We start from the raw sequence: 72089 nt of genomic DNA, 5'->3' as shown, positions 1-72089 counted from the left end.
TCACTTCATCCCCGGTCACTTCATCCCCGGTCATTTCATCCCCGGTCACTTCATCCCCGGTCACTTCATCCCCGGTCATTTCATCCCCTGGTCATTTCATCCCCTGGTCACTTCATCCCCCGGTCACTTCATCCCCCGGTCATTTCATCCCCTGGTCACTTCATCCCCCGGTCACTTCATCCCCTGATATTTTTATCATCTGATAATTTTATCTAACAAATTGTAATTTTAAAAAGCATTAAATGAGCAATATTTAATGTATTCCTTTTTTATTTAAATGACAGAGAGAGAGAAAGAGATAGAGAGAGAGAGAGAGAGAATCACACCCTAAATATACATGCAAGATTATTTCCATTAAGCACTCAAACAATTAATTTTAAGGCTATAAGAACCTCATCATGACGAGTATGTTCACATAACTAGAGGCCCCCCCCCCCCCCCCCACCAGTTTCAATATCTAAAGTGAATATCAATAAACAAAATACATACTTACATATACATGTAGAAATGAAATATCGATAGAAATAAAGTCCTATAACACAATTTGTAACTTTAATGTTTATAAGGAAGTCCGCCTTTATTAGAAAAAAATAAAACCTTATTACAAGGCTAAAAATGACTCGCCCATTTTCAAGAAAGAGCGATTGAAAAATCAAATAAAGTGAAACATGGTCGTACTTTCACCACAGCTTGGCCTTTGATAATAAGTTATCAGTGGCACGGTCATAATTATTGTAATCGCACTTCTATCTCTCAAAAGATTTCCACTACTTGTACCACACATTGGCCTTTGATGATAAGTTATCAGCGGCACGGTCATAATTATTCTAATCGCACTTCTATCTCTCAAAAGATTTCCACTACTTGTACCACACATTGGCCTTTGATGATAAGTTATCAGCGGCACGGTCATAATTATTCTAATCGCACTTCTATCTCTCAAAAGATTTCCACTACTTGTACCACACATTGGCCTTTGATGATAAGTTATCAGCGGCACGGTCATAATTATTCTAATCGCACTTCTATCTCTCAAAAGATTTCCACTACTTGTACCACACATTGGCCTTTGATGATAAGTTATCAGCGGCACGGTCATAATTATTCTAATCGCACTTCTATCTCTCAAAAGATTTCCACTACTTGTACTACACCTTGGCCTTTGATCATTACGCTATAGATAAGTACACATCCAGATTTACCATATAATATTAGATTTCTCATTAAGAATACAAAGTGGAAGAGGAAACACTATAAACGCATTAGTAATATGTCATAAAATGTAAAAAAGAAAGCATTCTACATAATCATATTTATATATAAAATATTTAATTGGGGATGAAATGACCGGGGGATGAAGTGACCGGGGGATGAAGTGACCAGGGGATGAAATGACCAGGGGATGAAATGACCGGGGATGAAGTGACCGGGGATGAAGTGACCGGGGATGAAATGACCGGGGATGAAGTGACCGGGGATGAAGTGACCGGTAATCATATATATATATGCATGATAAGGCTGCTAGGGATTAGCCTTCCTTTTTCTCAGTCATCATGATAGATTCACTAAGTGCCTAGTAAAGTTTTTATATTTTGATATGCCACATAATTATAACAATGACAATATATTTGATTCTGAACATATAATAGATATTGAAAAGTATGCTTATCTAGTTCAAGAAAACATCGCAATAGAGAGATAAAGAGTGTAGAAATAGATCTCGATCTCTAGTATAAACAAAACATGTACTCAAGTATGCATGCTAAGTTTATCTTCAAGCAGTAAAGGCAAACACCTTGTTGTCTTTTTTTACTGCAATAAGGGTCAATTTAAAAAAACAACCTATAAGCTAAGTAAGCTAATTTTTTTAACAGTTGTCCAAGAGAACTTTAATACCTTGTCCACTTGGAAGGTGTATTTCAAAGACAATCTCAAATGTTTGTTTTATAAGTTTAATATATTTCTTCAGAAATGAAGATTGTTATATCCTACACCAAAACTGGGGAATATCAGGGGATGCAGGTATGAAGGGTTTGAACTCAAGGCCATCATGGTAAGCATCTGAAACGCATATCACATGGCCATACATTCCTCTAAAATGTCTATGTTATATTTTGGCAGTTGATGGTAATTTTGGCATGTGGGGACCATGGAAATGTTCCAGAGAATGTAAAAGCCTAGAGCAGGTGCGCTACAGGTAAACCATATCCTGCCTTTGTCATTTCTTTGTTACTCAAACATTACAGCTATTTCATACTTTGCTCTACACTGTGTCTCAAGTAATTTGTTTTTTTTGTTCTCAAAGATACTGCGATGATCCTCAGCCTGCCAATGGAGGAAAACAGTGTGTGGGAGAACGAGTCAACAAAAAAGAAGCTCTATGCAATGCTGAGATCAAGTGTCCTGAAGGTGACATACAATGAAATATCCACACCATATTTTTAGCTGCTAAAAGAAAAAAAAAACTTGACAGGTCAAAGAGAATTGCAATGATCTAAGAGAGCTGAAATGTAAAAATAAAACTGAAATTTAAAAACAGATCTGAAATGTAAAAAAAACAACAAAAAAACTGAAATATTAAAAGAGAACTGAAATGTAAAAAGAGAACTGAAATGTAAAAAGAGAACTGAAATGCTGAAAGAGATTTGAAAGGCCAAAGGGACTTAAATTGGTAAAAAAATAATAGTTCTAGATTACTTGGGGGAATTCCAAAAGCTTTTAATTAAAAAATGAATGTATCTACTTGCTGACCATTAGACTAAAAATATTTTTTTTCCAAATTTAACATGGAAAAACTTTTCAGGCACAACAAAAAAGCTGTTATATAATTATAATTAACAACAGATTTTAGCTCATTTGAAAGCAAAGCTCTTGAGATTTCAGCCATTCTGTATAAATGAGCCAAAGAACATATTTGTAATTTTTTTTTTTAAGATTTACTAACTAATACAACCAAGTGAAACTAGAAGTAGATTATTTGAAACTCAACTAATAGGACTCATTGATGATTCAAAAGGTTTATATAAGGCATTTGACAAAGTTCACCTCCAAAGCTTGCTTAAAAAATTAAAATATTTTGGCATGGCTGGTACTTTACATCATTAGATTCAGGAATTTTTATCAAATGGCTCTAAATCAACACATATAACAGTTAACTCAGGGGTACCTCAAGAAACAGTCGTAGGTCCACTACCATTTCTAATTTACATAAATTATTTACCAAACTGCATTAGTCCAGGAACAAAAGTCAGATTAATTGCAGATGATTAGACAAAATATATATTACAATAAAAAAATAAGATACAGAATTTTTTCAAAGATAATTAGATGGAGTGCAACATTGTTCCGATCATAGCAAATGCCCAAGAATTAATCTCATATATATGAAATGATCCATAGTCCCTTCTTTACTAAGGGAAACCATTAGATTAGACATTTGGAAGATATCAAGTTTATAGCATACCTTATATAGTGTAATTTATTAAATGATATTTTGATGTTTATTGCTTTGTGGGCTGCATTCATCTCATGAAAATGAGATGATCCATAGTTGCTTCTTCACAAATGAAAGTCATTAGATTAGACATTTGGAACATATCAACTTATATATTGTAACTTTTGAATAATATTTATAATAATATGTTTCTGTGCATAGACTGTCATGACTATGAATGGGGAATGAACTGTTTGAATGGCTGTCCTGAATGTCTCACAGCGTGTAGTAAGTTTAATGGAAGCTGCCTCAGCTGCAAAGCTGGCTTCAAGGATGCTCAACATGGCTGCAATTTAAGTAAGTGTAAGCTTTTTCTTTCAATACTTTTTTTGTATGCATTTAAACAGATGACCTTAACATCATCTGCCCAATAGACCACAAGTTCTGATAAGGGAAACTTTTTACAGAATTATAGAATTTTTAAAAAGATAATTGATTTTACATTGATATATTTAGTTCATTTATTTTAGTCTTTCCTTCAGAACTCTAGATTTCTTTCTCAATTAAAGAATATATGTTAATATATTAGGTTTATGGATTTTAGACCTTCTAAAGTGCATGGCCACATCTTAAGAAAGATTTGCTTGTACAATGATTTCAGGATAAGTAAAGTAGACAATGACTTCAGGGTAACTAAAGTACACAATGACTTCAGGGTAACTAAATTAGACTGTAGATATATACATCCTAGACGCTGGCATTTACTATAATAATTTTATTTTCCCCTGCAGTGTGCGATTTATTTGAATATGGCATTGATTGTAAGGGGGACTGCAGAATAACCTGCCTGGGCCAAGACTGTCAGGACAGAGTCTCAGGAGAATGCAAGCGTGAGTCAACATAGACTTTTAGATGAGTTTGGTTCCGGCCGACTCTTCTGACGACCTATAATGTATTATTGAACTTAATGAAATTATCCAAGACATCTTTACTTGAAAATACGTGAATCTGTTTAAATCAGCATTTCTCAAACTGTGTGAGGGGGGGGGGGAGGGACGCAATGTCTTCTCAAGAACTTTGTGATGTTCTACATTTTTAATGTAGCAATCCGTATTTGAATATTAGCCAAGTGAAATGAAGCTATTACCTACCAGTGTTTCAAAAGTATAATATATTAAGCAATAAACATCTTTCATCTGCTTATAACAAGGACGCTCTAGAGGCATCCGCAATTACATATGCTGAAAACTTTTTTCAAGACATTTTAAAACTTCTCCGCTAGCTTGATTCTTCCTGACTTTCTGGTTTTGAAATGGTCGAAATTCTTCAGTTTTTCATCGGCGTACATCCTAATATTTACGAATTTTGTGTTTACTTATTTTGTTTCTCGACAAATTTAAAAATTGTAACAAGAGAGAATTTTTGAGTTTGATCAATTTCAATGAATTATATTTTCTTGTGTCCTCAGCTAATTACTTCAAGTATATACCATTGGTTCTGTCTTTGTTGCTGTTACCTATATGTACTTATTGGTGTTTAGGGTAAGTCTTTGTTGCTCTTACCTGTTTGTCAAATGTTCCTTCATAGCTGAAGATAATTTACTTCCTTGTCCAAATTTCCCGAAGAACGATGTAGGATGGAAGCGGGCAGGGTTTGAATCCGGGACCATCGATAGCGCTGAACGACAGTCCAGCACGCAAACCACACAACCAAACAGCCATTGCATTTTATTACTCACCAGGGTAGTTTTTGTCGCTGTTACCTTAATGTATGTACTGATGTTTAGAGTGAGTCATTCTTTTTTTACTGTTATTCACCGGTAAACCTCATTTAGAAATCTAGAAAAGCACATTCTTGAAAACTAGGTTTAGTGTTTGGGTTTGAAGGGTTTGTGGTTTGCTCACTATAATGTTTGTGATTACAAAAATAAGAGTTATTTCCCTTTGTACACTTTCCTAAGGGTTTGATTAATAGTTATTCCAGCAAACATTTTTTTCTGTTGTTTTTTTCAGTACATGTTAAATAAGATTTTGAATTATAGTTAGAGTCTGCATGACGTGTAAGCTTCTGGAGGAATAAGTGATTAATAATATCACAGTGGTACACCAGTATTTCAATGACTCTACACTCAAACAATTTTCAGTTTGACCAGGAGTGCATTCCTTAACATAAGATAAATGCACCACTGATATCATGATATCAGTTTGATTCAGCATGTCTTTGAAGGAAGACTCGAACATTATGCTGATCTTTAATGATTTTCTCTTTACTAAATGAATTTTAATTTCCCATCATGAGTCCAAAGAAAGTCATTGGTGAACAGAAGAAAAAAACAGTGAGAATGACTTGCTAAATATGAAAACATTGTTTGTGTTTCAATCAACAATTCTCTGAAAGGCACATGTTAATTTTAAAACATCTACACTGCATCTGGTGGATTTAAAAAAATTAAATCATATTACAATATTTCTTCAAGACATGGTGGATGACTGGTAAAGTGCTTGCCTTCCATACCTAGGGACCCAGGCTCGAATCCTGGTGAAAACATGCCCATAACGGCCCAGTATCAGTTTTAATTAGGGTTATCCCCCTTTGCCCTAATTGCAGCCCTAAATAGCCCAAATCGCGCCCTAATGGGCGCGCATACCGTTTGCACATTGGCGTCATTAGGTTCCCATAAGGGACCAATACGGGCAACCCTAATCGTGCCAATATCGGCCCAGTATGGGTAAACCCACTTCCGGATTCATTGGGGATTTCCAGAATCGCGCCCTAATCAAGCCCATACTAGCCCCAATGGTTTAGTAACTGAGATTTTCATTGGGGTTTAATTAGGGATAACCCTTATTGTGCCAATATCGGTCCGATGCTGGCCTGAATGGTTTAGTAACTGAAATATTTATTAGGGTTCAATTAGGGATAACCCTTATTGTGCCATTATCGGTCCAATGCTGGCCCTAATGGTTTAGTAATTGAAATATTAATTAGGGTTCAATTAGGGATAACCCTTATTGTGCCAATATCGGTCCGATGCTGGCCTGAATGGTTTAGTAATTGAAATATTAATTAGGGTTCAATTAGGGATAACCCTTATTGTGCCAATATCGGTCCGATGCTGGCCTGAATGGTTTAGTAACTGAAATATTTATTAGGGTTCAATTAGGGATAACCCTTATTGTGCCATTATCGGTCCAATGCTGGCCCTAATGGTTTAGTAATTGAAATATTTATTAGGGCTCAATTAGGTATTATCATGCAAATACTGTCTCCGATGGTTCAGTCATTAAATTTTATTATGGCTTAATTAGGAAATTAGGAATAATCTTTAATGTTTTTCAATACTGTAGTTTAAAACAAATTCATTAGTGATTTTTTGTTTATAATGCCCTTTTAGTTCAAATGCAGCTCAATGGTTTAGTATGAGATTTTTAACCTTTTACATAGGTCTACTTTCACACTGATGATTTAGATCTAGCAATAGAATTATTTGACATAATTGTTTGGAAATTATAATAATTGAATCAGTGCATGATTTCTATATACATCTAGCTATAATGTCAACATATTTATAAAGTAATGGACAAGTTAAATTACATTTTTGGGTTTGAACACTATCAAACAATACAATTTTTGGTAACGTACTATAAAAGACTTGCATGCTCTGATCATTTATTCTTAAATCAAACTTACACAATTAACTTTTTTATTTTTTATTCATGGAATAATTAACCAACACAAAAGACAAATATAACAGCACAAACAAGATATCAAGACAGCATTTTCATTCAATTCTTAGCATTCTTTACAAGCTGACTTCAAGACTGGTGGCAATAATTCATATTTTGACTTCCATGCAGCAGCTGGAACAAACAAACAAACAAATAAATATTATAGTCATGTAATAAAACTACCTTCAAGCTGTATTAATAATAAAAAGAATCTAACAATTAAACATCAGAAGACCTTACATTTATCTATGTGGACATACTATTTAACGGTTATATTTCCAGCCCTTGATGATAAACGGTGCTCAAAAATTAGGTTGCTTCTAAAGCCTATTAAGCAACACAAAAATTAATGGTATTTCAAAATTTGGAGTTCAATCTTCTCCTTAAATTAAATGTTATGAATTGGTGTCAGCAAATGTGGCACTGGTATTTGACTATGCTAAAAGTGCAATGGCAGACTAGATCGAGCTAGGCTTCAATTCATTCAATATTATATTTTGTCCAATTTATTTATATTAACTTTATCACAGGCTCTTACTAATACAACTATATTCTGTTGTAATTAGAGTTCTATGGTAATTTTAAAAATAAGTTGGTTGAAAAGTTATTCTAGAATTAAAATAAACAATTATCACAGTGAAACTTAAAAAAAACATAACAAAAAAAAAACCCCAAAACCAGCATATTTCAAAATTAGGATAGCATTTCTTTATTTACATTTAATCAATTCCATCCCATTAACAATTTACTTTCAGATTGCTGATCAGTAATCTAAAAGCAAAATTTAATTCTTACCTTCTTGAGCAGGCTTGCTTATGAAAAGATGATGAACAGCATCTGTACTGCATGCATAGGTTATTATTAACCTAAAAGATTAATGTCAACTTCCCCTAAAGAAAATGTGGCGATCTGTTAAAAAAAAATATTAAAAAAAAATAAATAAAAACATAAAAAATGTTTAAAGAATGCAAAAAAAAATAATATTACAATAGAGGCAAAACACAAAATGTTTAAGGTAAGGTATACAAGAAGGATTGTTGCTATATAATGACATTAGGTCAAAAACAATTCTATGTAGGCCCTATTTTCATTGTATAAATGTTCATTATAATTTTTTATGCAAATTAATAATGAACTTAAATCTCAGTGAAATTACAAAAAGCTGAAGATATTGCTCTCGAACATTGTTTCACAAGATTAACATTTATTTTACATTTTTTTAATTTAATCGATTTGATCTCATTAAAATTTTCATTTGGGATGGGGGGGGGGGGGTGTCACTGATCAGTAATCTTAAAGAAAAATTTATTCTTCGTACCTTTTTGAGCAGGCTTCCTCATGAAAAGATATTGAACAGCATCTGTAGTGCATACATAGACAATTCTTATTGTCAGCTGCCCTTAAAGAAAACTGGCATTCTAAAAAAAAACAAACAAACAAAATAAAATTACAATAAAGACAAATCCTGAAATGTTTATGGTATGGTGTATAAGAAAAACTGTTGCTATAGCCTAATGATGAGACTCTGTATTTTTTCTTTAACAGTATCCACACAATGAAATTTTAAAAAGCCTAAGCCTTAGCTAAGCCTATAGAATGAATCCTAGATCAAATTGTAGAAAAATGTATAATATAATAATAAGTATTAAGACCTCTAGATATTCTAGCTAGATCTAAATATAATCTAGATCTATGTCTAGTTTATAGATCTAGAATTTCTAGATCTGTATAGATCTATTTAATTCTATTACATAGAGCCTAGAGTCTTTAAAATTTACAAAAAATAAAATCTAACATATATTGAGTATTGGTGAATAAAGATCTAACGCTACCTGGACCTGGTTATGTGGTATGCACGATGGACTGTTTGGTCGCCTCGTTGGTCTCTGCATGGTCGTCTGGTTCATACCCTGCAACTGCCATCACTTCCCTAAGCTCCTTTGAGGTTTAGACTACCAAGTAGATATCTTCAACTCTGAAGGAACATTAAAAAAAAAAAAAAAAAAAACAGTGTCAATATAGGGCTATAGTCTATAGCAGCTATAGGGTTAGCCGTTAGTGGCGTTAGTCTATTATATATAGGCCCCTAATATAGATATACTATATATATACATATTTTTCTAGACATATCTCAATATCTGATTTTAAAACCAATATAAACGTTTGATTTTATTTATTTGTGTAAATTTAAACATTCTAAACTTTAGACTAGATTTTCAAGATCTGGAGTGTAGGCCTAATATTGTACATTAGTCTCTACAAAGTAAATATCTATATTATAAGATTATAAGTCTATAGGTCTATGACTATAACTAGTTACTAGATCTAGAATTATTTAATCTAAATGACCTATCGCCTGGCCTATGGTATGAAAAAATTAAAGATTAGTCTGTATTAAAAATATATTAAATATTATTCTATATCTACTAAATTTTCTAATAACAACTAGATTTTAGAATCTAGACTATTCTAGACTATCTTTTATTAGATCTAGATCTAAGTTTACTAAGTCTTAGTATATCTTATAAGTCTAGGTCAATTTTTTCTAACCTCAAAATATTTGAATTAGAATAGAACTAAAATCTATATATGAGTATGAGTACTATGAGTATAATAATTATTATATTAATATACCAAAGTGTCCAAAGTCCTAAGTCTAAGTATTAGTTTACAGTTAGGTGACTAGATAGGCATATAGACTAGAGTCACTAGATCTAATATTCTGCCCTAAAAGTTAAAAGGTAGTAGATTTAGATTTAAGATCTAGTAAGTCCTAAACTAAATCTAATTCTATGCTGCAGATGCATTTCATGGTAGATTCTAGAATCTATTCTAAATAGTAAATCTAGTCATAACGCATGCATGTTAATCACCTAAGTTAAGTCGTCTAGATCTAGATTTAATAGGTCTCAAGTCTAGATATAATATATATATTAATAATATTATATAATAATAATAATAATAATAATCTTTATTATCCGTAAGGAAATTTGTCTTACAATTTGTGCATTACACCAAACAAAAAACATTATAACTATAAGAAACCAAAGTGTACATTCACACCAGACTCACTCATAATTTACATGTGACAATAAAACTAGTGTAGAGTCTAGAGAGATCTATCTCTAGATCTAGATTCTTAGCATTCTAGATTATCTAGATATAAATCTATCTATAAATCTATTCTAAGTCTAGACCTAATCTACTATCTAGATTAGATCTGTTAGTAGTGTTAGAGTACTTAGAGATTCGTCATCTGATGATGATCTGTACTTGTGATAGGCTTAAGACTTTAACTTATAAGTTACGACCATTCCAATTGAATTTCCATGGCTGCTGCCATTGCTGCCATGAGTTGAAGAACATATCATGACATATGCATTGATATCAAGAAGTACAGCTCATATAATTATTTATAATAGATCTATTATATTAATGAAAGTCTAGATTGACTAGACCTAGACTAGAGTGACTATAGCTCTATAACTTGTAGTATAACTAATAACTTAACAGATTTAGATCTAGATCTAGCTAGCTCTAATTTGATCCACGTGTGTACGTTCTAGAGTGAAGACTGAATAATCCAGTTTGTGCCGAATATCGCGAGCTTAAAAGAAATAAATGCTTCTTTTTCATTGGTTGAAAAAAATGTTAAAATGTATAAAACTTTTTTTAAAAATCTAAATCTTAAAAAAAAACAAAAAAAAAAAAAACAAATATGTTCTCCTTTAACTTTAGATTCTATGTGTGATTAAATATTACTAGATATAGATATATTTTTTTTAGTGTGCACATTAAAAAATCAGACACACACACACATACACTTTTTGATTACGAAAAGTCTGCATTGGGCCCATACGGGTAAAACTTCACTATTCCAGTTAGGGATTTCCCCAATAGAACCCTAATTAATTTTTTTTTAAAATCTTAATATTACTTACAAAAAGGATTCAAAACAACATTTAGCTTTAAGACGATTAATACTACATTTTAAAACATCATAACATTGTTTTTTATGTTATAATAAAGATTTCATCATGTTGGTTCTGGCGTGATTGGGGAAATCCCACACCGGCACGAAAGCGGAAAGACGTTAACGGCCCAATAACTAAAATCCCACACCGATCCGTTAACGTTTTTATAGGGGCGATTGTAAGTAGGTCAATCTACCCAATGAAACCTTATTACCCCACACCGCGCCAGAATGGTTTCGATGGGGCTTTGTTTATAGGGTGGGATTTCAATGTCGGTTCTTTAGGGCAACCAGCTGAGACTAGATGGGGAAAAGCAAAGGCAGTTGGTCATTGTGCTGGCCACATGACACTCTTTTAAACCATGGACAACAGAAACAGATTTATCTTTACATCATCTGCTCGGGCCCATAGATGGCAAGGTCCGAAAGTGGAACTTAACTTTACTTTTTCTACATTATTTCTTATTGGAAAAGTCTGCATTGGGCCCATACGGGTAAAACTTCACTATTCCAGTTAGGGATTTCCCCAATAGAACCCTAATTAATTTTTTTTTAAAATCTTAATATTACTTACAAAAAGGATTCAAAACAACATTTAGCTTTAAGACGATTAATACTACATTTTAAAACATCATAACATTGTTTTTTATGTTATAATAAAGATTTCATCATGTTGGTTCTGGCGTGATTGGGGAAATCCCACACCGGCACGAAAGCGGAAAGACGTTAACGGCCCAATAACTAAAATCCCACACCGATCCGTTAACGTTTTTATAGGGGCGATTGTAAGTAGGTCAATCTACCCAATGAAACCTTATTACCCCACACCGCGCCAGAATGGTTTCGATGGGGCTTTGTTTATAGGGTGGGATTTCAATGTCGGTTCTTTAGGGCAACCAGCTGAGACTAGATGGGGAAAAGCAAAGGCAGTTGGTCATTGTGCTGGCCACATGACACTCTTTTAAACCATGGACAACAGAAACAGATTTATCTTTACATCATCTGCTCGGGCCCATAGATGGCAAGGTCCGAAAGTGGAACTTAACTTTACTTTTTCTACATTATTTCTTATTGGAAAAAAATAGTTACAGTATTGAAATAAATGGATTCCCAACCTAAAATGTGGAATGAAAGCTGTTAAAGAATATAGTTACCACTTTTGATGATTTATTTTCTTGTATGCATTTAAAAAATCTTCCATAAATGATACCCCAAAATAAATAAAGCATATTTTTTTTCAGACCCAGAAATATTGACATGAACTTAGGTGAAGAGAATTATGAAATCAATCGGTCCAGCTTTCAAGACAGCTTGGAATGGAAGGGAAGTGAAATAGATGAGCCGAGTGGTCAGGAGCCAAGTGGCCAGGATGAGCCAGACACTCAAGCAAACCCTTTGCAGTAAATCTCTCTCCCCTAGAGCTCAGTGGAAAGTCGATGTAATTGTTATTCTCAATCGGCACATTGTTATTCTCAATTGGCACATTGTTATTCTCAATTGGCACATTGTTATTCTCAATCGGCACCATTGTTATTCTCAATCGGCAGATTGTTATTCTCAATCAGCACAAATAAACTTGTGCTCAATCTGTATTTTAAAATGAAGACAAATATAGGGCTATGTCTGAGGGAGATTGTCTGATTAGGAACAGAAATATACCAGTTGATAGTGTATTCATAAGAATGTTCCCTTTAGAATAATTTCAAAGCCTTTTCCGTGTTGTTTTTTTTTTTGCTTCATATGTGATATTAGTGTTAAAGTAAACTTAAATTTGTAGATACCAGATTCATTATTGAATCAAATCTGGTTTGTTAATTATGACTGGATGTGTGTGATGAGTGTACATAAAGGCCTACAAAATATTTTGTGACTTGGCTTTTTTTTTTCCTTGCTTAAATTGGTGGTGTAGAATGCTTTATCTGTATACTGGATTATTTCCCACATTTTTATAGATATTGTGGTTGTGGAGATACTGTGGTTGTGAAGTTGATTACGCAGCTGCGTATCAAGGATTGGCCTCTTTAGTCACACAAAAAGTTGCAAAGGGAAAAGATCGTCTCTCGAGACGTAAAAATGCCTCAGAGAAGTTGATTAGAATAAACTATGTAACAGAGTGCTAATTGTGGATGGATGTGGTATAAACTACCCGAGTACTAACTGGGGTTGTGGAGTTGATTAGCTTAAACTATGCAACAGAATACTAACTTAGCTATGTAACAGATGGTGGTTAAGCTTAAATTTTACAACACGGAGGTTAAGAAATTTTCAATTACAAATTAGCTTCAGCTGAGTTGTGAGCATCTAAAGGCAACTTGTAATCTTCTCAGATATTTCATTCCCCTGTATGTCCATAAAACTAGATTGGATCACAGCTCACTGGGAATGCTAAGTAACAAGAAGACTCCAAAAAAAAAAAGTTGATGCGATTCTCTCTCCCTCTAAACTTGAAAAGAGTCTATACCAAATACCCTGTCTGCCTTGCCAACTTTGATTTTGTTTATAAAGATTCAAACACATGGCACAGTATTAGGTTAAGGTTTGAAGACTCAATGTTGGCAATACAAAATATTATAATTGGACAGAATAAGTATTTTCTTAATGAAAGGCTTTATATCACAGAGAATCATAAGTTGTTGTGCCATTTCATTTAGCAAGTAACAACAAATCTAATGGAATTGAAAGATGGATGCTAATGGTCAATGCCAATATTACGTTAAATTGTCATAAAAAGGATTATAATTGAAAGCTGATGCAGTTCTATGGCTATGTCTTAATAAGGATAAATGTGTATATTTAAAAAAAGAATACAGTATATGTCATGTGTTTATACTGTTGTCTTACCTTTAGCATTTGCATGAATGAGAATGTCTGTGCTTCATTGTAAACATGTGTTTAAATATATGTTTATAAGTGTGCACATGTTTTTTTTTTGTTTTATTTTTACTTGTATAAATGCTAATACTTACCAGATTTAATAATTTTATCATTTTTTAATTTATCTATAATCAATGCAAATAAGTATGTAATCATCTTTTTTGTTTGTTACTATTAGTGTCTGTGGCTGAGTAATGTAACCCCCGTTGGCCACCTAAATGAGAGGAACTTGGATTCAAATCTTTTTTTGATCTAACTCAATGGAAGATGTGTGGGGGCGCGGTGGTCGAATGGTTAAGAGCTTGGCTTCCGAACCTGAAGTCCTAGGTTCGAATCCCGGTGAAGACTGGGATTTTGAATTTCTGGATTTTTAGGGCGCCCCTGAGTCAACCCAACTCTAATGGGTACCTGACTTTAGTTAGGGAAAGTAAAGGCGGTTGGTCGTTGTGCTGGCCACATAACATTCATCTGCCCCATAGATCGCAAGGTCTGAAAAGGGAAACTTTACTTTACAATGGAAGATGTGAGAGCTTGAGGCGTCATGCAATCCTCCTCTCTGATAGTTGAGGCGTCATGCAATCCTCCTATCTGATACCCCATTTCCATCCCCACTTCCTCAAAGATCAGCCCAAAGCTCACTGTGTATGTTAAAAAAACAGAGTTAGAACCATAAATAATACACAGGATCATTCAAACTTAACCATTGTTTCACTGATAGCTGAATAAAATGTCTTATGAGTTACTGTTAATTAATTATATTGCATACATAATAAAAAAGAGTAATGAAGTATCTCTGCTCATTGTTTTGTTTCAATACATATATTGTTCTGTTCCTAGTGGAACTTGTGTTTGAATGAGTCTGTGTTGAGAAGAATGTACACAATAACATTCATGTGTAATCACTGCTTAGCTCCTTGGTTTGTTCACACTAGATAACACCGTGAAAGTGGTTCAGATAAAATTGTGAAACACTTTAAAGTGAAACATTGTATAGTGAAACACTGTCAAATGTATTACTACAAGTGAAACAGAGTAAAGTGTATTAATGTGAAGTGCAATACTGTGATGTGAAACACTCTAAAGTAAAAAAAAAAAGCAAACACTGTACAGTGTATTAGTGTGAAGTGAAACACTGTAAAGTGAAATACTGTAAAGGGTATCACTGTGAAGTGAAGCACATCAAAGTGAAACATTGTGATGTTTTGAAACACTGTAAAGTAAACAAAACCCACTAAACTGTAAAGGAAACAAAACCCACTAAAATGTAACACAATGAAGTGTATAACTCTAACAGTAAAGTCTATAAATGTGAACGAGTAGGACTTACAAGTGAATCAATCCGAAATGAAACACAGTAAAGTGAATTATTTTAAAGGGAAACACTGCTAAGTGAACCACTGTGAAAGGAAACACGCTTGAGTTGAGTTTTTGGCACATCGTCACAATTTAGGCCATGTCGTGCCCGTAATCCTTCAAGGGTTATTCTCCTTTACAAGAGCTAAATTCCATACAGTTAAATCATTAAAAACAAGGTCTATTCACTGTTGAAATAGTAAAGGTAGTAAAAATGTAATAATTAGTAAAAATTTTATGTAAATATTATAGGGTCACAATTTTACAAATTCGTAGTCAACCCCACCTCCCGGACAAAGCGAAACAATGTAAAGCATAACACAGTAGAGTGACTTACACTGAAGTGTAGCAATGAAGTCTTTAGGGTAACAAGGAAGTACTGAGGGCACCATGTCACCACAGAAGGAGGGATTGCTTAAGTGGATCATGTCCTTGGGACAGTAAAAAACAACACTCTGAGTGACTCTTTTATTAAGATCTTCGAAGTGATACGAAAGAGAAAACAAAATAAAAATTAAAAAAAACTATGCAAATGTAAAAGACTAATTGTAAAACATAACTCTCCAAAAGCTTGCAGATTTCTTTAACCCTTATAAAGTGCATAGCATTCAAATTATGACAATAGCCGTTCAAACATCGTGACGGGGTGAGAAAATGTGCAGTCAAGTTTATTTTAAATTCCCTCGGGTCAGAGGCCATGATATGACTGTATAGAATCTGGCCCTTGTTGTTTAGAGAGAGAGGGATCCTTAGGGGACTGCAGGCACGACATGGCCTAAATTGTGCCGATGTGCCTCAAATCAAAAATTAAATCAAAGGCCACCTTCAGGTCGTCTTGCCTACTCTTGTAGTGGTGACATCAGAAACAAGAAAGTATAGCTACTTCCACGTTGTACTCTACTGGACAAGTTTCTGGAAGATCGCTTACATTTTTTTTTCTTTTCGAAGTACTTGTTGTCTAAACATGTTATATATATTAACAAGTTTACAAAGACAGTTTGTGTGGAGAAACAAACTCAAAATCGCCCCCCAAAGTGGTCCACCCAGGCAGGTAAAAAGGCAGGGTTCAATATTTTCATAAGAAAATCAGAAATTCGATCAAAGACAAATGACAGAGAAGAATGGAGAAAGAAGGTTGACAGATCTTGTGTGGTGCCCAAAGGATAGGTGAAAGTGAATGTGAAGTTAAATGTGAACCTGGACTAACTGATGTCTTATAATGAATATTGAATTAATTTTTTTTAGCTTTTAGAGAGAAAAAAGTAGTCGTTGCATCAGAACTTTGAATCGACTAACATATTATGATGAATGATTTTCACTATCTTTTCTAGTTTACGAGATCTAAACGGGACGGACGGACAGACATTTCACACAAAACTAACAGCGTCTTTTCCTCTTTCGGGGGCCACTAAAAAGTAAACAAGTAATAGAAGAAGAAAATTCATTCCCAGTATATGTTCAACCCATTTAGTCAACTTGTGTCTTCACTTTGATCATTCAAAACTAACGAATATTCACATTTGACTAACACCTTTAGTAAAACCACTAAATTTAGAAAGCCTTCAGGACAGAAGACTCAAAAGTAAAGTAGCAATTGCACATAAAACACTGAACCATAATCTTTAAATACAAAAACAAATCCAAATAAAACTACTCAGAAAGACCCAAAGATAAAGACACATTCTTATGTTATCTTATATTTCTTGATATCGCCTATCCTATCATATATCAGCCAGCCAGGAAAACCAGTGACTTGGTAGAATTTAAGTCAACGGTTAACATGCATGACTAGACGCATGACGCGTAGGACATAATCATCTTCTTTTTTTTTTTTTTTTTTTGAAGTAACGTCTGTATTTCAAAAGAGAAGATATGTTTTTATGAAATTGGGAATTTCCGATTTTTTAACTGGTGTACTGTCTCGAACTCTTGACAGTGAACATGCTAAATGTATTCTTTATGTTCAATGTATTATCTCTGCAAACCTTTACACCAACGCTTTAAAATTGCACATTTCTATCAGTGTAATAGAAATCATTGTCGTTTATCCTTTACAAGTCCTTAGTTCGGGGCACCCTTTCTGACTAATAATGCGGGTAAGAACTCTAAAAATTTGATACATGTAAAGCAGACATCTTCGCCAAAAGTACACAATGTAAGCGATAGCAATCGTTATACAGAAGGCCTAAACACTGACCTGCAACCTCACAACCTGTGGGCAGTTCAGACCAATAGCGCGTTACAACGACGTACAGACCTGCGCACAGGTTGTGGCGTTGCAGGTCAGTGAAGTAACTCCCCCTTCCCCAGAAATAGCATACATCTGCGCGCCACATATAAATCTGATAATTATTATGTAAAGCTGCAATCTTATCTTATAAGTTACAGACGTTCCATTAGATAAGAATTACGTCTTATTCGTATCCCCGTGTTAATCTAGTCCTGCATGCTAGAGACGTAATATTAGCTACGTCATTGGTCTTCCTGGCTGATTCAAGCAACCTGTCTATTACTTTAATGGCATATCTGGATCTATATATAGATCGTATCTATGTATATAGCTCCACCTTCATGATCGAAGATGAGCATATACAATGGACTCAACGCTTTTTAGTGGTTAGTGGTGCCACGTTTCTCCCTCAAAAGCTACGGTCTGCGGCTTTTTCAGTGCACGGACCAAAAGTACGGAACTCACTGGCCATTGATCTCAGACAGACAATATGCTACACCACTTTTAAGAAGACTTATCTGTTTAAAACATTTTTTAGATTAGTTTGTCATTTTAGCTGTCGTGTTTGTGTTTGTAATGTTATCACAGCGCCTTGTGCCTACATTTTGTTTGTTAACAGCGCTTTATAAATAAAATTCTTATTATTTTATTATTTCTCATATCCTATGGTTTCTAAGATGTTAAGTCCAATTCTCGCTTTAAAAAGCCGACCGCATACGTGGCATATCTCGCACTAGCGGATCTAGAACTTTGGAGTGGGGGGGGGGCGATTTTTTTCCAAACCCTAACCCTAACGCCCAGTAAACCCTAACCCTACGCATAAACGTGCATACAGCGCGCGCGCGCGCACACACACACACACACACACACACACACACACACATATATGTATATATATATATATATATAAATATGAGAATAAAAAAAGGAGCATTTCTCAACCTTCGGCGAAAAACAAAACAACTGGGGCAGCGCTATAAGGTTCTCTGGTGAAGTTTGGGGCGAAGCCCCGACGCCATAAGCGTTTTCTTGCTTTTTTGACTGCAGATACGCATTCTCCTGACAAGTACAGCTCATTCTTCACAATGTAGTTCGGGGCGAAGCCCCGACGCCAAAAGCGTTTTCTTGCTTTTTTCACTGCAGAAACGCATTCTTCTGACAAGTACAGCTCATTATTCATCAATGGAGTTCGGGGCGAAGCCCCGACGCCAAAAGCGTTTTCTTGCATTCTTCATTGCAGAAACGCATTCTCCTGACATCTACAACTCATTACCCATAAATAAAGTTCGGGGCGAAGCCCCGACGCCAAAAGCGTTTTCTTGCATTCTTCTCTGCAGAAACGCATTCTCCTGACATCTACAACTCATTACTCATAAATGGAGTTCGGGGCGAAGCCCCGACGCCAAAAGCGTTTTCTTGCATTCTTCTCTGCAGAAACGCATTCTCCTGACATCTACAACTCATTACTCATAAAAGGAGTTCGGGGCGAAGCCCCGACGCCAAAAGCGTTTTCTTGCATTCTTCACTGCAGAAACGCATTCTCCTGACCTGAAGCTCATTATTCATACTATTAAAAAACGACCTTTCGAATAATGTTGTACTTGAAAAATATTCTAATTTGAATTTATAGACCCATAATACATTACAAATAAAACCGATTTGTTCCTTGAAAAGATAGGATACCCCACGTATTTAGATTTTTGCTTTGAGGATCGCCGCCGAAAAAAAACTTATTCGATAAATAGTATTCAAGAAAACTCCAGCATAAATTGTGAGTTATAGTCCCAAATTTATTTAGCTAAAAAAATATCAGATTGAGTAAAGGTTGGGAAAAGGCGACTATGAAAACGTTATTTGAGTTTAGAACTCATCTCAATCATGACTCTTATACTGAAAAATTTCGTTTGAATTCTAACTTTTCCAATGCAAAGTCTTTCTTAAAATACTTATGATAAGTAACTTCATGTGAAATTACAAAAACTCTGTCTGAAAATGGGAATGGCGGTAAATTGAAAACGATTAATCCTCGCTCCTTTACTAATTTCTGCTAAAGATTGCATTTGGCATTAAAGAATAGGTATGGGGCAACTCGATATAAGAATTTAATTTATAGTATATATAAATTATATTAGTGACAGATTTTTTTAATTTTGTAATTTCTTAACTATAATACAAAAAGAAAAAGTATAGATTTGTCCGATGGGGGAAATGCGATTGCATGTATCGCCCCTCCCACCTGGTACAACCCTTTTTCATTTAAATTTACTAATGATACAATTTGAGATTAGAGTGTGGTACGACATATTTACAATGGGTCACATATCAATACGTAGTTTATATTATATAGATATTCAACTAATTTTATTCACAAACTATGATTCTCCACAAAAAAAAGGACCGCCCCCCCCCAGCACTCAGAGGGCTAGAGTGGGGAGAGCAGTACATGCAATCGCCCCCCCCCCCCCTCACCCCACCGAATCGGCCAAATACCAGAAAGGGAGCGACATAATATAAAATTTATATTTTAATTCAACTAATTTTGTTCACAAACTATGATTTCTCAATAAAAACGGACCGCCCCCCCCCACTCAAAGGGTTTAGGTGGGAAGGGCAGAAGAGGTATTCGTCCCCTCCCCCCACCAATCGGCAAACAGGGAACGACATAATATAAAGATCGGTTAAAATATCAATAACAAGTTACAAGGATATAGATATTTAAATGATTTTGTTAGCAGGCTGTGATTTCTACCAATAAACTGGACCGCCCCCCCCACTCGAAAGTTAAGGGGGGAGGGGGGGGCGGGATTGATACCATCGCCCCCTCCCGACCCCACCAAATCGGCCAACATACTAGAGGTGGGGGGCGAAATAATCTAAAAATAGGTTGAAATATAAATAATTAGTATATATTTTTAACATAAGTAATAAATTCGTATACAAATTGTGTGAATCCTATACTAAAGTTCGTCCGCCCCCCCCCTTTGGGGGGGGGTCGGCCGAGTGGGGGGGGGGGCGATCGCCCCTACCGCCCCCCCCCCTGGATCCGCCAGTGATATCTCGTGACCTCAATACTCATACCTTCACGCCATGAGGAGCGATCCAGAGCGAGTGCTTCCCGGCCTTGAATGTCGATATCGCACTCCCTGAAGGAGCTCTTAATTAAGGGTGTGTTTACAGCGCTTGTATTGACCTCCCTGGGAGCGCGATCTGTATATATCGTAATATCCCTTTCTGACCTGTTTCCATGGTGGACGGTTCACAAAGGTGTCATGTGGCCAGCAAATCTAGCCGCTTTGCTTCCCTAACTAATACCAGGTGCCCATTAAAGTTACAGGGGCGCTTAAAATTCCAGAAATTAGGATTCCCAGTTTTCACCGAGATCTATATGTATGGTAATTTTTAAAATATTGATACATTATAATGGATAGGTTGACCACACTAAGCTATGTTCCCCCTTCTCTCCTTAAAAAACTATGACATTTAAAAAAAAAGCGGTTCTTTCCATTCGCTAAAAAAAAAAATTGAATATAAATTTTGCATTATCGAAATATGAATCATAACTTTTGAATTGACCTGACCATTTCAGATCATTAGTTGGCCTACTCTCACGCTGGCCGTGATATTCTACTGCCCTTTTGCAACAGGTATTTATTTTCTAGTTAATTTAATTAGGCCTGTAACAAAATGAGTTAAGATCTGTTAAGATATATATGTTTTGTGTATAGACTTTAATTCTCTTCTATGGCAAGATTTCATTTGCTAAGATTTAGATTATCTGTTTATTAAACAGAAAATAATATTTATATTAATTAGTATTTTTAAAATATCAGTTCCTTATATTCATGCTAACTACCATAAAGAAGAGTGCTCACTACACAGACATTGTAGACTATGATTTCGGTTGCTGTGGTCAATTTGGTATTTTCCCAGACGCGCTTGGAGAGTTTTGCCATTTACGCTGTCTGCGACGCGTATTGTGCATCCCCTGGAATGATCATGTCTTCAACCAGGACGTTTTCAAATTGGTCAATATGCATCTATGATGTCCAGGCACAGAGAAAACTACCATATCTTAAACATGTCACCCGCATGCCAGATGGTAGAATCCCTTAAGATATCTTATTTGGCTGAGCTTGTGGGAGGAAATAACCCAAGACCGGACATTATGAAGATGGATTGTGCGTTCTGGTATGATCCTTGCCGAGAGCAAAAGAAACGAAGCGAAGGGAATGAAAAAGAATATAGCTAGCCCTAAAACAAATACATACACATGCACAAATAGGGTCAAACTCTGCCAATCCAGAATGGGCCTAATTAGCCACAACAAATTCTGCCCCGTCTCGAGACAAAACCAAATCCAGTGACTCATCTGGGCGCATCCATTGTCTTCCAAGACAGAAGGAGCCATAGTCTAGTTTTTTAAGCAGCAGTTTAAAAAAAGTAGGTAGCTCGAAAGGCAGAAAGAAATTGCACTAGGTATGAATTTTGTTTCTAACATACGGAATAAGAAAGAATGACTTTATCTAAGTGTTTTTTGTTCTTTTATACTATTTTAATGGTTTATGTTTTTGTTTTACTTTACCTATGTCAAGATTAAATTATCTCAAAAATTACATACGTTACTTTAAGAGATAAGATAAGTACTCCTGTGTCAATCTAGTCATTTATGTAAATCAATGACTAAAATCTGCCAAATCGTTGATTTTCCTGGCTGACTCGGTCTGTGATTATTGTATTTGAATAGTAATAGCGAGTATCCAGAATTTTAAAATTTGTATTGTTTTAAAAATGGTTTCCGTTATTTGCATATATCGATGTAAAATGAATTATATAGTTTCAGTCCTAAAGATATCTGGTGCTCACGCTTGTCTCTAGGTGTAGGTTTGTTAATGGGCAGAACCTTCTTGGTAGCTCTCCCTGGCGTGAAGGACATGAGTATTCACTGCTTCCTGTCGACGTTGACAAGTATTGTAGAGGTCAGTGCATTTCAAAATGTCTTGTTTCTCATAATTGTTTCAACAAAATTATTGCCATAGATGACGAAATTGCTTTGAGGTGGTTGAAGCAGGGCCGGAGTTAGATAATTGGAAGCCCAAGTCGAAATAAAAAAAAAAAAACAACAGAAACAGCGAACAAATTAAATTAGACAATTTATTAAAAACCTGCTTGTTTTTATATAGCTGATATTCATAAATCGCAAGAGACAGAGTTAGACAAGTAAACAGAGTCATAATGCTCTACTATGTTTGAGATCAGATCCAAGTTTCGCAATTTTGTCTCTTAATTTTTATTTAGTTCTTTGCAAGGCCCCAAACAATCGGAGGACCTAGACGGCTGCCTAGTTTGCCTTTGCCAAAGGCCAGCCCTGGTTGAAGGTCCGTAGTCTGGGAACAGGTGAAAGTGACACAGTCATAGCTACAAATGTAACCATTTGTTATAGTAGCATCGCTATTGCACAAAGGCGTATCTATAAATGTAACCATTTGTTATAGTAACAACGCTATTGCACAAAGGCGTAGCTATAAATGTAACCATTTGTTATAGTAACAACGCTATTGCACAAAAGGCGTAGCTGTAAATGAACAGTATCAACGATAGGCCTTCGATGTTCGGGTAAACATTAAAAAAAAAAAATTGACAGCACTAACCTATCAAACAAGTGTCCCACATTTACCTATCAAAAGGGCTTGGCTACCTATCGAGCTCGACACCCGACTCAAGCAGAGTTGTATTTACTGAGCACCTAAAGGAATCACGAAAAAAACTTTTTCAAGATCCCCCCCCCCCCCATTGGTCCTCAAAAGAGATTGGACCTTAACGCTCTGAGCATGATATGAACACGTGAGTTGTGCTTTATAGAAGGTATTTAAAATAAAACACAAGATAGTAAGACTCTGTTTTAAAACTGGGTTGGGGCATTCCTTTAGTACACTAGTAGGGCCTTAATCTCTCTTAGTGCTTTTGGGGAGTTTCTCTATTTTCAAGCAGTAACGGGCTTTCCCGAACTATGATCCCTGGGAAGAGAAACTTCCTGATCGGCATTTTTCATTTGTAATTATTTTTCTGTTAGCCTCTGTCACATAGCTTTTTTTCTTTCTAATCCTAAGCATACCACTTTACATTCACCTTCACATAGCCCTAAGTCTGTTGAACCGTTGGGGCACCACGCATGATCTGTTGACCGCCTTTTTCCATTCCTCTATATTTTTAGCTTTGGTTTTAAATCCTTTTAAGTTACAAGCTCGTTTAATCTTTGGCCTTGTCTAAACAACGCTTTCTCTGTCTGCCTCATCTTCTTTTTCCTGGTACTGCTCCCGGAAGGAAGGTCTTTGCGGGCCTTGTAATATGGAAATACAGTTGTTGTTGTTTTTTTTGCCTTTTATTACGACTATGACTGTTGTTGATTATTTACTTATGTCTTAAAATTTATGTCCTTCTCTTTCTTCAGGTCCATGCCCACACCCACCACTTGAAAAACATGCCCACCTACCACATTGTCTCGACCACTGTCCAGCGTTTCCGAGGCTGCTACGTCGCCATTGAGTCTCACAAGTAAACGTAATTACTGTTTAATTTAGTCACCTGTCTAGACTTCGCTTGTTGATAGTATCAACGGAAAGTCGTTCCGTAGCATGGTCATTTGATCGTTTAAGTGCTGAGCTCTAAGTTTGAAAAAAAACTGTTTTAGGGTCAAACAGTAAAAAAAAACCAACCTGTGTGAACACACAGTTCTGTTTGGAAGAGACCCAATTCAATGCCTATTTAAAGCATTGCTATTTCCGACATAACTGACCTCTGGACGCATTGGGCTAGACATGGCCAAAGGACCGAGTTTACCGGGAGCCTCCGCCATTTTCCTATGTTATACCAAGCTAACCATGGGGGAACTCGCCATTAGTGTAACGGTCCCTTGAGGAACGGCGCATGGATTATCGACAGGGTTGTGAGAGCTCTCTTTCAACTCCGTCCGTGCAATGGGTTCACTTTCGCGTACCCTTGGACACTCTCACGGGAGTTTTGTTTCGCCATTCATTTAGCCTAGTTACCCCCTCAAGTAACCGTTTCCACCCGGGTGCCACGTTGAGGCAGAACAGCGTACCCGGGCGTAGCATAACCAGCAAAAACAACAGCAACAAAAATTATCAGCAAAATGAAGTAATTCAGGAGAGATCACTTTTTTAGAGTTTAATTTTACCATTGTTTCTGAATTGTAAAAAAAAATAAATATCAGCCAAGTGAAGTGGTTCAGGGGAGATTGCTTTTTTAATGTTTGATTTTACTATTGTTTCTGAATTGTTCACAATAATTACGCCCCACTGTGTTAGTATTGTCACTGGTCTGTCACACTTACCTCACTGTGGAACACATCCTCCTTGATTGCCCCAGATACCAGGATATTAGGGGGAAATATTTTAGAGCACACAACTTACAAACGCTGTTTGATAATGTCGACCCAGGAAGGTACTGGGACTTTATCTGGGAGGAGGGGTGGAATACGAAGGTTTGAGTTTTGATAGGGCAAAGAAATTGTAAACATATAATATTTACAACAGATTCTTATTAAATTATCAAATGTTTACTATACCGTGAATGAAACTTGTTTCTAATGACTTAACTGTAAAACATTTAGCTCTCGAGATACGAAGGGGATATAACACCTGAAGGTCTATGGGCACGACATGACATATATTGTGTCGATGTGCCTAAAATATCACAATAATTACATAAAAAACTTAAGTCCCAAAGGTAATGGATGATATGGCACACTCTCTTTCACATAACCAAAATTGAGCACTGACACATATAAAAGTGAGAAAGACGTTCGCAATCCTCAACAAAACAAAAAAAAAAACGCGTATCGGAAGTGTAGTTAACACAATTAGCTTGGGTCAGTCGTGTAATCAAAGAAAGAACACTTTGTCACCACCAACAAAAAAAAAACGCGTATCGGAAGTGTAGTTAACACAATTAGCTTGGGTCAGTCGTGTAATCAAAGAAAGAACACTTTGTCACCACCAACAAAAAAAAAACGCGTATCGGAAGTGTAGTTAACACAATTAGCTTGGGTCAGTCGTGTAATCAAAGAAAGAACACTTTATCACCACCACCAACAAAATCTGTGCGATTAGAAATAGTTTTACCGCTTGTTTTTGTTTAGCGCAATTTCATGCTTTTAGATTTCTCAATACGCTATGATCCTATCACTTGTCTGGATCAATTGGGCAAATTGGGGGGGGGGAGAAAGAAAGGGACATCTCAGTGAATTTTAACGTAATCCGTTTTTAAAAAGCATTTATTTAAAAAAAAAATGGTGGTGTAACGACCTTAATTTGAACTCATGGCTCAAAATAACATACAGACTTCTCTGCTTGTGACTTAAACATGAAAATAGAAGATTGTAAAGTTATCTATTGTTTGTTTCAAACTTACTTTTAAGCGGCGACCTATAATGAAGACTAATTCAGTTTATACCATCATTTCAAATACAGTTTCTTTCCCTTGTTCGAGATACCTAACAAAATGAATAAACAATAGTTAATTAACTAATTGGTTAACTTTTTTTTAATTGATTCTTGTGCTGTCAGCTAAAAGAAATAATTGTGTAAAATTCGAGCTTGATCTGAAATTTTTTACTAGACAGACAGACAGCATAGGTATGAATCATTCTATTTAAAGACAATTATTGAAATGAAGAAATAAAATATTAATACACATTTTTTTTCACCAAAACTTCCCGCTCCCAAACGGCTGCTCCAGAACGTCCATCGTGTCAAAACAGCTGTGCTAAGACAGCTGCGCCGTAACAAATTGCTTCACTTAGGATAGGCCATCATAAACAAACTAAATCTAAGATGGGAACATTGCCTCTGTTGTGTCACCTCATCTGCATCTATCCTAACGGAAGTTTTATCAGACAGTACACACACACACGCGCAAACTCCATAACACATACATAATACATAAATAAATAAATATATATATATATATATATATAAAATCAGTTAATCAATTTGTTATATTTGATTAATTGTGCTTTATATAAAAATGTACTATACTAAGGGGAGGTAGGTCAGATGAAGTAAAGGTAATCTGTTTCTGTGGCCCATGGTTTACGAGGCTGCCAGCACAACGACCAAACGATTTAACTTTTCGACAACTAACGTCAGGTAACAATTTGATCTGAGTGGGCTCAGGGACGTCATTTTCTTCTTCTTCTTTTTGAAACTGTCAGGTAGAGTTGAGCCTTCGGCTCTTGGAACTCTAGGCCAGCAAAAGTGAACAAGAGCTCCCTTTCACGGCCTGAATTAAAACAGTGTACACTGTTCTGTCTGGCGTGGTGTCAGACTCGCGGCCAGAGACCGCGTGCACAGGGACCACTGCCATTTTCCTTTTCTATACCAGGCTAACCGTGGAGGACACGCCATTCATGTAACGGCCCCTTGAGGAACGGCGCCTGGGTTGTGACAAGGTTGTGGGAGCTTTTTTTACAACTCCGCACAGTGCAATGAGGATGCTCTCGCACCCCCTTAGGCCCCCTCATGGGAGTCTTGTTTTGCTACCCTTTAGCCTAATCGTTTCCTCCTACAATCGTTTCCACCCGGGCGCCACTATGAGGCAGGGTAGCATGCTCTGGCAGAGACGTCATAAAAATCCCCAAAATAAAAATAACAGTCTTCACCAGGATTCGAACCCGAGACTCCTCGGTTCGTAAGCCATGCGGTTTACCACTAAGCCACCGCGCCTACTAATGCCATTTAACTTGGACGAAATTCAGAAAATGGATTTAAATTAAAATTAATTTTTTTTTCTCCTTGAAGCATAAATTGACATGCTATTCCCCCCTTCCCTTTGTCAGGACGTCCAGCCCCCCCCCCCTATACTATATATATATAAAAACAGACACTTAATCGCTGTGAAATAAGTGACATTTTCTTTTCAGTGTAAATACCACTGGTATTGATATATCCTTCAGTTTCCGCGGGAACGGCTCTTTCGGTCTGATGATCATGGTGACTGTCAAGAAAGACATCTTCCTGGACGCGATGCAGGCACTTCCGGAGGAATCTTGGGGTCTGCAATACTTTGTGGCGTCCACAGAGTAAGCCTTTTTTTTTGTGTGAATGCTTAAATATCCCAATACTCTTCAGGCGTCTCAAGTACAATTTTATGTATAACAATACTTGGAATGTCCCTACATGTTTATAAATAGTGACCTCATTGGACTTCATTATATTAACATAAAGTTGTGAACATAAAGCGTCAAACTATGACCATGTGAACATAAAACGTCATTCTATGACTATGACCATGTAAACATAAAACGTCAAACTATGACCATTTAAACATAAAACGTCAAACTATGACCATATAAACATAAAACGTCAAACTATGACCATATAAACATAAAACGTCAAACTATGACCACGTGAACGTAAAGCGTCAAGGGCAGGGTGTCATGTGGTCAGCACAACGACCAAACGCCTTTACTTTTCCCTAACTAACATCAGGTACCTATTAGGACTCGAACTCGGAACCCGTCGGTTTGGAAGCCAAGCGCTAAACCACTCAGTCACCGCTATCTCCAGAACATGTGTAAATATCTCGGTATTTTTATTACCTGTAGTACACGTTTTAGTGCATAAATACTTTTTTTTTTTTCTTTCATTATATTTTTGTAACAAACCAAAGTAGTCGGGCATGCTGTTTCCAGTACATGTTTATATATACAAGTAGCCTACTTGATTTCAGTTCAACAGTACTTGCTATGTCTAGAACTTACTTTAGCACATCAGTGCTAGTGCTTGTTACTTCCAGTACATGATATTTCCAGTACTTTTTATCTCAAGTACTTGTTACGTCTAGTACTTGTTATTTCCAGTACTTGTCATTGTAGTACTTGTTTTTTTTTTAGTATTTGTTATTTTAGTACTTGTTATTTCCAGAACTTGTTATCTCAAGTAGTTTTTACGTCTAGTACTTGTTATTTCCATTACTTGTTATCCCCGGTACTTGTTATTTCCAGTACTTGTTATTTTAGTACTTGTAATTATAGTACTTGTTATGTTCAGTAATTGTCATTTCCAGTAATTGTTATTTCCAGTACTTTTTATTTAGTACTTGTTTTTTTTTAGTACTTGTTATTTTAGTACTTGTTTTTTTTAGTACTTGTTATTATAGTACTTGTTATTTTAGTACTTGCTATTTCCAGAACTTGTTATCTCAATTACTTGTTACGTCTAGTATTTGTTATTTCCAGTACTTGTTACCCCGGTACTTGTTATTTCTAGTACTTGTTATTTCTAGTACTTGTTATTTCTAGTACTTGTTATTTTAGTACTTGTTATTTTAGTACTTGTTATTTTAGTACTTGTTATGTTTAGTAATTGTCATTTCCAGTAATAGTCATTTCCAGTAATTGTTATTTCCAGTAATTGTCATTTCCAGTAATTGTCATTTCCAGTAATTGTTATTTCCAGTAATTGTTATTTCCAGTAATTGTTATTTCCAGTAATTGTTATTTCCAGTACTTGTTATTTCCAGTACTTGTTATTTCCAGTAATTGTCATTTCCAGTAATTGTCATTTCCAGTAATTGTCATTTCCAGTAATTGTTATTTCCAGTAATTGTTATTTCCAGTAATTGTTATTTCCAGTTCTTTTTATTTCCAGTAATTGTTATTTCCAGTAATTGTTATTTCCAGTAACCTGCCAACGATACACGTAGTCAGCTGCAGCGAAAACAACTTAATCAAATTTCAATTCAAAGAGCCCAGACCGGAACTGTTTGAGCAATACCCCTGGTACAGCACCAAAGCAAACTCAAAGGGTATCAGTGTCGCCTTAGACCAGTAAGAGTTGCCCCCCTTTGTGTCTTTGTAATCGTTTACTAATTTTTTTTAACATATTATTTTATATTAATAATAATGCAAAGAATATTATGTAAAAAAAAAATTCTTATGAAGGAAATAATTTCAAAAACACATATCCTACATTTCCAGCATGATGGTGGAGTAGACTGCAGCAAAAGGTCCCACAAAAAAAAAACAATGACAATGTCATTTTACAATAATCTTGAACATTTTCCCATACTTTTTGTTTTTTAATAAGGACTTATAAAATGTTAAAATTCATTCCTCCTAAGTTAATTTTTTTAAATATTATTTTTATTTTCTATAATTTTTTTATTCCTTTTTTTTTTAAAATTCACTTTCAAAAAGATTATATTGCAAAAAAAAAAAACAACAAACAACCAACAAAAAACAATGAATTTCATGGTATCACAACAACAAATGAAAAAATTTGTTCATATTCTTGCGTTCATTTGCTTGTCCTATTTCCCCACTCTAGACACGTGAAGGTCCGCATACATCCCACATGGGCTTACATCTCACTCGAAATGCATGATCTTTGGAGTTTTGAAGGTCAATGTCTTTATTAACTAGTAAATCTTTTTTTTTTTCGATACAAACCATGCCTATGTGAAATGGTGGTGTTGGCTCATTGATATCATTGTTATTTAAATTTTAAAAATGAGTCTAGATCTCTTTAATTAATACAAATCTACTAGATTCAAGCCTAGATCTAGAATATCATTTCTAGTACTAGCTGGGTCGGACAGGCTATATGGGCATCCGGGCAAATGCCCGGTGAGCCGGTTCCCAAAAGGGCCGGTGCGGTCACCGAATGGGTCACTTTGAGTGATAAAAAAGTACCGTTAATGCAAGTAGCTTGATTTTTACCTTTCAAAAAAGAACTTTACAGACTTTACAGCAAAACACTAAACACTTACTCTCGTAACAATGGAATCACCTAGATCTATAAACATTAATCACCCAGCCGATGATTTACAATCCTCTATATACACTAATCGATTTTAAAAGAGATCTAGACCAACTCTGGTATAAATTTTCACACGTTATTTCTCCCACACCCTATATCGGATCAAGCTGAAATTTGGCAGAATTATTTCTTTTACCTGACAAAACAAGAATCGATACAAAACAACTTAAGAAATTTTTAAATTAATTAGATCTACTTGTATTTAATTATTTTGTTTGCTATAGAACAAGGAAAAGAAATTGTACTTGTATAAACTTTTTATCAGACATACATACGGCTTCTGACGACTTATAGACGTCTAATCATGTGATTGATATGCACACATTGTTTGATGTATTTCAGCTGGCAAACTTTTACAATATCAGCTTGTGGAAATATAAGTAGAAAGGTTATGTCATTATCTGGTAAGTATCGCTTTATACCTACAAAGTATAGTGTTAAATTTATTTAACTAAACAAGCAAAATAAATATAAACTCCATTTTAAAACAAAGTTTAAAGAAGGAAAAAAAAACGCAAAAAAGAAATCACTGCAATATATCTCAGTACTGCAGGATTAAGTTTCCATTTTTATGTATAGAACACAATTGATAAATTAATCGATTAGCTAATTGTTTGTGAGGACGCGAAATATAAAAAAAAAATACATATGTATGTCCCCTTTCAATCCTTTTTCGTATATTTGGCTCAAACAGATAAATGGATGTGGATCACTTTGGCTTCGTACAAATGACGCTTTATGTCTACCTCTAGAAAATACACGAAAAAATATAATAGATTAAGGATAGAAGACTTAAAAGTAAAGTACGAATTATGCATGAAACACTGAACCATAATCTTCAAATACAGAACAAAACGCAATAAAATACTCAGGAAGACACAAAGATAAAGGTACATTCCTCGTTCCATATGCTAGGACAATTGTGTACAAATGCTTATTCTTCCCTAGTGCTATTAGAGCATGGAATGGGATTGCCTGAGCCAGCCAAAAAAACCCCAGTGACTTGACAGAATTTAAAGTCATTGGTTAACATGGATGACGCGTAGGACGTTATTGTGAAGTAACGTCTGTATTTTATAAGATAAGATACTGCATATATAAGAATAAAACGAAAATATAACATTTCTCAACCACAGGGACAGTGGTCAAAAGTTATCTACCGATCGGTGTGATCGTTGGCACGTGCTACGTAAGTTACAACGACTGTGCGAACCAAGGGAATTACTCACAGCTTGCTCTCGGTAAGAAGAAAATAAGTCACTTAAAATATAAAGAGTATCTAGAGACAGTTACGCGCTCCTGTCAGGAACACGCGTAGGACGTAATCATCTTCATTTTTTTTTTTTTTTTTGAAGCAACGTCTGTATTTCATACGAAGATATCCCTCCTTTATAAAGCTGATAACTTTAACCCAAGAGCGATTCTTTTCTTCTTAAATAACTAATGAATTGAACATTTTTTACCCAAGCCCGATCTCCCCACCCCCCATGAAAAATAATAAGCAAATATTCGAAGTATCTAAACTCCAAGGATAGACCTATTGAAACATACTTACTAGACGGTGCGCAAAAGGTTTCTGAAGTTCTGCACGTCTATCATTTATTGAAATTTTAAATCAAGAATATAGTTCGTCATTCAGACCTTGCGATGCCTAGGGCAGATGATGTTAAGGTCATCTGTTACTGTGTCCCACGGTTAACGAGCAGGGTGTCATGTGGCCAGCTTGACGACCAACCGCCTTTAATTTCCCCAGCTTAAGTTAGAGCTGTGTGGACGCAGGGGCGCCCTAAAATTCCTTAAATTCGTAATCCAAGTCTTCAAAGAGATTCAAACCCAGGATCCCAGATTTGGAAGCAAAGCGCTTAACCACTCAGCTACCGCGCTCCCAATTAGTGATGAAGTACGATATTGACTATTTAGACCTTCAGAAAAATCATAGCTGTCAAAACAGAGTTTTTCACAGCGTGATCAGTTAAATAGTACCCCCCCCCACCCCCAAATTTATTCATCAACTGTCAATATTATAGGAAACATAGTTTGAACCGCTTTTTGAGATCCGTGTCCACTAACCCATACATAAGCCATAGAGAGTTTACAAGCTGAAAGGAAGACTTGTAAGAAAAGTCTTTACAAATGCAATGTCGTTCTTTTTTACAGTAAATTCGCAAAAAATTGTGTAACAGAGTTGCCCCAGGGAAATTCTTGAAAGACCAGCATAGGTGCCAATTTGCTTTAGATTAGAAGATATATAAAAGAGAGCACCTGGTTGCTGGCGGCTTCGGAACGAGACAGCTGGAGGTCACTCACAAAGACCGCGGGATTCACATATGAGAGCAAAAGAAAATCCGCTGCCGAGGACAGGCGTAGACGGCGAAAAAAAAAAGTCTAAATCGAACTCCGGCGACAATGGTTATGCCTGCGTTGGAGGTGGCAAAATATGTAGGTCACAGCTGGGCCTGCTTAGCCATGGGACATACTGCACTCGTCATTAATCTTTAACTTCTCAGACATTCCTTCAGACATAAAGGTCACGACGTCTTAGCTCAAACGTCTTCTTGACAACATTACAAAGAGCACACGTCACGTCCAGACAGTTATTCTTTACTCATATGAAAGTTCTTGCAAAATTTTTTTTTTTTTTTTTTTTGTGTGTCAACCAACAGGACAGTTCAACATTTCTTAAACCCTGGAGTTAGAGGCAGTCCTAAAAGGGGTTGTCGAAGGAGGAAACAATATTAATCTTATATCCTTTCGTCACCATCAGCCCATCCTACAACATATCCGTTGCCGTGATATGACACTCTAACTGGTGGAGTGCAAGTCTCAAGGGGGATCGACTTTTTAACAAAGGGAAGGGGGGAATGGCTTGTCAATTCATGTATCGAGGAGATAACAAATATTAATTGTAATTTCAATCCAAGTTACCCAAGTTAAAAGCATTAGGATGTAAGTAGTAAAGCGCTTAGCTTGAGAACCGAGGTGTCCGGGTTCGAATCCTGGTAAAGACTGGGATTTTTATTTTCGGGATTTTTAGGGCGTTCACCCAGACCAACCGGGTACTTGACATTCGTTGTCAAAAAGTAAAGGCTTTTGGTCGTTGTGCTGGCCACATGACACCCTCCTTAACCGTGGGCCACAGAAACAAATTACCATTAAATCATCTGACCTATCTCCCTTTACCATAGTACATTTCTCTATAAAGTACAATTAATCAAATAAAACAAATTGATTAACTAATTGGTTAATTAATTTTGAAAAAAAAAATTGATTCATGTGATGTCATCGACAATGAATAATTGTGCAACGTTTCAACTTGATCCGGGAATGGGAAGTGGGAGAAATAACGTGAAAAGTGTAAGAGATCCCACCCAGACTGACGGAATGAGCTAATATTCTTCTCCTTCTAGCCAGCTTTATTGCTGCTGAGCTGTGAGCTTTTGCAGACTGTGCCAAGGAAAAATAGTGTGCTGTTCTCTTCAGTTGTTCAGCACTGCCGTACAGGGTGTTGGTCATGTTGGGCTGTAGTGGTAGTAGGGTGGATTAGGAAGAGGCAATCAATGAGGATATGGTTTTCGGTATCATAAGGGTGGGTGCAGTGTCTTCATAGGGGGAGTTGTGTGGAATTTATTTCGTTAAGGTGGTAATTTAGCATAGACGTGTGTCCTTGTTCTTAGTTTGAAGATTGTAGATTGACCTTTGAGGGGGAGGAAGTTAATACTGTCCAGTTTGTTAGGCATGGTCATTTCTTTGTACATAGCTCTGTCTGTGTTTCCTGATGCCCATTGGTTGAGCCACTCCTCTTTGTGATTGTTGACTAGCATTCACCTTAGGGTGAGGTAGTCAACAGGTCTATCTGGTTGTTTCATATGATAGTTTATCAGCCTTTTCATTTCCCATGATGCCAATGTGTCCAAAGAAAATGAGTATATAAGCTTTGTAAAAATGTATATTATTACTTTTTTTTAGAAATGCTAATGCCAGCACAGACTTACGGTTATTGTTTCATCCCCGTGGCTTTGAACCCAGTACACAGTGACGTTCGACTTCAAGCGGTGACACTGTATGACAGGACGACCATTTGGTATACTTCATTCGAAAATGTTAAAGTGCGCCAAAGGGTTGACCATTCCGATACAGCTATATATGTAAGTCCAACGTAGGCATACATCTATATATGTAAGTCCAACGTAGGCATACATCTATATATGTAAGTCCAACGTAGGCAAACATCTATATATGTAAGTTCAACGTAGGCATACATCTATATATGTAAGTCCAACGTAGGCAAACAGCTATATATGTAAGTCCAACTTAGGCAGGGCTAGGGTTAGGTTAGGTTTCAAGATCTAGAACTAGGTGTAGATCTAGCTAGATCGAGATTTAGTTTGTATAACAAATAACATTGGAGATATTAATTTTTATTTTGCGAGGAAAATGTCTGGTCCAATTACTCCGAGCCTTTGAAGTCATTTCTAGCTAGCTCACTACCTAACTAAAATAAGGCCAATAATTTGTTTTTTTTCGAGTTGCCAAATTATCTTATTTTGTAAGAAGAATAAATCTTTTTTAGTTTCTCTACATGTAACATGTTATTAAATTTGAACGTATGGATAAGGTTAATAATTATTATTAAAAAAAATAAAAGTGTACGCTAAATGACTACATGGAGATGCTGTGGCTGAGGGGTAAAGCACTTGAGTCCCGTGTTCGAATCCTCGTGAAAACTCTAGGTGGACAACTTCGGGGGCCGATTTTGAGTTTCTGTTTCCATACAAACTGTCCTTGTGACCTTGTTTAAAATTTTGTTGATTTTAATAGACAAAAGATGACTGTGAGAACGTCACTCATACTAAAGGACTTCTTTTTTTCGGAATTTTCGCCCAAAATAAATGAGTTTCGAAAGCCCCCTGACTGGTTCTCTTTTTAAATCCAAAAGTTAAGTGCATTCACACCTTTAGTTCAGGTACAAGGCAATTTCTCTCGTGAACGCCAACAGAGCTATTCAGCTGGTGTACATGATGGAGTCGATGTGCACCGAATGTGAGATGAATATGACTGTGACCCTCTGCATGGTAGTGCCCATTGAACTGTTCTATGACGTCTACGCATGGAGGTAAGGCCTGCCAGTAAGAGAGTCGTCAAAGTAAACATGAGATAACTTGTTATAGAAGGCCTGAAAACAGGCCCTGCAACGTCACAACCTGTGGGCAGTTTAGACCAAGAACTCGCTGCCTCGTCACAGGTCTGTGCAGCCCTATTGCCATTGCGATGCTGTATCGAATTTCCTCATTTGTGATGCGGTCTTGAGAAGTGATGCCTAGGATGCTCCTATGGAACTCATTTCCATGGCTTGGATCCTCCTCGTTAGATTTGCAGGATCAATTTACTGACGAGTAATTTAGTCACTTTACAATAATTAGGTCATGGTCACATTCTGATATGCTTGTGAGTCTTGGTCGCTATTACAGATGGATCCTAGGTATCACATTTAAAGACCGCATCACAAACCAAAAGATTAGAGACAGGGTTACTGCAGCGATTGGACCTCCCATGATGACCTGCTATCTATCGTAAAAAAAAACGCAAGCTAAAAATCTATGGCCATATTACACCGTCTTCGGGCTCGCAAGTACATTCCTTCAGGGAACAGTACCAGGAAAAAGAAGAAGAGGCAGACAGAGAAAGAGATGGGAAAACAACATAAAAAATGGACGGGCCTGCCATTGAGAGACAGAGAGGGATGGAGAAAGACGTTCGAAAAATCTTGCATGGTACCCCAACGGTCCAACAGACCAACGGATGGGTAAAGGTAAATCACATTGACAAAAAGACGGTTATACTGAAAGGTTTTAGAATTTTACGCAAAAAAAAATTTTTTTTTTCCGTTATGCGGTCATGCCCATTTGATAACATGCAGGAATAGAAGTCCATATTTTACTCCATATACTAGGACAAATTCGTACAAGTGCTCTTTCTCGCCTAGTGTCATTAGACTATGGAACTCGTTACCTAAATCGGCCAGGAAAACCAACCACTTACTACTTAAGTAAAGCTTAAGGTAATTCTTTAATATTGATGACTAGACTGACACACGGATACGCGTAGCACATGACTATCTTGTGTAAAGAAACGTCTGTATTCTATAAGATAGGAATACCAACTTCTGAATAAGGATGTCTACAGTATGTTGGTACAAACAATCTGTATACCATAATAATCGTGTCCTGATAAAATGCAGGCAAGTATTGTGGAACACAGTGGTGTAGCTATGGTGATGTGGGGGAGGGGAGAATTTGAAAATCTCCCCGGGGCCTTAATTGAGGTGGGTTCCCTGGTGCTCGAAATTTTTTTTTTTTACAGTAATTATTAAATATTGCTAACGGCAGGGGTCCCCAAAGAGGACAAGCCCCCCCCCCCACCCACCCACCATCCTAAGCTCTCAAATGATGGCAAACTCCTAGCTACGCCACTGGTGAAACATCATGGCTTTATTTAGTACACTCATTGTTCTTTTGGTCTCTGTAATTATTGACCAGGGTACCACGGACTGATCACAAAGTCTTGTCGATGGATTATTTCGCCGCATTAGTCATTCTGCAGAAAAGACTGAAGTTTCTGAAACTCAATGAAGCAATATTGATATTACCAAGTACTGCTTCATACTCACTGTAAGTACATTGAAGATAAAAATAAAGTTTTACTATTGGATATTGTCATAATATTGTTGTAACTCCGCTCCAGCGCCACAATGGTGGTGCGCGTCAGAGCGCCACCCAAGACAAGTAGTAGAGGGCATGTGGATACTAGAAAGAAGGACTTTTGTAGATCCGGCTGAAGTTATGGGAGTCTGAACTGTCTGGGGGCTAAGTGCTGTCCTGCGTGATACCAGGAGCGACACTGGGTAGTGTGTCGGTGGTCTGTTCCAGTGTTAAGTAGGACTTGTAGAAATTAACTCTTTCTCTCCGTAATTATTCTCCTCGTTCTGATAGAATTATTAATTTTGCTCTTTTGTATTTCACTATCCTGATATGATTAAGCTTCAATTAATTTGTTATTTGTGATTAGAAAATGTCGTATTTAGTATCAAATTATAGGGGAAAGCATTTTTGTTTTAATCAATACAAATTAAAGTTTATAAATAAAATAAATCAATTTAGTTTAATGGGGTCAAATCAACGTTGGCATCGTCAATTAGGAGAGAAAGAGTTAAGACATTACTGCCTGTGGCTTGATAGCGGAAGTCCAAGTCTAACGTTTTGTTGATAGCTGTAACAAGTTAAGTCCCCCCCCCCTTTTTCAGACCTTGTGGCCTATAGGGCAGATAACGTCATCTGATTCTGTGGCCTATTGTTAACGAGGGTGTCATGTGGCCAGCACAACGACCAACCGCCTTTACTTTTCCCCAAGTAATGTCAGGTACTCTTTAGAGCTGGGTGGACTCAGAGGCGCCCGGAGATTCCGAAATTGAAAGTCCCAGTCTTCACGGGATTCGAACCCCGGACCTCGGTTCGGAAGTCATGCGCTTTACCGCTCAGCCACCGCGCATACATCGTTTATTATTACCTCCTCCCTTTGGTGGAGTGCTTGCCTTAGAGTTACAACAGTATGAAGGGCCGATCCATAAGTGCTTAGCTTTTTGGCCTATCTGGTGCACTGCAAAGTACTCATAAGCTGTTTCTTTCCCTACCGCAGAATCAAATTTACAATCAAAATGTGAGCAATGAGCAGGATATGAGGGTGTCATGTGGCCAGCACAACGACCATCCGCCATTACTTTTCCCTAACTAATGTCAGGTACCCATTAGAGCTGGGTGGGTTCAGAGGCGCCCAAAGATCCCGGTCTTCACCAGGATTCGAACCCAGGACCCACGGTTCAGAAGCTAAAGCGCTTTACTGCTCGGCCGCCGCGCCTCCCACATTTAATAAATAACCATCATAAATAAGTACCCCTTTGAGACCTTGGGATCTATAAGGCAGATGATGTAAAGTTTATCTGTATATGATGCCCAGGGTTAATGAGGAAGACATGTGGCCAGCACAACGACCAACCGCCTTTACTTTTCCCTAACTAATGTCAGGTACCCATTAGAGCTGGGTGGGTTCAGAGGCGCCCAAAGATCCCTGTCTTCACCAGGATTTGAACCTAGGACCCCCGGTTCAGAAGCTAAAGCGCTTTACTGCTCGGCCAAGGTTAATGAGGAAGACATGTGGCTAGCACAACGACCAACCACCTTTACTTTTCAACAAATAATGTCAGGTACTCAGAGGCGCACTAAAGATTTTAAAATTTCAGTCTTAACCAGGATTTGAACCCGTGACCCTTCGTTTCGGATGCCAAGCGCTTTACCACTCAGTCACGGCTGCTTCCATTATAAATAAAGCGTACACTAATAAACACTTTTATCATATTCTATATAAATGCAGGATATATTCATCAAATAGTAAATGATTATGCCCAATTTTGCTGTCATCTCTATGGGCAGGGTGTCAAACAGTTCTGTCAGAGACGCAGACAAATGGCTGGTCCTCATTCTCCAGCTTCATGCAGAAGACTACAGTGTGTACGATGTTGGGGTGGTCAGATTCGGGTGCTATCTCTACGGCCGAGGTCATCGCTCAGCCTTCAACATACCGGCAGGATACATCTCGTCAAACATACAGGAGGTGATCTTTAGTTTCCTCTAAATCAGCGTTTCTCAAACTGTTGCCGTAACGGTACATTTGTCACATTCTGGGTATTTAGCGGAACATGTTTTTTTTTTTTTTCAAAGAGATTAATTAATTCACGTGGTGGCCTACTAGTTAATTATTCCAATAGTTCCTGCATGGCCGGCCCTAACAATTGCAGGCCCCAATGCGAAACGGATTGCGCGGGGCCCAGTCTGGGTAAGGATAAGCATAATGTCAAAATAAAGATTTTGTATTAAAAAAAGACATTCATCTTTACAATAATTTTTTTATTAACATGAACGCTGACAATGGCACTTCAAAATGATAACTTTGTCTATTATTCTGGAAATGTTTAATTTCAGGAGATTTTCAGGAGTGTCTGGAAAATCAGGAAGCCGAAGAAACCCTGTTATTATATATAAATTATAATGTTTTAATTTAATAATTTACACTTATTAATTAGCGCGGGGACAATGAAAGTGCGGGCCCAGTGCGACCTCATAGGTTGAAGTGGCCTAAGTGCGGCCCTAAGTTCATGGGACACCTATTCAGACCTTGCGGAACATTAGGGTTCCGCGGAACACAGTTTGGGAAGCACTGCTCTAAATGTAAATAAGTACAGTGTTATTCTGATAGTTTGAGGACACTTCTTAGTCCCTATCGCTTGGAGTGAATCGGTTCTACTGTATAACGTAAATAACATTTACCCGCATATTTTTATTTCGTCTGAAACTACCACAGTCTACTTTGGTTGACATTTGATCATTAAAGTGAATATACCGAAAGGCACGAGAAAAACCTCTGGGGTCCTAGAGACCTGGGCTCGCTTCCCTGCCTCAACTTGGCGCCTGGTTGGGAACGGTCGTGGGAGGGGACGACTAGGGTAGCAACAACCTCATTGCACTGTGCGGGGAGGTAAAGGAATCCCCACAGCGATCTGTCAACATCAAGCGTGACCTCCGTGTCGAAGGCGCCGCATCAAGGCGCCGTCCCTCAAGGGGCCGTTACATAAATGTAAATGTCCCGCACGGTTAGCCTGGTAGATTAAAGGAAAATGACGGAGGCACCGGTTTTGCAGCCTTCGGTCACGTCTCTGGTCCGCGAGTCCGGAATGTCCGCGTCCACCGGAAGTGAACGCAAACCTAAACATCGAGTTTAACCCCGAGTCTCACCCCCCACCCCCATCAGACAGAACGGTGTCTGTGAGGTGTGCGCTGTTCATCCAGGCCGGTGGTAGGGAGCCTTTCTTTACTTTTGCTGGCCTTAGGGTTTCCAAGTGCATTTGCACAACTCTATATGACAAAATTTCTAATGGGTCCTAGAGAGAGTATGTGGATTATGTATGTGCCTACTGGAGCTCATTAGAGAGCGGACGTATGTAGGAAACAATTTTCAGTTGTTAACTTGGTTGTCGATATATTTGTTAGACATTTCTGGCTAGAAGAAGGGGAACAATTCGGGATAAAAGAAAACTAAAAAAAAAATTGTGTCTTTTCTCTTGAACTCAGTGTCTCAGAAGTGCACCCAAGCACGGGGATCTATACGACAACGATTGTGATGGCATCATTGATGAGGAGGTGAAAGATGGTCGAGGTGGGTGAGTCAGTCAATCAGTGAGTCAGTTATTCAGTGAGACAGTAAGTCAGTGAGACTGTGGGTCTGTGAATCAGTAAATCAGTTAGTCAGTAGTGAGTCAGAAAGTAATTGAATCAGTTAATTAAGTGAGTCAGTTTGTCAGTGAATCAGTTGGCATTATTAAGTTAGTGTGTCTGTGTCAGGGAGTCAGTAAGTCAGTGAGTCATTATGTAAGTACATCAGTGAGACAGTAAGTCAGCAAGTCAGTAACTCATTGAGTCAGTAAGTCAATAAGTCAGTGATTCAGTAGTGAGTCAGAGAGTCAGTAAGACAGTTAGTCATTGAGTCAGTAATTCACTGAGTTAGTGAGTCTGCTTGTTTTTTAAACTACTCTCAGTTTTATAACAATATGAGCAATGTCAGTCATGCATGGTCTAATTCATACTTTGATTCATGATTTGATTCTTTTTGTGCATGGTTTTATTAAAAAATTGTTTAATAATTTAATTTTTAATTTAAATAATTATTTGACTTGGATTTCTATCTGGATTAGCCAATGATTAGAACACGATATGAATCATAAACTGGCTCATGATAAGATAATGAAATGAATCATAAACTGAGCTTGATAAGATTACGATATGAATCATGAACTGGCCCATGATAAGATAATGAAATGAATCATAAACTGAGCTTGATAAGATTACGATATGAATCATGAACTGGCCCATGATAAGATAATGAAATGAATCATAAACTGAGCTTGATAAGATTACGATATGAATCATGAACTGGCCCATGATAAGATAATGAAATGAATCATAAACTGAGCTTGATAAGATTACAATATGAATCATGAACTGGCCCATGAAAAGATAATGAAATGAATCATAAACTGAGCTTGATAAGATTACGATATGAATCATGAACTTAAGTTTACAACATGAATTATGAATTGGCTCATGATATGATTACAATAGAATTCAAAAACTAACTCCATATGAGATTACAATATGAATCATGAACTGACTGTTATAAAAAGATTTATTATTAAATTCATGATAATATTCTTGATTTTCTTTTATAATCTGTTGCAGCTAAATCAGATACATCTACATTTTATTAATACATTCTTTAAAATTTTACAATTGGTGTATTAAAAATGTATGTATATATTACTTGAATTAAAATTCTGGTATTTACAGATAATGACATAGACGGTTTCGTAGACGAGGATTTAATTAAATTAGAAAGAGGTAAGGTAAGATATTCTTGAATGTCATGTACAGTAATCATAATTGTTCCAGGAACTCGGAGTACTCGATTGGTTATTGTCTCCTGATCTATACCATCACAGGCCGTCTTTATTTTTCAGTGCAGGCTACAAAGTTGTGAAAATGCGGGGGGAGGGGAGGGGGACGAGGTAACAGGGAATGGTGTGGAAGTATACAGCTAGGAAGCAATTATTTTTTACGAAATCTTATTTTAACGCATTCCGTCTGTCTGTTGGTCTGTCTGGGTGGTAACAGGGAATGGTGTGGAAGTATACAGCTAGGAAGCAATTATTTTTTACGAAATCTTATTTTAACGCATTCCGTCTGTCTGTTGGTCTGTCTGGGTGATAACAGGGAATGGTGCGGAAGTATACAGCTAGGAAGCAATTATTTTTTTACGAAATCTTATTTTAACGCATTCCGTCTGTCTGTTGGTCTGTCTGGGTGATAACAGGGAATGGTGCGGAAGTATACAACTAGGAAGCAATTATTTTTTTACGAAATCTTATTTTAACGCATTCCGTCTTTCTGTTGGTCTGTCTGGGTGATAACAGGGAATGGTGCGGAAGTATACAGCTAGGAAGCAATTATTTTTTTACGAAATCTTATTTTAACGCATTCCGTCTGTCTGTTGGTCTGTCTGGGTGATAACAGGGAATGGTGCGGAAGTATACAGCTAGGAAGCAATTATTTTTTTACGAAATCTTATTTTAACGTATTCCGTCTGTCTGTTGGTCTGTCTGGGTGATAACAGGGAATGGTGCGGAAGTATACAGCTAGGAAGCAATTATTTTTTTACGAAATCTTATTTTAACGCATTCCGTCTGTCTGTTGGTCTGTCTGGGTGATAACAGGGAATGGTGCGGAAGTATACAGCTAGGAAGCAATTATTTCTTTACGAAATCTTATTTTAACGCATTCCGTCTGTCTGTTGGTCTGTCTGGGTGATAACAGGGAATGGTGCGGAAGTATACAGCTAGGAAGCAATTATTTTTTTACGAAATCTTATTTTAACGTATTCCGTCTGTCTGTTGGTCTGTCTGGGTGATAACAGGGAATGGTGCGGAAGTATACAGCTAGGAAGCAATTATTTTTTTACGAAATCTTATTTTAACGCATTCCGTCTGTCTGTTGGTCTGTCTGGGTGATAACAGGGAATGGTGCGGAAGTATACAGCTAGGAAGCAATTATTTCTTTACGAAATCTTATTTTAACGCATTCCGTCTGTCTGTTGGTCTGTCTGGGTGATAACAGGGAATGGTGCGGAAGTATACAGCTAGGAAGCAATTATTTTTTTACGAAATCTTATTTTAACGCATTCCGTCTGTCTGTTGGTCTGTCTGGGTGATAACAGGGAATGGTGCGGAAGTATACAGCTAGGAAGCAATTATTTTTTTACGAAATCTTATTTTAACGTATTCCGTCTGTCTGTTGGTCTGTCTGGGTGATAACAGGGAATGGTGCGGAAGTATACAGCTAGGAAGCAATTATTTTTTTACGAAATCTTATTTTAACGCATTCCGTCTGTCTGTTGGTCTGTCTGGGTGATAACAGGGAATGGTGCGGAAGTATACAGCTAGGAAGCAATTATTTTTTTACGAAATCTTATTTTAACGCATTCCGTCTGTCTGTTGGTCTGTCTTGGTGATAACAGGGAATGGTGCGGAAGTATACAGCTAGGAAGCAATTATTTTTTTACGAAATCTTATTTTAACGCATTCCGTCTTTCTGTTGGTCTGTCTGGGTGATAACAGGGAATGGTGCGGAAGTATACAGCTAGGAAGCAATTATTTCTTTACGAAATCTTATTTTAACGCATTCCGTCTGTCTGTTGGTCTGTCTGGGTGATAACAGGGAATGGTGCGGAAGTATACAGCTAGGAAGCAATTATTTTTTTACGAAATCTTATTTTAACGTATTCCGTCTGTCTGTTGGTCTGTCTGGGTGATAACAGGGAATGGTGCGGAAGTATACAGCTAGGAAGCAATTATTTTTTTGCGAAATCTTATTTTAACGCATTCCGTCTGTCTGTTGGTCTGTCTGGGTGATAACAGGGAATGGTGCGGAAGTATACAGCTAGGAAGCAATTATTTCTTTACGAAATCTTATTTTAACGCATTCCGTCTGTCTGTTGGTCTGTCTGGGTGATAACAGGGAATGGTGCGGAAGTATACAGCTAGGAAGCAATTATTTTTTTACGAAATCTTATTTTAACGCATTCCGTCTGTCTGTTGGTCTGTCTGGGTGATAACAGGGAATGGTGCGGAAGTATACAGCTAGGAAGCAATTATTTTTTTACGAAATCTTATTTTAACGTATTCCGTCTGTCTGTTGGTCTGTCTGGGTGATAACAGGGAATGGTGCGGAAGTATACAGCTAGGAAGCAATTATTTTTTTACGAAATCTTATTTTAACGCATTCCGTCTGTCTGTTGGTCTGTCTGGGTGATAACAGGGAATGGTGCGGAAGTATACAGCTAGGAAGCAATTATTTTTTTACGAAATCTTATTTTAACGCATTCCGTCTGTCTGTTGGTCTGTCTTGGTGATAACAGGGAATGGTGCGGAAGTATACAGCTAGGAAGCAATTATTTTTTTACGAAATCTTATTTTAACGCATTCCGTCTTTCTGTTGGTCTGTCTGGGTGATAACAGGGAATGGTGCGGAAGTATACAGCTAGGAAGCAATTATTTTTTTACGAAATCTTATTTTAACGCATTCCGTCTGTCTGTTGGTCTGTCTTGGTGATAACAGGGAATGGTGCGGAAGTATACAGCTAGGAAGCAATTATTTTTTTACGAAATCTTATTTTAACGCATTCCGTCTGTCTGTTGGTCTGTCTGGGTGGTAACAGGGAATGGTGCGGAAGTATACAGCTAGGAAGCAATTATTTTTTTACGAAATCTTATTTTAACGCATTCCGTCTGTCTGTTGGTCTGTCTGGGTGGTAACAGGGAATGGTGCGGAAGTATACAGCTAGGAAGCAATTATTTTTTTACGAAATCTTATTTTAACGCATTCCGTCTGTCTGTTGGTCTGTCTGGGTGATAACAGGGAATGGTGCGGAAGTATACAGCTAGGAAGCAATTATTTTTTTACGAAATCTTATTTTAACGCATTCCGTCTGTCTGTTGGTCTGTCTGGGTGGTAACAGGGAATGGTGCGGAAGTATACAGCTAGGAAGCAATTATTTTTTTAAGAAATCTTATTTTAACGCATTCCGTCTGTCTGTTGGTCTGTCTGGGTGATAACAGGGAATGGTGCGGAAGTATACAGCTAGGAAGCAATTATTTTTTTACGAAATCTTATTTTAACGCATTCCGTCTGTCTGTTGGTCTGTCTGGGTGATAACAGGGAATTGTGCGGAAGTATAGATCTACAGCTAGGAAGCAATTATTTTTTTACGAAATCTTATTTTAACGCATTCCGTCTGTCTGTTGGTCTGTCTGGGTGGATTCTATTACAGTTTGTTTTCTTCCTATTCCCCTTCTTGGAGCAAGTTGAAAATGTTCAGAACTATTCATCTTCGATGACAACACAAGAATCAATTTTTTTAAAATTCAACAATTAGTTAATCACTATATTGTACGTAAATAATCTGATTTACTTAGAAAAAAGGAGAGATAAAACTTGTGATATATGGCAGCGATTGAACTATGCTTTCGCTTTACGCAAGCTTTTTTTTTAATGTATTTTTTATATTTTCCTTTTTTTTTTGTTTTTTTTATATATATAATCACTTGTGCAAGTCATCCTACAATAGACCCAACCTAGCGTTACCTAGAGTCAGTGTAGTATGATCTAGATATCTAGTGATTCTGATGGGAGAGTTAATTGGAAATAAGATAGTTATTTTGAGATCACGATGGAGGCGTTTGATAATAGTTTACTTAATTTAAATTAAATTCATCAAAAAAAAAAAGAAAAATGACTTATAAACTCGATTTGCTATATAAAGAAAGTAAATCTATGAAATACTGATATATGTATATATATATATATAGCCTATTTCAATATGAGTTTTTAATTTAGTATATAATGATAATATATTTCAATGTATAAAATTAACAAACTGTCTCTCTTACTCTTCCCTTCTCTACCCATTTAAAAAAAAAAAAAGAAAAATGATTTAAAACACAAATCCCGAAGATAAAACACCAGTGACCATACACACATGACTACGCAAACCCAGTCGCGACCTGCATTTTTTCCCGCGATCTCGAGCAGACAAAGTCGTTGTCCGTCGGTGACCGATTATGTTTTCTTTCCGTCCTCTGCGCCTGTCGTCAATACGGGATTTTCTTTGACTTTCATATATATGTCCCGCAGCCTATGCGAGAGCTCTGCAACTGTCTCTTTCAGAGACACCTGCTGCAAGCTTCGTTCCTTTACGCAAGTGAGGGCGAAATTGCGCTTGAGTTGATCCTTAAAACCCTTAGGCCTACATGGGGCACCTCTTTTACGCCGTCCTCCCTTATTAAGCTCGACAAAGTTCGCCTTTAGCATGAGGTCGTCCCCCATGCAAGATCATTGTTCGACCCAGCGCAGCTAACAAATGATTAGTACCTCCCTATTGTCTTCACCAGTCCGATAATGGCATTTAAAACATTACAGACATGCTAAATAATACAAATATAAAACTGTAGGAATATGTCTTATGCACAATTTCAAATTTCATATTTCAGTGAATGGCGGATGGGGTTCCTGGTCAGAATGGACATGTTCTAGAAATTGCTACGATTTTAGAAAGTTTCGCACAAGGTAACTTACTAAAATACTTCAGAAATTTGTTTTTAAATATAAAAGTACTTTAAAATGCCCACAAAGCTTATCTCAATGCTACAAGATGTGTTTCCCTTTTTTCTTTATAAACATGAATAATTAGCTAATTGGTTAATTTTTTAGATTGATTCATGTGTTGTCAACGACAATGAATAATTGTGCACATTTTCAATTTGATAAGAATGAGAAGTAGCAGTAAAAACAAAGAATCCACTCAGACAGACAGTTTATATAAACTTTGTAAAACAATAAATACATAAAGATTTAAAAAAAAAAGACTACTTTATTTTGAGAACTTTTTCTTCATTATCCATTGAGCTGAAATTTCACACACAGACTCGTGCTGCGTGAAAGCACATTTGATTCAAAGTTTCAAAAAGATCGATTGATAAATTATTGAATTATTGAACGGTTCATTAACGGTTAAAGCGTAACGTTACATCTATTGCATTTTTCTCATTAGTAAGGTAAAGTAAAGTAAAGTTCCCCTTCTTAAACCTTGCGATCTATAGGGCAGACGATGTTAAGGCAATCTGCTTCTTTCGGTTAACGAGCAGGGTGTCATGTGGCCAGCACAACGACCAACCACCTTTACTTTCCCCGACTAAAGTCAGGCACCCATTAGAGTTGTGTGGATTCAAGGCGCCATAAAAATCTCAAAGTTCAAAATCCCAGTTTTCACAGAGATTGGAACCCAAGACCCCAGGTTCGGAAGCCAAGCGCTTAACCACTCAGCCACCTCGCCTGTCTCATTACTGAGTATTATTAATATCCTTGTTGCATATGGCCATATACGTTCCCATATTTTCGTTGCATTTCCATTTCCGTTTTTCTTAATTAAGTTATGAGACAGTGATACGTCGATGTCAATAATGGTAGCGCTTTTTTTTTAAATCATTGAACAGCAGATCAAGTTGGGTTAAAATCTACTGTCTTGTCGTTCAAAACACCTATCCCAGCACAGTACAGCAGAATGATCAGAAAACTCAAGAGCCTATTATTATTATTAATTGTATTATTTTTTATTATTATTCACTAACAGCATTTCTCGATTCCTCAGAGAGTGTGACAATCCATCTCCAAACTATGATGGCTTAGACTGCGGGAATGCGAGTATTGAAAGCAAGGACAGTAACTGCTACACAACTACTACATGTCCTTCACGTAAGTTAAATGTTTGTTTGTTGACCGAGTAATGGTGTACTATGCTGTTCGTATCCGAATTATTTCTTCATGTGATACTATTGTTTACATAATAAATAAATCTGCACCCCTAAGTTGTCAGAAGATAAGTTAGCGCCTTAATAATTAAAATTATCAATATATTTATAATATATATATATTATAAATATATCTAGATCTGGGCTCTATTTAGTGTCATTTAGACTGTCAAGTGCTCCTATAATGTACATATATTCGCAGTAATTATACTCGATATCAAAATGTCGGCTAAACTATATTCACACTTTTCTTTCATTTTGTGGCAAAAAATGTGAAAGGAACATTCTCTGTGTATATTCTGATAATACATGTGATGCACTTACACAATACATATGTTACTAAGTAAACCTTCTTCTCTAGGTTTAGAACAAAGTCATGCCTTCCCTAGTAATAATTCACAGCACCTCTTTGAAAGCATATGTTTAATTCTATGTTCTTCTATGAACCATATACTCCCAACCAACCACGCCCCCCCCCCCAACCAGTGCAAAGATTTTTTACCTTTACCTATCCCTTAGTCTGTTAGACTGTTGGGGCACCACGCAAGATTTGTCGACCGTCTTCCTCCATTCCACTCTGTCTTTTGTCTTAGAACCTCTTTCAATGGCAGGCCCATTCTTTTATGTTGTCTTCCCATCGCTTTCACTGTCTGCCTCTTCTTATTTTTTCCTGGTACTGTTCCCTGAAGGAAGGTCTTTGCGAGCTCCGAAGACCTTGTAATATGGCCATTATTTTTAGCTGACATAGCTAAAAGAGAAATGCCTTTATTAATGAAAAATGTTTAGCTGACATAGCGATATTCATTGCACGAATTAACACACTGATGATTTTAATGATCAAACACCAGTTTGTCCACAGGGAGCCTGGGCCTATGATTGTGTCCGTTCCTGCGTGCACTGTCTGCCTGACTGCGACAAGTTTACCGGAATCTGCTCCCAGTGTCAGCCTGGCTATAAGGATCCTCATAATTCATGCCCTTACGGTAAGTGTCATGACACCAGTAAATAAACAGATCACCAGTAGTTGAAATGAGTGTAATATATAACCTGTAATTGACATGAAACCAGTTGTTGACGTGACAGCAGTTGTTGATGTGACACCAGTAATTGACATGACACCAGTAATTGATAGGACACCAGTAATTGACATGACACCAGTAATTGACATGCCACCAGTAATTGACATGACAACAGTAATTGACATGGCACAAGTAATTGACATGACACCAGTAATTGACATAACACCAGTAATTGACATGACAGCAGTTGTTGATGTAACACCAGTAATTAATATGCCATCAATAATTGACATTACACCAGTAATTGAAATCTTCCAATAATTGACATGATACCAGTAATTTAGAGGGAACAATACCAGTCACCAGTAATTGGTGTGACACCAGTTATTAAGAGGGCACCAGTAATTATTAACATGTCACCAACTGATAACGTGACACAAGTAGTTGATATGACTCCAGTAATTGACATGACACCAGTAATTGACATCTTCCAGTAATTGACATCTTCCAGTAATTTACATGATGCCAGTAATTGAGAAGGCACGATACCAGTAATTGACATGACACCAGTAATTGAAAAGGCACCAGTAATTATTAACATGACACCAGGTTCAAATGACACCAGTAGTTGATTTCACCAATAATATGCATGGAACCAGTAATTGACACGGCACTTACAAGTGATACCGGTAGCTTAACTTGCTACAAGTCACATGACATGAGGCAGTCATATGGCGTAACACCAGTGGCATTGAACGATACCACTATCATGACTTGATACTAGTGACATGTCAATATTTCGGCAGCATGCATGGTTGGATACCAGACCTTTGAATGGTGCGTTTTTTGTTTTGTCCGGAAAGAGGGCAGACAATTAGGGAAGAATAGCGAGATGGCGGGCAGAGGCGGGGCTTGATAGAGACGGGAGATGGGTAGGGGGAAGCAAGGGCGGTATTGAGGTGACGGCCTTTCAGGAAACTTGAGAAACAATGATTTTGCTTTAGTGTAACATTTCCTAGTCTTAAGTCAACTTATTTCATAACTTTAGACCTAGTCCTGAGTCAACTTATTTCACATCTTTAGATCTAGTCTAAAGTCAACTTATTTCATAACTTTAGACCTAGTCCTAAGTCAACTTATTTCACATCTTTAGATCTTGTCTTAAGTCAACTTATTTCATAACTTTACACCTAGCCCTAATTCAACTTATTTCGCAACTTAAGACCTAGTCATGTCAACTTATTTCACATCTCTAGATCTTATATTAAGTCAATATATTACACCACTTTTCCAGCCTGTGATGTCAATACGTATGGCTCCAATTGCTCTGGTAACTGTTTGCAGAAATGCGGAGCAGACTGTTTCGATCGAGTAACTGGTGCATGCAGAGATGACTCCTGGGGTTAGTAGCTTCCCTTTTTGTGTTGGTTAGCTATGTTGTTTTTTTTAAATAATTCATTCTAATAGCTTGCAATCTCATCATTGATTAAAGAATCAAAACATTATTACACCTATCACGTGTCTCCCTTTCGAGACGGAAATTCTGTCGTATTCCTGTCTTTGTCAGGTAACACGCTAAATGCTTTAATGGCATAGTGAAGAATGGGGCACTTGTGCGAATATGTCCTAGCATATATAAGATATGTGCCTTGTGTTGTAGAGGTGGTTTTGAGCTTCAACCCCGCTGAAGAATTTTTAAACTCGAAACCCTCTTTAGGAATTTTTAATTTTTTTTTTAAACTTTAACTCCGGAGGGGGGTTTACCCCCCCCCTCCCCCACTTGGCTACGCTCATAGTATCTGGTGACTGTTGTCTGCTTTAGTCTTATATTGAAGAGGGATTTTATCATAAAAACAATTTCGGAGGGGGGGTTTAAACTCAAAATTTTTCTTGGCTACGCTTATGGAATTAGGTGAACCCCCAACCCCCTTCCCCGGCTACGACCATGAAAGCTGCTGATTTAGTCCAGAAATTTAATAAGTTTGTTACCAGACTTAAAAATTCACAAATATTATGCTAATATATAGTTCTGTAGTATTGTACTAATATCTAGTTCTCCAGTATTTTGCTAACATTAAGTTCTCTAGTAGGCCTATTTTGCAAATATCAAGTTCTCTAGTATTGTGCTAATATCAAGTGTTCTAGTATTGTGCTAATATCTAGTTCTCTAGTATTGTGCTAATATCTAGTTCTCTAGTATTGTGCTAATATCCATTTCATTAGTATTGTGCTGATATCTAGTTCTCTAGTATTGTGCTAATATCTAGTTCTCTAGTATTGTGCTAATATCTAGTTCTCTAGTATTGTGCTAATATCTAGTTCTCTAGTATTGTGCTAATATCTAGTTCTCTAGTATTGTGCTAATATCTAGTTCTCTAGTATTGTGCTAATATCTAGTTCTCTAGTATTGTGCTAATATCTAGTTCTCTAGTATTGTGCTAATATCTAGTTCTCTAGTATTGTGCTAATATCTAGTTCTCTAGTATTGTGCTAATATCTAGTTGTCTAGTATTGTGCTTATATCTAGTTGTCTAGTATTGTGCTTATATCTAGTTTCTAGTATTTTGCTAATATCTAGTTCTCTAGTATTGTGCTAATATCTAGTTCTCTAGTATTGTGCTAATATCTAGTTCTCTAGTATTGTGCTAATATCTAGTTCTCTAGTATTGTGCTAATATCTAGTTCTCTAGTATTGTGCTAATATCTAGTTCTCTAGTATTGTGCTAATATCTAGTTGTCTAGTATTGTGCTAATATCTAGTTGTCTAGTATTGTGCTAATATCTAGTTCTCTAGTATTGTGCTAATATCTAGTTCTCTAGTATTGTGCTAATATCTAGTTCTCTAGTATTGTGCTAATATCCAGTTCTCTAGTATTGTGCTAATATCTAGTTCTCTAGTATTGTACGAATATCTAGTTGTCTAGTATTGTGCTAATATCTAGTTCTCTAGTATTGTGCTAATATCTAGTTCTCTAGTATTGTGCTAATATCTAGTTGTCTAGTATTGTGCTAATATCTAGTTCTCTAGTATTGTGCTAATATCTAGTTCCCTAGTATTGTGCTAATATCTAGTTCTCTAGTATTGTGCTAATATCTAGTTCTCTAGTATTGTGCTAATATCTAGTTGTCTAGTATTGTGCTAATATCTAGTTGTCTAGTATTGTGCTAATATCTAGTTCTCTAGTATTGTGCTGATATCTAGCTCTCTAGTATTGTGCTAATATCTAGTTGTCTAGTATTGTGCTAATATCTAGTTGTCTAGTATTGTGCTAATATCTAGTTCTCTAGTATTGTGCTGATATCTAGTTCTCTAGTATTGTGCTAATATCTAGTTCTCTAGTATTGTGCTAATATCTAGTTCTCTAGTATTGTGCTAATATCTAGTTCTCTAGTATTGTGCTAATATCTAGTTCTCTAGTATTGTGCTAATATCTAGTTCTCTAGTATTGTGCTAATATCTAGTTCTCTAGTATTGTGCTGATATCTAGTTCTCTAGTATTGTGCTAATATCTAGTTCTCTAGTATTGTGCTAATATCTAGTTGTCTAGTATTGTGCTGATATCTAGTTCTCTAGTATTGTGCTAATATCTAGTTCTCTAGTATTTTGCTGATATCTAGTTCTCTAGTATTGTGCTGATATCTAGTTCTCTAGTATTGTGCTAATATCTAGTTCTCTAGTATTGTGCTGATATCTAGTTCTCTAGTATTGTGCTAATATCTAGTTCTCTAGTATTGTGCTAATATCTAGTTCTCTAGTATTGTGCTGATATCTAGTTCTCTAGTATTGTGCTAATATCTAGTTGTCTAGTATTGTGCTAATATCTAGTTGTCTAGTATTGTGCTAATATCTAGTTGTCTAGTATTGTGCTAATATCTAGTTCTCTAGTATTGTGCTAATATCTAGTTCTCTAGTATTGTGCTAATATCTAGTTCTCTAGTATTGTGCTAATATCTAGTTGTCTAGTATTATGCTAATATCTAGTTCTCTAGTATTGTGCTAATATCTAGTTCTCTAGTATTGTGCTAATATCTAGTTGTCTAGTATTGTGCTAATATCTAGTTCTCTAGTATTGTGCTAATATCTAGTTGTCTAGTATTGTGCTAATATCTAGTTCTCTAGTATTGTGCTAATATCTAGTTCTCTAGTATTGTGCTAATATCTAGTTCTCTAGTATTGTGCTAATATCTAGTTGTCTAGTATTGTGCTAATATCTAGTTCTCTAGTATTGTGCTAATATCTAGTTGTCTAGTATTGTGCTAATATCTAGTTGTCTAGTATTGTGCTAATATCTAGTTCTCTAGTATTGTGCTAATATCTAGTTGTTTAGTATTGTGCTAATATCTAGTTCTCTAGTATTGTGCTAATATCTAGTTCTCTAGTATTGTGCTAATATCTAGTTCTCTAGTATTGTGCTAATATCTAGTTCTCTAGTATTGTGCTAATATCTAGTTCTCTAGTATTGTGCTAATATCTAGTTGTCTAGTATTGTGCTAATATCTAGTTCTCTAGTATTGTGCTAATATCTAGTTCTCTAGTATTGTGCTAATATCTAGTTCTCTAGTATTGTGCTAATATCTAGTTGTTTAGTATTGTGCTAATATCTAGTTCTCTAGTATTGTGCTAATATCTAGTTCTCTAGTATTGTGCTAATATCTAGTTCTCTAGTATTGTGCTAATATCTAGTTCTCTAGTATTGTGCTAATATCTAGTTCTCTAGTATTGTGCTAATATCTAGTTCTCTAGTATTGTGCTGATATCTAGTTCTCTCGCTAATCTTCGAACTCGCGAAGACAAGCCTTATTAGTACTGTGCTAATATCAAGTTCCCTTGTATTGTAAAAATTTCTAGTTCTGTAGTTCTGTAATACTGTGCTAATTTCTACTTCTTTAGTTCTGTAGTACTGTGCTAATTTCTAGTTCTGTAGTGCTGTAGTACTGTGCTAATTTCTAGTTCTGTAGTTCTGTAGTTCTGTTCTAATTTCTAGTTCTGTAGTTCTGTAGTACTGTGCTAATTTCTAGTTCTGTAGTTCTGTAGTACTGTGCTAATTTCTAGTTCTGTAGTTCTGTAGTACTGTGCTAATTTCTAGTTCTGTAGTTCTGTAATACTGTGCTAATTTCTACTTCTTTAGTTTTGTAGTACTGTGCTAATTTCTAGTTCTGTAGTCCTGTAGTACTGTGCTAATTTCTAGTTCTGTAGTTCTGTAGTACTGTGCTAATTTCTAGTTCTGTAGTTCTGTAGTACTGTGCTAATTTCTAGTTCTGTAGTTCTGTAGTTCTGTTCTATTTTCTAGTTCTGTAGTTCTGTAGTACTGTGCTAATTTCTAGTTCTGTAGTTCTGTAGTATGGGGTAATTTCTAGTTCTGTAGTTCTGCAGTACTGTGCTAATTTCTAGTTCTGTAGTTCTGTAGTACTGTGCTATTTTCTAGTTATGTAGTTCTGTAGTACTGTGCTAATTTCTAATTCTGTAGTTCTGTAGTACTGTGCTAATTTCTAGTTCTGTAGTTCTGTAGTACTGTGCTATTTTCTAGTTCTGTAGTTCTGTAGTACTGTGCTAATTTCTAGTTCTGTAGTTCTGTAGTACTGGGGTAATTTCTAGTTCTGTAGTTCTGTAGTTCTGTTCTATTTTCTAGTTCTGTAGTTCTGTAGTACTGTGCTAATTTCTAGTTCTGTAGTTCTGTAGTATGGGGTAATTTCTAGTTCTGTAGTTCTGCAGTACTGTGCTAATTTCTAGTTCTGTAGTTCTGCAGTACTGTGCTAATTTCTAGTTCTGTAGTTCTGTAGTACTGTGCTAATTTCTAGTTCTGTAGTTCTGTAGTACTGTGCTAATTTCTAGTTCTGTAGTTCTGCAGTACTGTGCTAATTTCTAGTTCTGTAGTTCTGTAGTACTGTGCTAATTTCTAGTTCTGTAGTTCTGTAGTACTGTGCTAATTTCTAGTTCTGTAGTTCTGTAGTTCTGTTCTATTTTCTAGTTCTGTAGTTCTGTAGTACTGTGCTAATTTCTAGTTCTGTAGTTCTGTAGTATGGGGTAATTTCTAGTTCTGTAGTTCTGCAGTACTGTGCTAATTTCTAGTTCTGTAGTTCTGCAGTACTGTGCTAATTTCTAGTTCTGTAGTTCTGTAGTACTGTGCTAATTTCTAGTTCTGTAGTTCTGTAGTACTGTGCTAATTTCTAGTTCTGTAGTTCTGCAGTACTGTGCTAATTTCTAGTTCTGTAGTTCTGTAGTACTGTGCTAATTTCTAGTTCTGTAGTTCTGTAGTACTGTGCTAATTTCTAGTTCTGTAGTTCTGTAGTTCTGTTCTATTTTCTAGTTCTGTAGTTCTGTAGTACTGTGCTAATTTCTAGTTCTGTAGTTCTGTAGTATGGGGTAATTTCTAGTTCTGTAGTTCTGCAGTACTGTGCTAATTTCTAGTTCTGTAGTTCTGCAGTACTGTGCTAATTTCTAGTTCTGTAGTTCTGTAGTACTGTGCTAATTTCTAGTTCTGTAGTTCTGCAGTACTGTGCTAATTTCTAGTTCTGTAGTTCTGTAGTACTGTGCTAATTTCTAGTTTTGTAGTTCTGCAGTACTGTGCTAATTTCTAGTTCTGTAGCATTGAGCTATTATCTTGTTCTATTCATATGTAATCATTTGCAGTTTAATAAAAATGTCGAATATATATATAATAGTCTAAAGATCACTTGTCCCCCCCCCCCCTTGTTTTTTCGGGGGTGACTATCCGCAGAAATAAGAGATTGATCTTTCCTTTACTTCTTCTCGTCCAAACTCTTGAGGGAAGAGGAGAATTATATATATATATATATATATATATATATATATATATATATATATATATATATATATATATATATAGAGAGAGAGAGAGAGAGAGAGAGAGAGAGAGAGATAGATAGATAGATAGATAGATAGATAGATAGATAGATTTCTACAGATAGATACATAGATATATTAATACCTTACTATTTCTTCCACAGATTGGATAAATTACTTACTAATAATTCCCTTCTTGGTAGTCCTTGTAATGGTCATCTGCACCTATCGTGCTTTTTGTGTGTAAGTCTAATCATTCGACTTTATAATTCATAGTTTGAAAAGTGAAAAGTCGAAATAAAAAAACAACCAGTAGGTTAAAAACCTGGTCACGTCCCCTTTTGTTTTTTTTTTTTTTTGCGAAACAGTAAAACATTACATTACTTTTATATTGGGTAAACGATTAACTTAACAATGTCAAGGATGCCAAAAGAGAACTTTATTTCCTATAACTAAACTATAAAATATAAACAATATTTAAAAAAAAAAAAACGTAAATTACGCTTAGTTATATCAATATCAATTCCGTTTGTAGTACAACTTGACCAACAACAATCAAACTGTAACATCCGTGCCATTGGAAATATTCTAAGAACTACTTTTGTTTAGCGCAATCAGAATCACCTAGCAATGCTCCTATGATCCTATCACTTGTCTGGACCTGCTTTGGAAGGAGTAGGAAAGAGAAAGAAAGAGGTATCCTGTAAATATTACCGTGATCCAGGGGCGGACTGAGTGTCAAAATCGGCCCGGGCCTTTCTATGCAATTCGGCACACAAATTCTATATCATATGAATGGGCCTCCAATTCTAGGTCTAGCTGTCCTCGAAATCATGCTGACAGTGACCTCTATATCTATATAAGAAATAAAAACCTATGTTACTTTTGAATCGCTTAGTATATTGGCCCTAGGTGTATATTATTAAATTAAACCATTATAATTTATATCACAATGTTCCCGCGACCTCCTGAGCTTCCACGGGCTCATAGGAATTTCATACAATTCATAAAAATCTCATTTTTAAAAAGTTGACAAAATTGTCATATTGGGGTGTCATTCAATTACTTGATGTCAGCAATTTACCAAGACAGATTGAATAATTCGACAATAATTGCTACTGCTTTTGAGCGTGATCTATGTAGGAAACATAATTTTAATGGTATACTGTATGACTTCGCCACAAGCAAGGCTCGTAAAGTTAATTTGATCGTGTTATTTTACTTAGTAAAGAATGAATAAAATGCAAAGACGAATTTATTTTCTAATAGAAAAAATTTAAATATTCAATTATTATCTTTATCCCTACCCAGACTGGGCCTCACGCAAGCCGTTTCGCACAGGGCCCCGCAATTGTTGGGCCAGCCCTGGGTGTCTAAGTAGTGCTTCTATTCTGTGTACACCAAACACCAGCAGAACATGATTTTAAAATTTTAATTTGTAGAGGCATGTCTGATATGACACAAATGGACCCTTGTTGTTAGCGTGTCAAAGTATTTAGCCATCGGATTCTGTTCTGGGCTATTTCTTTCAGTTGATCGATGTTCCTCTTTTAATCACTAGCTAATGTTGGCAACATATAATAGGTTCTGGATGGCCGAACCAAATATCTCTCGCTTGGCTTCCGAACCGTGGTTCCCGGGTTCAAATCCTGGTGAAGACTGGGATTTTTAATTTCGGGATCTTTAGGGCGCCTCTAAGTCCACCCAGCCCTAATGGGTACATTAGTTGGGGAAAATTAAAAGCGGTTTGTCGTTGTGCTGGCCACATGAAACCCTCGTTAAACGTAGGCACGGCCGGTCCAAACCATTGCGGGGCCCAATGCAAAATGGATTGAGTGGGGCCCATTTTGGGTAAGAATTAAGATTTCGTATTAGATAATAAATTCGTCTTTGCATTTTATTCATTCTTGACTAAGTACTAAATCACGATCAACTTAACTCTTTCTCTCCGTAATTATTTACCACATTCTGGTGGAATCAACGCTGGTATCGTCAGTTAGGAGAGAAAGAGTTAATCTTACATGACGAGCCTTGAATGTAGCGAAGTCATATCAACATATTAAATGACACACCAGAATGACAATTGTGTCTATATTTCATTCATGAGATTTTTATGAGATAATAATAATATCAGGAGATTTCCAGGATTCCCAGCTCCTGGTAAATCATGAGACCGCGGGAAATCTTTTATACGTTTTAAAATGGTTACATTTTATAATTTAAACATAGAATTAGTACGGGGCCTATGACAGTGCGGGGCCCAATGCGGTCGCATAGGTTGCAGTGACCCAAGGCCGGGCCTGACCGTAGGCCCCAGAAACCGATGATATTTACATCATCTGAACTATAGACCATAAGGTCTGAAAGGGGAACTTTACTTTTTATATTAAGGGCACACAAGAGCTTCTTTTAATGTTTGTCTTATTTATGCATTTACAGAAAAGCTCAAAAGAACACGAAATCACCGCCCAACGCGGCACGCATTGAGCTCACGTCTTCTTCTGAGCCCCCGACCGATGCAGGCTCTAGGTTCCAGTCGATGGCCAGCGTGTCGTCGTCTGCCAGTGCTTCCAGCAGGGGGAGCTCCTGCGCCGCTGCGTTGCTTCAGAAATCAACGTTCTCCTTCCGAGCTCGGATCAAGTCCTCCACCAGCATAGACACCGGGACACACCTGCATGGGGTTGTACATAACCGCGCCGCTCCGCCGGGGATCCTGGTCAAAAAGGTGTCGAGCGCAGACAGCGAATCCGAATTCCCACGGCTCAAGAAGACAGTTTCCTTCGCAGGCTATGAGTCAGGGCATAGACCTAATTTTCCGGAAGAGATTTTAACATAAGATTTGTTCATGCTACACTGAACTTCATGTCGCAAAGCATGTAGCATTTTTTTTCTTGATGTCGCAAAGCATGTAGCATTTATTTTTTTTTTACAATCACTGGCATATACGCTGTACTTGGAATATTAAGTCTGCAAAGTATATTAGTATTTTTCTACTGTCGCTTGTACTATCAACACATATTTCAAGTGAATGCCGGAAAGTACTTTGACTTTTTCAAGTGCCGCTGGTAATATCTGCGTTGTTACTGAATATAATGTCGCTAAGAAGTGGTACATTTTCAAATGTCGCTGGTACTATCTACGCTTTGCCTAAGTGTATGCCGCGAAGCATCTATTAGTTTTGTGTGGTCTGTCTGTCCGTCCGTCCGTCCCGTTAAAATCTCGTAGACTAGAAAGGATATTGACAATCTGGTATCATGATATTTTAGACCTTTCATAGTTTTGAAGCAACGGCTACTTTTTTTCTTTCCTGAAAACGAAAAATTTAATTTTTAAAATCAACTATTCAAGCAGTTTTTTTTCTAATAGTAAAAACATGGGAGACTATTTAGTAAGGATGGTGAAATTTAGGATTTAACTATATTTTCATACGCATCAGTTCATTGAACATATATGATTATTAACAAGGATATTATTATCCTGTGGTATCAGGTCGTTAGTCGAACTAACAACACAACAGTATCGGCAACACTTTCGACACGAGCTCGTCTCTTCTTTTTTGTATCGACGGAGATAGGGGTGTAACTTGTTGATAGTTTGTAGTTCATTGTTTCTGATATTCTTTCTGAAAATATTGAAGCCTGCCTTTTTACCAGCCTGAGCGGATCACATTCGGGGGCCGATTTTGAGTTTGCATATCCACACAAACTGTCTTTGTAACCTTGTTACTAAATCCTCATTATTGACTTTCAAGTCACGTCATCGGTAGTCATCTGACATCTACTGGTCACGCCATCTTTCTTAGTTACTTTCTGTTTTTAAATAACTATAGCCTGCAGGATAATCTATGTCGTTTACTGGACTATTATGCGCCATTTAAAGCCCATATTTAGTTTATTCACTTTGTATTTCAGGTCAAATGTATGAATATTGTATGATGAAAAGCGAATGATTTTTTTTAATAAATGTTAGGTTTTCATGTATTCACCAGTCATGGGCGTAGCCAGGGGGGGGGTTTGGGGTTCAAACCCCCCCCGAAATGAAATCCCCCCCCCCGAAGGGGGAGGAGTCGGAATTTAGTGACTGATTTTTTGCTTTGATTTTGTTTATTTAGGTGAGATTTTAATACTAAACCATCACTTGCCCCAGTACAACCAAAGGGTTTTGAGTTTAAAACCCCCTACCAGGGGGTTTTGAGTTTAAAACCCCCTACCAGGGGGGTTCGAGTTTAAAACCCCTACCAGAGGGGTTCGAGTTAAAAAAAAACCTACTAGGGGTTTTGAGTTTAAAACCCCCTACCAGGGGTTTTGAGTTTTAAACCCCCTACCTGGGGTTTTAGCAGTTAACCCCCCCCCCACTTCTATAAAACAAAACAAAAAAAATGCAAACGAAAATCCCTAAATTCCAAGAGCACAGTTAAGGAAGATTTTGATTTTAAAACCGCGTCTAAAATGTACGATAAACCCCCTCTTTAATATAAAAAAAAAGCAGCTAATTACTCACTCAAAATGTTATGAGCGTGGCTAAATTGTTTTGACTCAGTTTTGAGTTTAAACCCCACTTCATCGGGGTTTGAAGATAAAAAATATCTCTTTAATAATAAAAACAAAGCAAATTATACACTAAAAATGTTATGAGTGTAGTCAAAGGGGTTTTGAGTTTAAACTCCCCTCCAGTGGGGTTTGAGGATAAATTTAAATACATCTTCAGTGTAAGAAAAAAAGCAAATTACGCACTCAAAATGCTATGAACGTTGCGAAAGGGGTTTTGAGTTTAAACCCCCATTCAGCGGGGTTTGGTGCTAAAAATACATCTTCAATATAAAAAAAAAGCAAATTACACACTAAAATTATTTGAGCGTAGCCAAGCCAATCGGGGGTTTTGAGTTTAAACCCTTCTTCTACAGATGGCTTTTTTTTTTAAGTTTAAAACCCCTCCAGAGTTTAAGATCCCCCTACAGAGCATTTTGAGGTGGAAAACCCCCAACAGAAGATTTTGACGTTAAAACTTCTCTTATCGATATGAAATCTAAAGCAAACTACAGTCACTTAATTCCAAGAGCGTATTCAAGAGAGGTTACACATTTTTACCAGTGGCGGGGCTCCATTAATAAACTGCAGTGAATAGTCATCTACCGAAATCGAAAAACACTAAATGTAGCTCAACAAAGATGGCTAAGACAGATTTTAGGAGTCAGTTATAGAGATTGGGTCTAAATCAAGGAAATCCTATGCCGAACTGGGAGTCGACCCCTTGGTAAGATTGTGAGAGGTTTGCGGAACATGTTCTCCGACAAAATGAATTAAGCATAAGAAGAGTTGCAATGATATCCTAGTACAACTTGACGCCACTCATTCATGGAGGTCCTCGTAGTAGGTGGGAAGAGGCTTCAGACATTACCAGTGACAGATTTTTATGGAAACAGCTTGACGTCAAATGCTCCAAACGGCGTAGGAGGGTCTAAGTCAGTAAGAATATCACATTAGGTTTTTTAAATAAAACTTTTTAATAGCAGGAAAATGCACTATAGATACCTCAGAATATGCATTTTGTTGGTTTTTAATATCAGAAATAGTGCTTGGCGGCGGGGCTTCGCCCCGCGATGGGGAGCTCCCAGCGCTCCCCCAGACCCCCTTGCTATTAATGGCAGGGAGTCTACAATTTTATGAAAACAGCTTGATGGCAAATGCGCCGAACGACGAGGGAGGGTCTAAGTCAGTAAGAATAACACATTAGGTTTTTGAAATAGAACTTTTTAATAGCAGGAAAATGCACTGTAGATACCTCAGAATATGCATTTTGTTGGTTTTTAATATCAGAAATAGTGCTTGGCGGCGGGGCTTCGCCCCGCGCTGGGGGAGCTCCTAGCGCTCCCCCAGACCCCTTTGCTATTAAGGGCGGAGAATCTACAATTTTTCCACTAACTCATGGAAGAACCTATCCTAGGGCACAATAAACGTCTTCCGAAAGAATGAAGGGTCAGAATGTAATAAAGATTTTGTACGCACACACACACACACACATAAATAGATATAATTGTTTTTTCGCCGGGGGGGGGGGAATTCACCCCCCCCAAACCCCCCCCCCCCCCCGAAAAAAAATCCTGGCTACGCCCATGTCACCAGTCATTTTGCTATGTAGGATTTGTATGATTATTATTTTCAAAGGATTAAATATTCTTTTATTTATATGTAATATTTATTTATGGTTTTGCCTTTTTTTTATTTTATGATCAGTTATAAGCATCTTGTTAAGATTTTAATTGTGTATTGTTGTCCACTTTGAACCCATTGCTAACTGATGCATTGGCGTCCTTCAGTCCTGAGACGGCTCAATTGAGACGAACCGTTGTAGTAAGCCTGAACACTGACGAGGTCTAAATACTGACAAGGCCTGAACACTGACCAGGCCAAAATACTGACAAGGCCTGAATACTGACCAGGCCAAAATACTGACAAGGCCTGAATACTGACGAGGCCTGAATACTGACGACGCCTAAATACTGACGACGCCTAAATACTGACAAGGCCTAAATACTGACAAGGCCTGAATACTGACAAGGCATGAATACCGACAAGGCCAGAATACCGGCAAGGCATGAATACCGACAAGGCCTGAATACCGACAAGGCCTGAATACCGACAAGGCCTGAACACTGGCGAGGCCTAAATACTGACAAGGCCTGAACACTGACGAGGCCTAAATACTGACAAGGCCTGAACACAGACGAGGCCTAAATACTGACAAGGCCTGAACACAGATGATGGTCGTTCGATGGTCTCGATGGACCCTGCCGGCTATTCTGCCCGTAGTCCTTTCGCGAGGATAAAGTACAGTTCTCTTTCCATTTTCCTGCGATCTGTAGAGGCGCCCTAATTTGAAAATAAAACAATTCCAGTCTACTTACGATGTAATGTAGTCTCGCCAGCAAATGCCCATCGTGAAGCAAAGGCGCATGTGAAGACACCTTTGATGGGAGCTTTCGAGGGGCCTTAAATGTCTTCGATAAAACACGCAGGTCTCAGAGCCATACAAACGTGTGGTGAGAACCACTGCTTAATAAACATTGAAGAGAATGTTTTTTTTTGTTTTTTTTTGTTATTACTAAGCACAAACAAGGAAAAAAAAGAGACAAACCTTTAAATTATTTAATAATATTTTGTATAACTACAAAGCATATCAAAGGAAGAAAACTAGGAATATAATTAATAACATTAATTTTTTTTTATTAACGAAAAGATTAAAAATAGGTGAGCCAAAAGCAGGTCGTGTGTTAAAAAAAAATAAAGTTCCCTTTTCAGATCTTGTTGTCTGTAGGGCAGATGATGTGTTCTACGGTTATCGAGGGTGTCATTTGGCCGGCACAACGACCAACCGCCTTCACTTTTCCCCAACTAATGTCAGGTACCCGTTAGAGCTAGGTGGACCCAGAGGCGCCCAAAGATCTCTGGCCGTGTTAATCTGAATCCTCTGACGAACCGCTTTTTGTTTCGGGTATGGCTACGAGTTTTGATTTCTGTTCTCCTTCTTCCTTCTGGATCTTTCTGTCTCTCGATCTAACACACACGCACACACACACAAGAAAAAGACAAAAAACAAGCAAAGATTATTCGATGTGTAATTGTATCAATTAGTTTGGATCAGTGATGCAATTAAATTTGTAATAGAGTCCAGATAAACAACAAGAAATATATGCGACTAGACATAGTTTGTCCAATTCTTTTTGTTTAGTGCTATTAGCTCCTAGCACTTATCCAGTTGGGGGAATGGGGCGGGGAGTGTTATCTGGGTGGATTTTACTGTAAGTTAAGGTAGAGTGTTCTGTGTTTTGAAATAGAGAGATAGACAAAGAGAAAGTGAGGAAGAGAGAGATTGAGAGAGAGAAAGAAAGAGAGGGAGGGAGGGAGAGAGATTGAAAGAGAGAGAGGGAGAGAGATTAAAAGAGAGAGAGGGAGAGAGAGATTAAAAGAGAGAGAGGGAGAGATTGAAAGAGAGAGAGGGAGAGAGAGATTGAAAGAGAGAGAGGGAGAGAGAGATTAAAAGAGAGAGAGGGAGAGATTGAAAGAGAGAGAGGGAGGGAGAGAGATTTAAAGAGAGAGAGGGAGAGAGAGATTGAAAGAGAGAGAGGGAGAGAGAGATTAAAAGAGAGAGAGGGAGAGATTGAAAGAGAGAGAGGGAGGGAGAGAGATTTAAAGAGAGAGAGGAAGAGAGAGATTGAAAGAGAGAGAGGGAGGGAGAGAGATTGAAAGAGAGAGAGGGAGAGAGATTAAAAGAGAGAGAGGGAGAGAGAGAAAGAGAGAGAGGGAGAGAGAGATTGAAAGAGAGAGAGAGGGAGGGAGAGAGATTGAAAGAGAGAGAGGGAGAGAGAGAAAGAGAGAGAGGGAGAGAGAGAAAGAGAGAGAGGGAGAGAGAGAAAGAGAGAGAGGGAGGGAGAGAGATTGAAAGAGAGAGAGGGAGAGAGAGAAAGAGAGAGAGGGAGAGAGAGAAAGAGAGAGAGGGAGAGAGAGATTGAAAGAGAGAGAGAGGGAGGGAGAGAGAGGAAGAGAGAGATTGAGAGAGAGAAAGAGAGAGAGGGAGGGAGAGAAATTAAAAGAGAGAGAGGGAGAGAGAGATTGAAAGAGAGAGAGATTGAAAGAGAGAGGGAGAAAGAGATTGAGAGAGAGAGGGAGAGAGAGATTAAAAGAGAGAGAGGGAGAGAGAGATTAAAAGAGAGAGAGGGAGAGAGAGATTAAAAGAGAGAGAGGGAGAAAGAGATTAAAAGAAAGAGAGGGAGAGATTGAAAGAGAGAGAGGGAGGGAGAGAGATTTAAAGAGAGAGAGGAAGAGAGAGATTGAGAGAGAGAAAGAGAGAGAGGGAGGGAGAGAGATTAAAATAGAGAGAGGGAGAGAGAGATTGAAAGAGAGAGAGGGAGAGAGAGATTGAAAGAGAGAGAGGGAGAGAGAGATTGAAAGAGAAAGGGAGAAAGAGATTGAGAGAGAGAGGAGAGAGAGAAAAAGATAGAATAAGAAAGAGAGGGAGGGAGACATTAAGAGAGAGAGAGAAAGTGAGAGAAAGATTGAAAGAGAAAGAGAGAGAATTGAAAAGATACAAAATGAGAGAGGGAGAGACAGATTCATACTTAAAATTTGACCAAGCATTATTGAAATGTGACCATCTATTCACCAAGACATCGTACCTGAGACAAAACAGCAGTACATACGGTGTCAGAAACAGTATCAACATCAGGGGTGCGTAGAGGAGTATATTCTCTACAGATACATATAAAACGAACCTCACAATGATGGAGAATATAGTATCAAAATATTCGGATATGGTATTTATAACAAAAAAAAAGTGAATGATCGCCGATCGATGCTTAAGGTAACGACGATTAATGATAATGGTGATGCTGCTGATGATGATAATGATGGTTGTGGTGGAGGTAGATTTGTGGGTAGGTGATGATTCTAGTGATGTTTTGTAAATCACGCAGGAATATCTGAAACTGAATTCTAAATTTAAATGTGTTAGTAGTTATTTTTTTCCCCTAACTGTTTCACATCAATGTCTCACATCACCTGTCCCTTAGTTTGTTGGACGTTGGGGCACCACACAAGATTAGTCGAAATCCTTCTCCATACTTGTCTTTTGCCTTGGGTAGAACCTACCCCTATCCATTCTTTTATGTTGTCTTCCCATCGCTTTCTCTGTCTGCTTCTTCTCCTGGCACTGTTCCTTGAAGGAAAGTTTTTGCGAGCTCCAAAGACCTTGTAATATGGCCACATAGTTTTAGTTTTACGATGCTTTTTTTTTTTTACAGTAGTTGGCAGGCCATCGAGGGGTCCAATCGTTGTAATTGCCCAGAGGCTTGGTTAAAGTATTCTTTAGAGCAGTGCTTCCCAAACGTTGTCCTTAACGGAACACTTCGATTATTCTGAGTGTTTAGTTGAAACACTTCGATTATTCTGAGTATTTGGTTGGAACATTCTGATTATTTTTAGAGAGGTTTATTCAGGTGGTGGCCTACTAGTTAATTATTACAGTAAATCATGGAACACCTATTCAGGCCTCATGGAACACTGGGGCTCCGGAAAACAGAGATGGGAAACACTGCTTAAGAAAAAACTGATTTTCTAGCTAAGAAATACCACTTTTAGTTCTTGCTCTGGACTCCCTTTTAAAGCTGATCTTTTGATAACACAACAATTCAACGAAACATATTGTCATAACATTGAGCAAGCCATTGAGGGCACTACATAACTACATATAGTTCGTCCATCGTGGTTCGATGATGACCACTTTTGCCATCCAGGGGGGCTGAGGTTCTTTGGGGTTTTAAGCCTCCTTATGTGGCTGGTGAGACCTATGTGAGCCTGGAATGTTCGGCTGCACACTGGGTAGGTTATTCCTGCTGGCTATAGCCCCGCCTTCCGTCTATTAAGTCCAGCCCTGCATACAGAAATTAAATGTATCCTGTTACTAGAGAATCCTCACTTGCGCAAAATCCGTGGATCCTGTCTGCGCAGTCCTCTCCACATTTATGGGTACAATTCTTTAGACAGTTGGGTCCGTATTCATTCTCCTCACAACCTGAAAAAAAGTAAAGAGTTTCAACATAAAGGTTGAGTTCAAAGTTATAATAAGATGGACACACAGAAACATATATATATATATAGTTTTAACATTATGGCCCTTAACAATCCTTTAAAATGTTCATATAGTCTAACTGTACATAGACAGTTTCAACATAAAGGCTTATTCAAAGGTTTAAATAACATATTATTTTCAGCATACATGTGACAGTAGTTGCAAAGCTTATATCAAGTTAGCAACTCACTTTGTCTATAACAGATAGAACATTAAGATCTACCTGCTTAAAACTTTTTTTAGATTAGTTTTATGTTGTGTTTATGTTTGTAATGTTATCACAGCGCCTTGAGCCTACATTTTGTTTGTTAACAGCGCTTTATAAAAAAAAATATGATTATTTATTATCTCTGTCTGGTAAAAAGCTTACACACGTTATTTCTCCAACACTCGCATTAATCGCGTCTCGTGGTGTGACGATTTCTGTTTATTTATTTCTTTGTAATGCTTCTTATATCAATTATTGATCAAACCGAAATCATCTCGCCTGAGATTATATGAATGATTTGATTATACACTGAAGAAACATCTGTGTTCTCTTTAAACTTCTTTAATAAACTCCTTCAAATTACATTTACAAGTAGATTCTTAATTCAACAAGAACTTGACTGTCACTGATGAATGTGTGTATGTATGTATAGGCCCTAATCTATTTTTACAATCTGCGCGAATGACCGGAAGTGTGTTTTGTTGTTAGAGAGAGACCAGCTTGTGTGTGATATGCAGTAAAGCTGCTTAAAGTTTATGTTTGGTCAAGTGGTTTAATTGTTTTATTTCGTTAACTAGAACTGAACCAGGGACACCTAGACGTATTGAGACCTAAGGTAGATTCTATCAAATATAAATAGAATAGGAAAGCTGTGACATTGACTTAATTATCTTGATAAACTTTCTAATACTACAATATCAATACACATGCTTGAGAGTCTTGGACGCTGAAAGCAGAGCTAGAGAGGAAGATCCTAGCAATGGTTAGGCCAATAATAGAATATGCATCCTCCGTTTGGGACCCCTCAACTCAAGATAACATTAAGAAACTGGAACAGACACAAAATAGAGCAGTGAGATTCATAACAAACGAATATTCACACTTAACCTGAGTAACACCTTTAGTAAAATCACTAAATTTAGAAAGCCTTAAGGACAGAAGACTCAAAAGTAAAGTAGCTATCATACATAAAACACTGAACCATAATCTTCAAATACAAAAACAAAATTTAATAAAATACTCAGAAAGACACAAAGATAAAGGCACATTCCTCGTCCAATATGCTAGGACAAATTTGTACAAATACTCCTTCTTCCCTAGTGCTATTAGAGCATGGAATGTTTTGCCTGAGCTAGCCAGGAAAACTATTGACTTGGCAGAATTTAAGTCATTGGTTAATATGCATTACTAAATGCTTGACGCGTAGGACGTAATCATCTTCTTTTTTTAAGTAACGTCTGTATTATATAAGCCAAGATAATGGAATTGATATGCTACAGAAGGATCCTAGGTATCACATTTAAAGACGGCATCGCAAATGAAGAGATTAGAGACAGGGTTACAACAACGATTGGACCCCACGATGACCTGCTAACTACTACTTCGCTATATGACAAGGTCCTCAGGACTCGCAAACACATTCCTTCAGGAAACAGTACCAGGAAAAAAAAAGGCACCCAGAAAAAGCGATAGAAAGACAACATAGAAGAATTTACGGCCCTGTCATTGAAAAAGATTTTATCCAAGGCAAAAAAAAAAGATAAATGGAGAAATATGGTCAACAGATCTTGAGTGGTGCCCCAATGGTCCAACACACTAAGGGCTATGTGAAGGTGAAGACACCAGAAGCTCACACACACTCTATGGCAGTAAGTAGTCTGCGTATCAACTCTTTGTTTGTACCTTTGTTAAAGGTAAATATACATTTGAATGGGGAAAAAAATGCCTAGAATCCCGGCTTTCTATAAGGGCATCACTCACCTACGTTACACCTTTCTTTCGGGCGCTTATAGCCGGCCTTGCAATTAGAACACTGTCCAGTAAACTTTTCACAGTCGGGTTCACAGTTCTGACATAGGAACTTGCAGTCCTCACCCCAGAAGCCAGGGCCACAGTCTACGAGCGTACACACACACACACACAAATATAATTAATACTAATTAATGGTATGTTTAAAGTGTTCAGTATTTAGTCTGACTCTAGCATTCTTTGTAATGGTCTGATACAATCCGTATTTGACACACAAACATACTTAGATTCAGACAGCTCCTCAAATGTATATGATCAGGGCGGCCGAGGCATAAGCAATCTAGGCCCTCCGATTGGTTGGGGCCTCGTAATGGATTTGAAAAAAAATATATATATAGAAAAAAAATTGCGAGACTTCGATCAAATCTCAAACACTATGACTCGTCTGGTAGCCTAAACCTAAGTCTCTACTGTAATTCAAGATGCCATACGGAAAGCTACTGGAATTGTGCTATATGCACGGCTTTTTTTGTGACGGTACGTACCGGTGCGGCGTACCGTTTTTTTTAATGTGGGGAAAATATGATTACTTTTCTTGTGCTTTAACATATATTATTAATTTATTAGTAGTTAAAAGTTAGGCAATCAATCGTTGAGTACCGGCACCTAATCACTGAGTACCGGTACCTAATCACTGAATACCGGCACCTAATCACTGAGTACCGGCACCTGATCACTGAGAACCGGCACCTAATCACTGAGTACCGGCACCTAATCACTGAGTACCGGCACCTAATCACTGAGTACCGGTATTTAATCACTGAGTACCGGTATTTAATCACTGAGTACCGACACCTGATCACTTGATCACTGAGTACCGGTACCTAATCACTGAGTACCGGTACCTGATCACTGAGTACCGGCACCTAATCACTGAGTACCGGTACCTGATCACTGAGTACCGACACCTAATCACTGAGTACCGGCACCTAATCACTGAGTACCGGCACTTAATCACTGAATACCGGTACCTGATCACTGAGTACCGGCACCTGATCACTGAGTACCGGCACCTAATCACTGAGTACCGGCACCTAATCACTGAGTACCGGTACCTGATCACTTGATCACTGAGTACCGGCACCTAATCACTGAGTACCGGTACCTGATCACTGAGTACCGACACCTAATCACTGAGTACCGGCACCTAATCACTGAGTACCGGCACTTAATCACTGAATACCGGTACCTGATCACTGAGTACCGGCACCTGATCACTGAGTACCGGCACCTAATCACTGAGTACCGGCACCTAATCACTGAGTACCGGTACCTGATCACTTGATCACTGAGTACCGGTACCTAATCACTGAGTACCGGTACCTGATCACTGAGTACCGGCACCTAATCACTGAGTACCGGTACCTGATCACTGAGTACCGACACCTAATCACTGAGTACCGGCACCTAATCACTGAGTACCGGCACTTAATCACTGAATACCGGTACCTGATCACTGAGTTCGTTTATGGTGCTGAGAAGTGCTAAAACTGTAGACTTTTTCTTGAGATGTCAGATGTTGCAAGAAGTTGCTGTGACGTGCCGGGGATCTATAGATGTATATCTCTAGATCAAAATTCTATCTTAGGCCCTGATATGATTAGATGTTTTATTAAGGTTACTATCGATACAATGGGTCTCATGAAACATTCTGTAGTTTGGGAATATGAGACATTATGCAGCCTGAAATCATGGCACTTTCTGTATATTGGGATAAAAGTACAAAATGTAGCCTAGGATCTTAGTACCATGTGTAGTGTAGCCAGTGATCATGATACCGTATAGAACAAGGGATCGTAATATCATCAGATCACCATGAAATCAAGACACTTTCTAGCATGGGATCAGAATAATTTCAGGAGCTTGGGATTATGACAGCTGGAGCTTAATTTAAGATCTGGAAACTTTCTGTAATATGGGAACATAACACTAAAACTTTATGTATCCTGGGATCATAAATCCTTACTTATCCTGGGATCATGAAATATTATTTAGCCATGGATCATTGTACCACCTGTAACCTAGTATTATGATACCAACTGTATCCTTGAATCATGATACATTATGTAGCCTGGTGTCATTACTTATGACATCATAATATCTTCTGTAGTCAGGGATCATAGTCTGGATTCTGAAACTTTCTGAAGCCTGGAATCATTAAATTTTCTGTAGCCTGGAATCAATCCACTTTCTGCAGCATTGGATTATGCCATTTTCTGCAGCCTTGGAATCATGACACTTTCTGTAGTCTGGTATCATGAGTCTTTCTGTGGCCTTGGATCATACCACTTCCTGTAGCCTTGGATTATGACTCTTTCTGTGGTCTGGTATCATGAGACTTTCTGTAGCCTGGGATCATGCCACTTCCTGTAGCCTTGGATTATGACACTTTCTGTTGTCTGGTATCATGACACTTTCTGTAGCCTGGGATCATGACACTTTCTGTAGTCTGGTATCGTGACACTTTCTGTAGTCTGGTATCATGACACTTTCTGTAGTCTGGTATCATGACACTTTCTGTAGTCTGCTATCATGACACTTTCTGTAGCCTGGTATCATGACACTTTCTGTAGCCTGGTATCATGACACTTTCTGTAGCCTGGTATCATGACACTTTCTGTAGTCTGGTATCATGACACTTTCTGTAGCCTGGTATCATGACGTTTTTGTTTAGCCCAGAACCATGTCACGTAACTGAAAACAAGAAATATTGTAAGAGAAAGTAAGAGAAGATAATCTTTACCTTTAGGACACAATTTGTTCCTGTAGCAGTCACTTTCCTTGGCTTCTTTTTCCTCGCCTTCACATGGAGTTCCTTCATTCTGAGGGGCGGGGTTGGTGCAATCTCTGTAAAGCTCAGGGCAACGAATATTTCATTTTAAAATACTAAACAGTTAAATTAGATAGATAGATAGATAGATAGATAGATAGATAGATAGATAGATATAGATATACACATATATAGATATAGATAGATCTAGATATAGTTATAGATATAGTTATATTAATGGATATATAAGATAGAGATAGATAGATAGATAGATTTAGATATAGTTATATTTATAGATAGATTTAGATATAGTTATAGATAGATTTAGATATAGTTATAGATATAGTTATAGATATAGTTATAGATATAGTTATAGATATAGTTATAGATATATAGATATATAAGATAGATAGATAGATTTAGATATAGTTATAGATAGATTTAGATATAGTAAATTAAAAATATAGTTATAGATATATAAGATAGAGATAGATAGATAGATAGATAGATAGATAAATAGATAAATAGATAAATAGATAGATAGATAGATAGATAGATAGATAGATAGATAGATAGATAGATAGATAGATATATATATAGATAGATAGATAGATAAATAGATAGATAGATAGATAGATAGATAGATAGATAGATAGATAGATAGATAGATAGATAGATAGAGAGATAGATAGAGAGATAGATAGATAAATAGAAAGATAGATAGATAGATAGATAGATAGATAGATAGATAGATAGATAGATAGATAGATAGAGAGATAGATAGATAGATAGATTTAGATATAGTTATAGATAGATTTAGATATAGTAAATTAAAAATATAGTTATAGATATATAAGATAGAGATAGATAGATAGATAGATAGATAGATAGATAGATAGATAAA

The 72089-nt window shown here is 37.1% G+C and overlaps 3 protein-coding genes and 1 long non-coding RNA gene across 7 annotated transcripts in view; 2 read left to right on the top strand and 2 right to left on the bottom strand.

Annotated features, from left to right (window-relative positions):
* Positions 1–12618, top strand: part of LOC106079577 (multiple epidermal growth factor-like domains protein 6) — a 65651-nt gene extending 53033 nt beyond the window's left edge. Inside the window, exons 33-38 of the mRNA XM_056017414.1 lie at positions 2122–2197; positions 2306–2409; positions 3656–3790; positions 4225–4323; positions 4902–4974; positions 12376–12618. Coding sequence (XP_055873389.1) covers positions 2122–2197; positions 2306–2409; positions 3656–3790; positions 4225–4323; positions 4902–4974; positions 12376–12538 — 650 coding nt within the window. The 3' untranslated portion in view covers positions 12539–12618. The remainder of the gene's footprint in view (positions 1–2121; positions 2198–2305; positions 2410–3655; positions 3791–4224; positions 4324–4901; positions 4975–12375) is intronic.
* Positions 7091–10802, bottom strand: LOC129923970 (uncharacterized). 4 transcript variants are annotated; one of them, XR_008775941.1, is made up of 5 exons: positions 10673–10802; positions 8994–9136; positions 8480–8579; positions 7957–8070; positions 7091–7293 (listed from the first exon to the last, which is right to left on the bottom strand). It is a non-coding gene; the product is annotated as an uncharacterized LOC129923970 (long non-coding RNA). The 4 variants fall into 4 exon arrangements; XR_008775943.1 differs by lacking the exon at positions 10673–10802 and adding an exon at positions 10473–10660; XR_008775942.1 differs by lacking the exon at positions 10673–10802 and adding an exon at positions 10403–10659.
* An 8564-nt stretch (positions 12619–21182) lies between the features above and the next one.
* LOC106068325 (uncharacterized) lies at positions 21183–58938 on the top strand. The gene is made up of 19 exons (XM_056016718.1): positions 21183–21235; positions 22467–22567; positions 24040–24143; positions 27532–27690; positions 29293–29439; positions 30773–30834; positions 31567–31671; positions 34397–34575; positions 35389–35543; positions 36967–37098; positions 38914–39094; positions 40609–40693; positions 41881–41931; positions 46635–46710; positions 47792–47895; positions 48800–48934; positions 50265–50372; positions 55940–56018; positions 58215–58938. Exons 2-19 carry the CDS (start codon positions 22481–22483, stop codon positions 58609–58611), a joined length of 2346 nt encoding a protein of 781 aa, XP_055872693.1. The 5' UTR covers positions 21183–21235; positions 22467–22480; the 3' UTR covers positions 58612–58938.
* Positions 58939–62931: 3993 nt separating this feature from the next.
* Positions 62932–72089, bottom strand: part of LOC106080079 (uncharacterized) — a 35628-nt gene continuing 26470 nt past the window's right edge. The window contains exons 10-14 of the mRNA XM_056017671.1: positions 71159–71262; positions 68368–68502; positions 66246–66341; positions 64948–65020; positions 62932–63328 (exon numbers count right to left, since the gene is read on the bottom strand). Of these exons, the coding sequence (XP_055873646.1) occupies positions 63229–63328; positions 64948–65020; positions 66246–66341; positions 68368–68502; positions 71159–71262 (508 nt within the window). The 3' untranslated portion in view covers positions 62932–63228. The remainder of the gene's footprint in view (positions 63329–64947; positions 65021–66245; positions 66342–68367; positions 68503–71158; positions 71263–72089) is intronic.

Source organism: Biomphalaria glabrata, chromosome 18, assembly GCF_947242115.1.
Source record: "Biomphalaria glabrata chromosome 18, xgBioGlab47.1, whole genome shotgun sequence".
NCBI classification, from domain to species: Eukaryota; Metazoa; Mollusca; class Gastropoda; family Planorbidae; genus Biomphalaria; species Biomphalaria glabrata.
Note: the sequence above shows the minus strand (reverse complement) of the source record. Positions and strands in the feature narration are given on the sequence as shown.

Bases quoted from the DNA above. Each gene is read 5' to 3' on its own strand.
- LOC106068325 (XM_056016718.1), top strand. From the start codon at position 22,481: ATGGGCAGAACCTTCTTGGTAGCTCTCCCTGGCGTGAAGGACATGAGT. The intron at 31,672-34,396 runs GTAAGAAGAAAA...ACTTTTTTTTAG, and splicing joins TTACTCACAGCTTGCTCTCG to AAATGCTAATGCCAGCACAG. The intron at 47,896-48,799 runs GTAAGTTAAATG...ATCAAACACCAG, and splicing joins AACTACTACATGTCCTTCAC to TTTGTCCACAGGGAGCCTGG.